Genomic DNA, 62,122 nt, shown 5'->3' on the forward strand with positions numbered 1-62,122 from the left:
AGGCTATGCTAGCTGGCTATTCTATGCAGGTAGCTCATCTTGAGCGTACTGAACACTATTTGACTGTTAAAGACAATCAGGTAGTTCCTCTTCTTGGGTCATTCATCTCTCATTGTTTGAATTTTGTCATTTAGCTTCTTTGTTTTCTTGGTAGCTGTGTTTACTTCTCTCTGTTTGATTTTGCTTTTGTAGGTGGTTGACCTTCATCTTCAAACTGCCTGAATCACAAACCACAAAGAGGAATATCGCTCTTAGCGGACATTTGCGTGCCAGGCTATAATTATGCAATGTGCTCTGGAATCTATAAACTCATGGAATGTCCTCCTCAGCATGATAATCTAACTGATGATTCAGCCTCCTCATTCAAAGGAGGATGCTGGGCCATCAGTGAAATCATAGTCAACAACCAATTTGTGGCTAATGTGGTTGTAGGAATCAAAGGAGAACAATTCATTAGAAATCAAGGTTAGTTGGACTACTCTGATGTTGTTACTTTGCATAACTGTATACAGACTAATAAGAACTGTATGAGGTCAATGGCGTAATAAGAACTGTAGGCAAATAGTATGTGCAAAATGCCCTTACTAATATGTAAGTGTTTTGAATTGGGTCATGCCTCTAGCCCTTTTTTCACCCTTGGAAGGATGGTATTTTAATGCCGACACCTTTGTTAGATACTACCTATTAACTTCAAAGTTCTACATCAACCAGATCAGGAGTTTAGCTCACCCATGTATTATTCATCAGAATTTGACATATTAGATAGTGTTATAAATTAGATCAATCTGATATTTGGTATAGGCCTTCTAGTGTAAGAATGTGAAAAATAAAATTGAAGTTTGTATTAGTATTTTGAAAAATGGATGGGATTTGCAGCCAAGTGATGTTTTCTTGAATATTTCCAGATTCGGAAAATGGACTTTGAGGCAAGAAGTTTGCAGCCAAGTGTTAAGGCTATGCTTCTTGCTAATCAGGCTGCAAGAGATGATTTGTTGGAGTCTGCTGATAATGTAAGGCAACAACTAGTAGGTTTCATGGCCAGATTCGACCTCAAACTATGCAGCACGGATTTCAGCAACCGTTATTATTATACCAACATAAGAAAGGCTATGCTAGCTGGTTATTTTATGCAGGTAGCTCATCTTGAGCTTATTGCACTACACTGCAATGGTAATGTTGCCTATGTACGTGGAAACATCTTCTTCAATCTGAAAACAATTACTATAATATCAAAGTGAATGGTACAATATCGTAACCATTGCTACGGTATCATAGTGATCATGTTGACATGATCTTCACCAATTCTTATTTGTCAATTAATCATCTTATTCAGTGATTATTTCTTTAAAGAAAAATGATGTCAAAATATTTTAAACCTACTGTTTGATTTTGCCTTTGTAGGTGGTTGATCTTTATCCTTCAAACTGCCTGGATCATAAACCTGAATGGGTCATTTACAATGAATATGTCCGTACTAGCAGGAATTTTACTCGTACAGTTACTGATGTTTGTGGGGAATGGTAAGAAGCTGCATATCCATATTGACTTTGGGTTTATCCATATATGTAGCAAAGTTACTCATTGTTTCATCTCTTACAGAAATCATTTAATTCAATGTAAGGGCTTGTGGGAGATGCTAAACTAGACTCCTTCAACTTGCCATATTATATGGCTTGTCATAATGAAATAATGAGCCTAGTTGAGGATGAAGGATCATTTAGGCTTGATCGACTGGAGACTTTCAAAGTCGATTGGGATGGGGAATTGGAAGATGATGATAAAAGAGACAAACTCAGTAGGGCCCAAAACTTTGCAATATCTATAAGATCTGTGGGAGAATCAATGCTGGTGAGTCACTTTGGAGGGGCAATTATGGATGATTTGTTCTGTAGGTTCATGGAGAAGGTGGCGGAGCATCTAATGAAAGAGGAAGCCAAGTTGGAACGAGTTGTAATGGATCTCCTTCAATCTGCTTAGACCATCAAACTTTTTTCTAAGAATGTTGTCCATATCATACAAGTCTTGGTATCAAGTCCTCTCAGAAATTCAGTCTAGGTGAATCAATCAAGTTTTGAGTCATTAGAACCATTTTTAAAACTATAGTTGGATACTTGGATGTAATTGTAAGTTTGTACATTATTTTCCAAGTGAACTTCTAAATCTTGTTCATTTAAAATATTTAATCATGAGAGGATCAAATATCTCAGATCTTCCAAAGACCATCATCAAGACTATTTTCCATGATGAAGAAATAGAAGATAGTCTCTTATCTTTTAATACCCCATTCTTCATAAATTGGAATTGTTCATGGAAAGTTTTCAAAAAATCTGTTAAGAATTTTTCTTGGAGCTAGCCCAATATTAATTGGATAAAAATTAATACGGATGCATCGAAGACAGAAGATCATGCATGCTGGAATTGGTTTCATACTCAGCCTACTCCTACATCACTATTTCTTACACCAAGTATACATAAAAAAGGGAAGAATACAAATTGACAAAAGAATTAAAGTTGTAGCCATTGATCTCCATCTATGAAATTTCTATCTAGAAAAGGTCTTGCTTCATCATAGCTGAATGCTTTCGCCCATTTCACCCGTCTATGCAGATCAACTCCTCTATCTCGACATTTGTATTCCCCAAACCTCCATTGCTGTTTGTATGCGCTTGTTTCTCCGTGGATTCATCGGCATATTGATAATTCTACTTATTTGTTCAAGAGATCATACAACAGAACAATAATCTTAATGAAGTTAGTAGTACCAGCTCCCACTCTGCAATGGAATGTAAACAACGCATAACAATATAATGGAATAAAGGAACATGGTTCATTTAACCATGATTTGGGATCTCATAAGAAAATTATTGAAAATTTAGGTTATATTACAAGATTCCTTAGATAGATACATACAGAAAATACAAATTAAACGTCTGTTCTAGTCCTCAATTTTTAATTTATCTAATTTTTCTTTTAAATTATTACAAAGATTTACAATATTCTAACAAAAGTCTTCGATCATTTTTTTTCCATTTGTAATTTCTTCACCCGTCTCTACGTTTGTTGATGCATTAGTCTTCAACTCCTCATCCTACATGAAGAAACCGCAACTATTTTTTTCTAACTGAAAAAGAATTCACATAAGATATAATTTGAGAAAAAAATCACTATAAACTACAATGTTGATTCAGTAAAAAAAAACACTTACAGTTGATTTAAGACAACAATAAATTTTTTTCCCTTTATTGTCATTTTTGTTTGATGGGGTGGTTATTAATTTGCAAGGTCCACACCCACATCTACACCATTTTAGTTTATCCATCTAAATCCAATATCCACAATCAATGTCATTTCCAACCTAGAAGAGACAAATAAAAGAATTCATAAAGTTTTAAATAATTTCTTACCAAAGCGTATGTTAAATAATTAAAACTTACCGCATTTGGACATTTAAGATAATTACGATTAGGATTTCTTGAAGTTCCAGAAATGAATACTTGATCAATTCCTTCGCCACAATCACATGGAATTTTTATTTCCATCGAAATATCCCAAACACTTGAGAAGATAATATGAAAAGAAAGAAAAATAGAGACAGTTGGATAAGCATCATAAAACATTAACCAACATGAAAATTTTAAATGAAATATTACAACTACTGAAGCAAGGTATAGCCACCCAAAAAATATAAATGTAGCAAAGAAGATATAAATTGTTGCGATAGATTGCGATAGAAATATTTGAAGAAACATTTTGATGGGAAATGTGTGTGTAGATAGATTGCGATAGCAAAAGTAGAATTTTGTGCAGCCAACCCTGATAGTTGGGATATAATGGGGTGGTTTTAGAACCCATTGTAGATTTAATCTGATTGGTTTTCATAAACCAATGTTTTTGTAATCACATCCAAGCATTGGAAAGTATGAAATTGACGAAGGATAGAAAACTCCAATCACCATCAAAACTGGAATTTCTTAGAGGGAAATCCTAAAAAAACCCTCATGCAGTGTGCTAATCCTAGTGATCCCAAGAGTTCCCATAGGAACTAATATAAAATCCTAGAAGCAAACTTCATACTTTAATAACAAATATCTATCATTTATTTTACTCTTCGTAGTGATGCAACTATATATATATATATATATATATATATATATATATATATATATATATATATATATATATATATATTCTAGGATTTAGTATCACCAAAGGTCATATGACCACATCATATGTTTAAGGTTAAGACTTTATGGATTTGATAATTCAATATATGAGAGATCGACCGCATAACAATAAAGAGATATCTCTTTGAAATTACTGTACGAGACATTCGGGACCCCCTACCAGATCATCAGATGAAATTGGCACGGGTAATATTTATTATTTATATAATATATTACTTATATTATTAAAAAAAAAAAAATTAATGTTCTATCAATTATTTTGTAGGTTGTCTTTTGTACTAAAGTTTATTTATTAGCTCTATGTGGATCTAAATGATTTTGTGATGAATCCATGAATATCTTTTTTGCAATATTACTACATTTTTTGGAAGATTTATCATAGACAAGACAATATGCATGGGGAGCTGTTGTCCTTTCATTTTTATACAATTCATTATCACAATTTGCAAATAAGTCAACTAGTTGACTTCAGGATTGCACACCCCTTTTATACTTAGTTATAATATAATATTATTTTTACATTAATTCGTTAAAATAATAATTATATTTTTTTATTTATGTTTATCTTAGATATGGGCTCACAAACACTTGCCCATTGGAAGACCCATTGTTACTTATTGGGGTCTTGGATTACCATGGGCACTACGATGAACAATAGAAGAGAAAGTATTGTAAATGACCCTCATCATAGTGTAACATTTTTTAGGACACAGATGAATCTTCTGAAAGTTAACATGGCAAGAAAAGTTAGATTTTAAATTTTGTTGTGATTTATTATTATTTTTTATATTTTTTTTAGTTACAAGGTATCCTTATTACGCTATTCAAAATGGAACTCATCATGAGCTCTATCATATGTTCTTCACTGCACGTGAAGACAATCTCAATGGATCGTGCATCATCTATAAAAGGCTTATTGGGTTTCATCAAGTGGATAGATGTATAAAATAGTAACATCATATTATCCCTACTCCGTCGTTGATTTTTTAAAACGCGACGATGAGGCACATTGGACTACCTGAACGTATTATTACCAATTGGATGAATAGATGTGAAGCTCATCCAGTGATCGGTATAGAGACTCAGGACTTAGATGATAAATTTAAATTATAATTTTTATTTACTATTTATACTTAATAGAAATTTTTTAATGATAATAATATATTAATATTTTTATTTCAGTACAATGGCCTTCAAAGGATTTTATATTATGGTATGGGTGTTCTTGAGTTCATAATTCCTTTGCTATTTACCATGTGCAGCAATATATCCCTACGGGATATAATGAGGACCTAGCCTTGTATTATAAGGAGAGTTGTTACTAGGAGGTAAATAAATTTTAATGCATATTTAAATAAATAATATTTAATGCAAGTATTTAAGAAAAATTTAGGCTATTTATATAGAGACACATTGTAAGCAAATGTGTGATACACTAGTCGTCAAGTCGTATGTATTAAAGATGTTGGGGGACTTTTTATATGTGGTCACGTCAAGTTTTGAGAGATTGAGATTGGACCCACCATTATCCCATCGTCCATTGATACAGTATGAATCTCCCATACATGCCCCAATATGTACAACTCAACGTTGTTGTAGGCAAAAAGCTCTTGTTGAAGAAGTTATCGCAAATGAAGAAGTTGTCCCAGAAGAGGATAATACTGTTGTAAGAGCTTACATTCCTTCATATTATTCAGGACCTCATACATTATCTTATTCATATTAGGATCCATAATTTGCATATCAATATCCATCATCGTCGAGTGTAGATTCACATCAATATGAGTATTCGTCGATACTAACTTAATATCCGCAATCCATTTGTATCCATCGACATCAATACATGATCCAGGTTATCATCAATATCCATCAAAATTGATGTATGATCCAAATTACTATCAGTATCTTTCGATGCTATGCACAATGCATGTCCATCTTATGCCCCTATGGATCCATTACGACCGTCTCAGTCATCTCAAGTCAAGAATGTTGAGAACTTAACCCATAGATGTTCCTTGACAACGACCAGTGAGAAATGTAAGGAAAAGAAGGGCTAGAGAGTTATTACAGGGAGAAACAAGGCCCATGGAAAAAATTGTAGAATTACTTGTAATTATTATTATATTGAGTTATTTTATTACATCTATTTACCTATTTGTTGTTTTATTACAACACATTCTTCAATTCAAACAATTTTAGTAGTCGTTTACAATTAGGATTAGAATCATACATAAAATACTAACCCAGCAAATAACAATCTAGAAAAAAACCTATAGAGAGAACTTTTATTGGTACCCCTAACTTTTATTTATTTTTATTTATTTTATTTTTAATTGAGTTGTGAAAAGTAAAACGTAGGCTGTCAATAGCAACTCTGTTGGGTAAAATTTTTTGTAAAAAATTAGGTGCCAAACCTTGGTAACATGTGATAAATAATTTCAAATTTTGGGATGTAATAATTAAAAGTTGGGTGCAATAACAACTTTTATAATTAACTCTGATTCTTAAAATATATAAAGAAAAAAAAATATATAAATTATTATTATTATTATTATTATTATTATTATTATTATTATTATTATTATTATTATTATTACAATCTAAAAATAAAATATTTATAGCCCATCACCAAATATTAGTTTAACTTAAAACAACTTTAACCAGCTTAACATTAACAACAACATCAACTTTGATTGCTTAACACTATGATTGACTAGTTTAGATTTATATAAGACTTAACACTGACAACAATATCAACTTTGATTGAGTTAACATTGTGATTAACTGGTTCAACCTTATATAAGACTTAACACATCGAAAATATTTGACTTAACACTGACCAATTCAATTTTCACACTAAAAAATAGAACCTCTATATAAGGAAGATCAGGGTAAATATTTCAAATGCATTCCATCTTTCTCACTTGAAACATGTTTAGTTCCAACTCTTCTATTAATATTTGTAGTGAAGGAAACTCTAAAAATATAGAATTTTAAAGTAATAAAGAATTCTATTTGGATGATGAATCACAAGATAACTTTGAAGATACTGAACTTCCAAATAATCATGAGAATTACTCAGAGGACTTGGCAGAAAATTGATAAGATAATTCAGAGGATGCAGCTCCTGCTTATATAAGGAAACACCTACATACCATCGAATCAAATAAAGATTTTTTCAAAGAATGAAACAAAAAAGTGGCATTGGCTACTCTATGAAGCATCCTATACTAGGAAAAAGATACGTGAAATTGGAGAAAAAATTCTAAAACAAATAATAAAGTGGATGAAAAAAAAAATCATTTACATTTGATCAAGCGCTTCAATGCATTGAAGAAGAGAATGCAAGAATCCATCTACGTAGCATACGACATGATATACTGAGTGTCTACCATGATCTTACAGATGAAGAATGAGAACGTATTCTAGATTATTATAATCTGTGTTCACCATATCATATGGAAAATGAAAGTGATAGTAGTGATATGGATAAGGTATCACTTTGGTTTTTAGTTTAGCGAGATTTTATTTTTATTTTTTTTATTTTTCTTTAATATTCTACTGGACGTTGAATGTGTTATCTAAGCGTCGAATAAAGATATCTATTCTAAGCATTTGAGAGATATTGTTTGAGGGTGATTAATACCTTTTTTCAACATTTTTTCATGATATCGAATAAGACTTTTATAAGTGAGCTTAAGACAAGGTTTAAAAAAAAAAAAAAGGATATAACACTAAAAAAATCAAATACCCCTTGTATGGCATTTCTCTTGAATTTCTCACTTCTTCAACTGCTCTTGTTGGAGGGATATTTTTAATTTTTATATGTGGTTGGACTTGAAGTGACTTCTCAGGTTGTTTACGTACCCCAAATTATTGGGATTATACCAAAATATAGTTCAACCATTTTTTTTTTCTCTTTTTTGATTATTTTCTTTTCTTTTTTTCAGGGTTGAGGGTTTATGGTTTAGGGCCTAAAGTGAATTCTTAGGTTGCCTACGTATCTTATATTTTTGCGATCAGACCAAAACGTAGTTCAATCATACCCTTCTCTTTTGTCGAGTCTAAAGTGAATTTGTATGTTGCCTACGTACCCCTGATTTTTTATATTAGACCAAAACGTAATTCAATCATACCCTTCCCAAGGTTAGGTGACCGGTTAAGACAAAAAATGAATTTTTTGTTTTCTATTTTTTGCAAATTACAAAGAGCTAAAAAAAGATGTGATTTAGGTATCGAGAAAATTAGTTCAGCTGAAGATGGTCTCCTCAGATGTAATATTACTTGATCTGGTCAAGATTAGTTGATTTTGATAGTTCAATTTCATCGTGATCTTCAAGTCTGACTGCTTTGCCATACAATATCTCCTTGATGGTGTAGGAACCACCTCAATTGGGTTTGAGTTTTTCGCAAGGATCAAGTCTTATTCTCCTTCAGAACCAGATCTCCGACTTGCATGTCTCGAATCTTTACTTTCTTATCGAATGCATGGACGACTCATTTATGATTGGCTTGTATGTGATAGAGAACTTTAAATCACTTTTCTTCGATCAGATTTAGTTTTTCATAGATATAACTAACCTAGTCTGCTTCTAATAACTAACTTTACATTAATACCCTAAGGAAAGGAATCTTTGTATCAACTAGCCAAACTACTTCCATGGCATAGACTAGAGAGTACAAAATAGCTTCTGTGGAAGTTCAATTTGAGGTAGGATATGCCTAGAGGGCAATAGGTAATTTTTCAGACCAATCATTGTGAGTTTGACACAAATTTCTGATAATAGTCTTGAGATTTTTGTTGGCCACTTCGAATGTTCCATTAATCTGAGGATGATAAGGAGATGACTCCGTATTGACTGATGATGTTTTCTTGAATGAACTTCCCAACCTTGGAAGCTGTGAAGATAGTGTAAGAGACAATTCTTACCCATTTGGTGAAGTAATTTATGGTAACCAAGATGTACTCATATCCGTTAGACGCATTTGATGTGACTTCTTCGATAATATCAATTTCCAAACATAGAATATTCAAGGTGATGTCAGACCTACTAACTACGATGTTGGCACAAGATTAGCATGTATGGCATTTATGATAAGTATTGACTCGTGGTACTTGAAAGCGCCCTCGATCCGCGAGGTGCGCGGATCCGCTTTTGACCCTTGAGGTTTGGGAGTCGCCACATAGTTATTGTGGTCTAGGAACCAAACTGACTCTAACATGGATAAAAAGAACTAATCTACCATAGAAAATCTGAATTCATGGATCATGTTACGGGGTTGGAAGGTGTTAGGCACCAACCCCGCCCGGTCAAAGCCGGTCTCTACTAACTTCCCAAATATATCACATTGCTAAAAACCTAGATAAAAAAATAAAAATTTCATACCTTTCCGATAGCAAGGATTTTGCTACCTTAGATCTAACAAAAAGAGCTCCTTGTACTGTACTCCCTTGCTTCGTTCTGTCTCCGGATTTGAATTCAGATTTCCTAGATCAAGGTATCTCCTTGTTTCTGAATCTGAACTCTTCAAGTTTGTTGCGGATTTATTGGTGTTTTTGGAGGGATTTTAGGGGTTTTCTAGACTAAAATTGAAGGGGGGATGTTAGGTAAGGAGTTGGGGCTCCAAAACTAGGGTTTATGGGAGGCTATGGGGGCTTCTAGACCTACTTCTCTTAGGGTTTATGATTTGATCCGAAAATAGGGTGTGAGCACCTCTATTTATAGATGTTTTTAGGGGTTGATTTGGATAGAGTTAGTGTTTAATTAGAGTTCTTTTAATTAGAGTTGTGTTTTAGTTTGACTTGTTTTAAGTAGAATTATGTTTTAATTAGAATTGTTTTAGGTAGAATTGTTTTTAAGTTAGAACTCTATTAGATAGAGTTATTATTTAATTAGAGTTCTATTATGACTTTTGGTCTTATTTGATTGACTTTTCATATTTTGACTTTGGTCTTAATTGATTGACTTTTAATATTTTGACTTTAGTCTTGCTTGATTGACTTTAATTTTGACTTCAGTCTCACTTGATTGACTTTAATACCTTGACTTCAGTCTTGCTTGATTGACTTTAAATTTTTGGAGAGCCCCCCTCTAAAATATCTTTAATTCTTTGGACCCCCAAATGGAGGGGTCCTTAAAGAAATATCCCACGAACCCTCAACAATTTTACCTGAAAGTCCGATTGATCGATTTTTAGGTTCAAAATTTTAAATTAATTTCATTAATATTTCACTTTAATTATTTAATGTTTTATTTATTAATTTCAAATTTTTTAATTATGAAAATTGTGAAATTACCGTTTTACCCCCGAAGAGGACTTTTCACTTTTTAAGTCGGTTTTTAACGTTCTAGGATGTTTTAGAATCGATTTTTATAAGGAATTCAATGAAAATATTAGTTTGTGTTATTTATGAAATTTTTTGTGTGAAATGGTCGTGAACTTTATGAGGGGCATTTTAGTAATTTTGTCAACTTCTGTTAAAATTGGTGAAATGATTTATTTGGTTCCGATTTGTTATTTTATGTGTTTGAGAGAGTTTTCCTAAGCGTAACGTAGGCTCTAGGGTTGTTTTGAAGTTAGGGGTATTTTGGTAATTTGGTCAATTTTGAGTGATTTTTATCGTGAAGCTTCTTTTTGGTCTGCAAGATGATGATTTTTATGTTTCTGAGGTCGTATTTTCCTAGCGTAGCGTGATTCCTAAGGTTTTGTCAATTCGAGATACCTCATCCGGATTTTTGAAACATATCTGGTAACAAAATAAAATAATGGAATACACATCCATCATTGGGAATCATTGCGATCGGGTTGACGAGTTGATCAATCAGGTGAGTGCAAAAATGGGGTGTCTACAGATGCCCCTCTCAATAGTTGGCCAATAGTACCTTAGTCGCATGATCTTTTTGGCTAATATTTTTTTGCTTATGTGGGGTTTTTATTCTCCAGAATGTAAGACCATCATTTGTTCTGCTTGGTCTTCGTTAAGGTAAAATAAGTGAATTCCATCATAAGATCTCTTATAGAGATTTCCTATGCACAGGATGTATTGGGATGCAAGTTTTTGAAAAGTTAGTAGTTATTTCTTTGATGCTTCATCTAGAAATTATTGATTTTCTAAGACCTTCCAAATATCGATATACCATGGATTTCCATCAAGGAATGAAGTAGTGATGTCAACCTGATGGTAGTAAGCCGACTAGTCCTTGACTTCCATAGTAATGGGTCTCAATTTCATACTCAGAGGTAGCTAAATCATTGATGAAAGTGTGGTCAGGGCTTCTATGAATCTTCCCTTAATAAGTATTGGAATTGTATAGATTTGAATTTCCTCACTAAATTCAGTAAGTACTCGTGGTATGGTTTTAGTTTTTCATCTCAAGTCTTTCATTCTTCTAATGATTGATTTATGACCAAGGCGGAATCTCCAAACACTTCAATTTTTGTGATGCCTAGGTCCAAAGCATTTTCCAAACCTACAATACAAGCTTCATACTAGGTCATATTATTTGTATTGGAGAATGTCAGTTTGATAGCAAATTGGAATGTGAGAATCTTTTTATGAGAAAAGGACCACCCTAAATACAATCAATTATGATTTGTTGTCCCGTCGAAATACAATTGCCACATCTGGTTTGATGATTCGTTTTTGACATTCAAAATGTTCTCATCTGAAAACTGAGTTGTAGATCCCTTTCCTTCTGTCACAGGACAGTCTGCTAAGTATTCTACAATGGCTCTACCCTTAATGGAATTCTATGTGACGTGTGTGATGTTAGAAAATAATAGTAACCATTGTGCTATCTTTCCTATTAGTGTGGGTTTCTCAAAAAGATGGGAGAGCATGTAATGTTTAAGCCTCTGAGTTGTCCACACCAATGCTAAATAGGTATTCTTGAGTGACGAGTACCTTTATTCATATTCCAACATCTTCTTATTGATGTAGTAGATGGCTCTTTCTCTATGATTATCTTTATCATGTTGTGTTTGTATGAATCCCGTAGCTATATATGAGACTAATAGGTAAAGAAGAAGTGTTTACCTTGGTGTAGGCAGAACCAAGACCGATGGATTTGAAATATATTTTTTGACTTGGTTGAAAACCTTTTGATATTGCTCATTCCAAGCGATTGACTTATTTTTCTTAAGAAGCTTGAAGATGGGCTCACAAACATTAGTGAGTTGGTCGATAAACTTGCTAATATACTATATCCTACCCAAAAACCTTGAATCTACTTCTTATTCTTGGGAGATGCCATTTTTTGGATGGCCTTAATCTTGCCTAGGTCTACTTTGATTCCACTTTAACTGAAGACAAACCTGAGTAGCTTCCCTAAGGTAACCCCAAAGACACACTTATATGGATTAAACCGTAATTGCTACTTCTGAATCCTTTCAAGGAATTTTGCTAAGGCAATTGCGTGGTCTGGTCAATCTTTAAACTTGACAGTCATATCATCACTGTACACTTCAACTCCTTTATATATCAGATCATGTAGTAAGGTGGTTGCTTCTCTTTGATAAGTAGCTCAAGCATTTTTCAGTTTGAAGGGTATCACCTTATAATAGAAGGTTCCCTACTGCGTGATAAATGAAGTTTCTGCATATCCCGACAATCCATCTTTATCTGATTATATCCTAAAAATCCATCAATAAACAACAAGAGGGCATGTCTGGCTATGTTATCAACCAATACGTCGATATGTAGAAGAGGAAAGCTATATTTAGGGCTTACGTTGTTCAAATCCCTTAAATTTAGGAATGGGGACCACATTAGCAATCCATTCAGGATATTCTACTACCTCAAGAAATCTAGCGTTGATCTATTTGGTAACCTCTTCATTTATCTTGATAGTTCATTCCAAGTTCATTCGTCGAAGTTTCTACTTGATCGGGCAAGCATCTAGGTAGAGTGGAATTTTATGTTGGACGATATTTGTGTTTACACCAGGCATATCCTTGAACTTCTTGAGAAAATTTACAATATCTTCCTATTATTCTAGGAATAGAGTAGTTTCGATTCAAAAATTTTAAGGTTTATCTTTTTTTCAAAGTTGATGACCTTTGTTTCCTCCATTAGAGGTTAAACACAATGTTCATCTTCTGGTTCGACTATCTTTTTTAATTTAGAGGGAGTTTCCTCGTCAGAAGAATCTCCTTCTGAAACCAGGTCATTACTTAAGTCGTTTTTGTATTCGGGGTATTTAGGAATTCCCTTCACCTCATTAACTCTGGGTGGGGGTAACAAGAAACCTAGCAGACTCGATTGACGGACTTGAATCAACTGACTATGCATAAACTAAAGGACTTGACATGTGAAGGTAGAAGAAAGGCCCAACATCGGATTTAATTATAGACTGAGGACTAAGGATGTTAGACTTTATAAACAAAACTGATACTGTACGGTATTCTTCAAACATCTGAGCGAGATTCCTAATGATGACGCACATATGAAGGATGTTAGACTTTATCATACTCAAGAATTTGGACGCATAGACGAATTGTTGAATCATACCACAAAATGAAACATCACTAACTTTGGCATTTGAATCATCCATTATCTATCAAATAGATTTTCTATCTAATTTGCTTACACCCTTTGCCAAATAAGGGCATCTGTGGACACCCCATTTTTGCGATTGCCTAACTCGAGAATTCGTCATCCAATTAATGTGGATCCCTAATCATGAACTCATGATACATGTGAAAAGTCGAAAGTTTGTGAGATTCTATCTCCTTTTTCCTTTTCCAGTCTTACTTCATTCTCTCTCCTTTCAAAATTATGTAGCTTAGGATCGTCACAGAGTTATACCCAACTTAATAAGTATGTATGTTTAGGATCGCTACACATTTCAACAACCTAGAGACCTCGCTAATTTGGAAAAATATGACTTTTAAACTTAGAAAAAATCACATTGCGACCCAATGAAGTTGTTTGCCAAATGTTAGAAAAATTGATAAAATAATGAAAATACCCCTGACAGGTCCCACATCCCCAGAATGTCTCAAAATTACCTTCATTACTCTTGAAATGAGATTTTTAGTATAATGAGACCAAAAATGGTGAAAATGGAAAATCTTATGAAACATTAAAAATGACCAAAATACCCCTAGACGTTTGATTTTTACTTAGACACCTCGATTCTTAGAAAAATGTTACTCAAAATAAACTTTCGACAATGGTCACGTACATCGAGAAAATATTAAATATCCTACATTTAGGAAGACCAAAATTTTTTACATGAAATGACGAATTTTCATCACATAAAATGACGATTTTCACTAAGTGGAATGATATTCATCGATTACCTAAACTAATAAAAATGCACAATAACAAAAAAAATTGAAATATTTAATCAAAAAATTTAAGCAAATTTAAATCCATTGATCAACCATTCAATACGAAATTAAGATAATCACACCGATCAAATTAAAATTAAACCAATTTTAAGTTATCAAGCCAATAAATCGATTAAAAAGAAAACGATATTGACCCAATCATCGAACTAAAATCAATGGCGATCAACCAATCACAAAGCGATCTTAATCCATAATTTTTAATAAATAATTTCCAACTAATTTGACCAATCATTGTGATCTACAAATAAAATTGAATTGGTGGAAGGGATTTGTTAGGGTACACCGAAATGCATAGGATCAATGCCCATGCATTATCTTATCTTCGACATAGTCGGCCAAAAAAGAAAAAAAACAAGAGAAAGTGAGAGAGTGAGTTCCATTGGAACTTAACCTCTCTTAGACCATTCAATTAAGAGAGGGTGTCCCAATGGGACTTTGCCTCTATCTCCTTTCTACCTCAATCTCTCCCATTTATAAAAACTCATCAATCAGCAAACACAAAACAAACTGAATAGGAAGAAAGATCAAATTAGAAGGAACAAAATGAAGAGAAGGAGGGACCAATATCCTTCTTCTCCAAGCCATCCTTCGGCCTCTCTTTTTCTTCTTCTCCTTTGTCGAACAAAACCCCATCACCTTCTTCATTTACGTGGCAGCACAATAACACATCATCCTCCTCTTCATCCCAAAATCGAACCAAAAATACCATCTTCTTCGTTCTTTTTAGCCATCTTTTCAATATCTTTAACCTATAGCCATCATCTTCTACAACATCCTTGTACAACCCCCTTTTTCCAATCTCTTATTTACTGTCATTAAAAATTGAGCTCAACATCCCCCATTGTTGCAATTCGAATCAGAACCTACAAAATCCTGATTTTTTTATTTGTATTTCGAGGACAAATAAATAGTATAATTTTGAAAAAATTCTGAAAAGTGGAACTTATGATAAAATTTTAGAATTTTTTTAGTCATTTTTAATGAAATTTGACCTCACCATTGAATTTAAAATGGTAAAAAAAATGTATTTTAGCCTGTAAGCACACTCAAATGTAAGTTCGAACAAAAAAGTTACAAAAACCTCAATTTTCGAATCGAACCAGGTTAAAAAAATTAATTTTTACTAGAGTAAGAATTTTAAAAATCCAATGGTACCATTGGATCAGCAACAAAAATTTATAAAAAATGAAATATTTATTTAGCATTTTTAGGGTCCAGAAAATCGAATTATCTTAAAAAATGGAAATAACGTCAATTTTAAGGTCCTACAATGTTGAAAAAGCAAATTTTGGTTAGAGATACAATTTGTAGAATCAGACCACACCATTAGATCTGAAATAAAAAATTATAAAAAATAGAGTATTTACTCTTCACTTTAGGAGTCCGAACGGTTGATTTATCATCAAATGAAACAATGTCGATAATACCAATTTCATCCCGCCAACTTATATAAAAAAATTTAAATGAAATTTACTATTCACCATCTCTTAAATCGTCCAAAACCAATCAACCCATACAATATTTAAAATGTTGGTTTCAACCAACTTTGAGTCGTAGATTCCTCACAAACAGGACGTCGTCGACGTCCGAAGAAGGGAAAAATGTCTGCAACAAACTCTACAAAATCCACCCATTTTTTTTCTTTTTATTTTCTCTTTCTTCCCATTTCATCAAAATAGTCAAAAATATTATGGGATTCTCAAACCTTCAACCTCAGATTTTATTTATTTTGAGCCCAAATAATCCTCTATCATAGAATGGAGAAAGGACGACGACATCGAGATTTACGAAGTCATCGAACTCGATTAAAAACTTAGCCACCTCGATATCAGATCTGCTTCGATTTCTGTGCCAATCACCTCAATTTTGGTGCACGTGATTTAATTCTATAGCACAAAGATTGGTAGGGAACTTTCAATTTCTATTGGTAGTCGTAGATTGTGAAAATTGCATTCAAGATTTTTAGCGAAAATTTGTATTGTGCTTAAAAATTTTAGAATTCTTTTCGTTATTTCAAATTCACACAAAAATCTTAATGTTTGATGGGTTTAATTGTGTTTTATAACAAATTATATGTGGGTTAGACATTTCATCGAGTTATTTCCACCAGTTGGGTCCTATGCACTATTCGGACCCCGTTTTGATCTAAGTTTTGTAATTTTTCAATATTATTGATAAAAAGGAATTTTAAAATTTGAAAATTGATTTAATATTCAATGAACTTATATTTGATGAATATCAAAAAATGAATGTTTTGTTCGAAAATGTCATAATCACACCCGAAGGGTGGTGTGTACATTTTACATTGTGATGCTATGTGTGGGTTGATAAACGTATATCTAATATTAATTTACTTTCTATTATCATAAGGTAACGTGTATCTTTATTTGCTTTTATGTATTGTTATTTATTTTAAGCCGCATGACAACAGTTGTATGGTAGAAAACTGAATATTCATTCTCAACTCTGTAATGTTGATTTCTTAATTATTTTTAAATAAAAACAAATGTCAACTTCTTATTTGTTTTCAAAGAAAAGAAATGATATGTATATGTAGCTATTTTATTAATTGTAAAAGAATTTGTAAATACCTAAAAAGATAGTCTATCATATCATTCGTAGTGATAGACTATCTTACAAGTGCACTAATCATTTCAAGTAATAATATAAGATATCGTTCCCACAAGGATTAAGTTACTAAGTAACAAAAATAATCACTTAAATTACTATTTGATGAATTGAGAATTGTAGAATTGCAAATTGAAATAACAATGAAAAAAGAAAGAATGGATTCTTATGGATTAAAAACCTAGGGCTTTCGACTTCACTATAGATACTCCTACGTAATTGATTATTCAAAGTAATTCCTGCTTTGTCTTATTTGGAAGTTTAATTCCCTATACTAACTAGTGTTTTCTCTTGAAATACACTAGATTACTCCTTAAAATATTAACTCAGCACATCTCTATGTAAATTTGAATACCAAAGAGTCATAAAATTTGTGGAATTATTGTATATTGAATTACTAACCTCTTAGAACATGCTAAAGTACCTCTACCGTTCATTCATTCTAACGTGATCTATTTTATTGATCTAACCTAGATTCTAATTCTCATTATAAACCTAGATCAATAAATCAATCAAAACTTTGGCCTTCAGATTTGATAGCATTAAACTCAAAATAGACACACAAATAAGTAATTGCAAAACAATGAATTGAATTTGAATAAAACAACTACGAAATTGTATCTGAGTTACATCTCAACCCTAGAAACGAAATTTAGTTCATAACGAAATACGAAACAAACATCTTGAAGTTAAACATAGAAGAAAGGAAGAATAAACTAGTAAAATTCGAGATTGTCATAGCAATCACTTGATCTCCTCTCCCTCTTCTTCTCTAGCCTCCAAGGTCTCCATAAACCCTAAAAACTCAACTACTTATAGCCTCCATACGTTCTGAATACAATTAGGGTTCAATCCCCTTTAAATCGGATCTAAACAATATAATAACAACACGAGACGAAGTGCAGAAAACGGGATCGCGCCGCGTGCCGCGGCAGGAATGTATCCACCGCTGCGGCGGCTAGCTTCTGTCTTGGGGCCTTTGTTGATTTAAATACGAGCGCCGCGGCAGACATGTATCCACTGCTGCGGCGGCCTCTGCTTCTTGTACTCCATTCTCTGAAACTTCATCTTTTCTTCCGATTTCACCCTGAATTGCTTCCTTTTCGTATTCTTGGTCATTTATCACCTAAAACAATAAAAAAAAACGATTACTAGATAAAATCACTCTCAAATTAGCAAAATGTCAAGTAATATTACATAAAATAAGTCGTTACAAACTGACTTATCAAATTCCCCCAAACTTAACATTTGCTAGTCTCGAGCAAAAACAAAAATAAACCTAACCTAGAATGAACTGAATCAAAACTAACTTCAGATTCTTCAACTTTCAAAAATAAGTTTCATTTAACAAGCACAATTCACAATAGTGTCTCAAAAATCACTGATAACATAAAACGTCAAGAATCTATTGGACATTACAAAAGCTAGAAAAATCACCAAAACTTTCATCCCATTCAAATCATCAATTCTCTGAAAAATGCAAGTAAGCAATTTCTAAAACAATCAATTCTACCACCCGGATAATTTTATAAAAACAATGCAAACAAATTTGACCTCTAAATAGTAATGAAACATCAAATCTCATAAGCTCGGCTTTCTTGTCACTCTCCCATAATGTAAACTCATCATGCCACCTCGGATCAAAAGGTCTTAATTAAGCTTGTAATGTCAGGTTTAGGTATTGGCTCAAAAAGAATGGATAGGATAATTCAAAGAATGAGAATACTCACAATCGAACAAAATGTAACATTCTAAAGAGCTTAAGAATACCAACATCAACATCACAACTTCACTTTTCATACTTTCCTTCTTTCTTTTGTGATATAACACTTTCGCACACTTTCACCACTACTACCATCAAATTCTCTTTTTTTTTTTTACTTACAAAATAAATAAATGTAGAACACTTTTCTTCAAACTTGTATCCCTCCTTCATTTTTCTTCAAGACCCCCTAACTTATTTTGATTATCACCGGGGTCAACAACATTCTTTTCTATCATTTTCTCCCTTAACAATAGATTTTTGCTTTTCAATCTCAATAAATCACACACAAGTGAATATTCTCATTAAAGGTAAGGATAAGTGTTTAGACTCAAAACTAGGTAGGAAAATAAGTTTAAAGAAAGAAAATTAAGGCTAAAAATTAAATAAATGGCTCAAATAGGTAATTAGCGGATAAAAATAATTAAGGTAGGCAAGAAAAGCTCAAACGGTCCAAAGATAGCCTAAATCATTTCCTAAGCAACATGAAAGTCTAGGATTTCGCCTTGAGCAACAATCAGTCAAGTTCTAAAATCTGTTAAGGCCTATTTTTCATTCACAAATGTCTAAATAAAATGTTTCTAAGTAGCAAAACATGATCATTATTCAAAATTACCATACTAGACCAACATTGAATATCCAATTCAAACAAAACAAATGTCTAAGCTATCCTCAAAGTCTAAGTAATTTCGAATTCCAACTCAACAGCCACATATCACAGTAATCAAGTTATCATCATTGACTTTATGAATTGACTCGAAAACAAAAGAAATGCTCAAAAGTTGAAAATCTTAATGCAGAAAACAAATAAAAGAATAGAAAAGAATAAAAAAATGAAAAATAGAAAAATGAAAAGAATGATAGTATGACTTTAATGCAGCTGACAACTCAAAGAATAAAAGAATCAAATTATTTTCTCCCCCCCCCCAAACTTAAGTATCTTCATTGCCCTCAATGAACAAAAGCAAATAAACTAAAGTAAGAAAATTAGAGGATAAAATAACTCCCTTCTTGATTTATCTCGGGTACAACGACATTTTCTCCTTTCTTTTCAAGCAGTATCCTAAAAAGAAAAAGAAAAAAAAAACCACACTTGCAACCAATGTTAAGTCGTTAACTCACACAAATAAAACTAATACTTAGTTGAAATATCCAACATAAAACAAAACATAACTAATAAATCCAGAAAATAAAACTAAAATCTAAAACAGAAAAATAGACAGAAAAGTAAAACAAAATAAACATAGAGACTACATCTCCTCCTCCTCAGCTGCTTCATCACCCTCATCTCCATCTAAGTCCTCTACTCGAGAAGAGTCCAGTCCCTCCCCATGTGACTTTCCTGGATAAACTGGCATGTTAGGAAATTGTGACATATCCACTACTAACTGCCTCATCATCAACTCAAGAGTGCTGTTGCAGGCATACTGATACTCTGTAAACTGCTGGAGCTGTTCACCTTGCTGATTAACCCTTTCTTCCAACCTCTCCATCCGCTCAGTCATAGTGAGAGATCTGGAAGACTGTGGTCTTGCCTGTTGACTCTGAACAACTGGTGCCATTCTGTCAACCCCTTTCATACCTTGCACTTTACTATCAGAAAGTGCAGCCATAAGAGCTAAAGTCTCCTCATCTGCCCCAAATTGGACCCCATAGCCACGCACAAAGCAGTGATCAAGGAAGGATAAAATAATGACATGGAAGTGTGCTTATAACACTGTATAATATGAGAAGATATGAATTTCCCCACATTAATAGATTTTCCAATCACAATGCAGTACAAGAGAATTGCCCTTTCCTTATTAATATCACTAAAATACTTTACTGGCATCATTCTAGCCGCCAGAAAATAGTACCAAGCCTTACAGTCCCTAGTGAGCCCAATGCTCAGAAATGTCACAGGTTTTTCTTTTGTTAGCTTCCATTGGGTACCTGGTACAGCAATCTCTTGCAATATCTCTTGATAATCTATTTGTCTCTCATGGAATCTATTATAATCATCTTTTGTAATATCAGGTAAATTGAATATTTTATTGATAGCCTCTCCACTAAAATCGACCTGTTTTCCTCTAACAAACACCTTTCTATTGTTATGTTCAGGAGCATTGGCATAGAATTCCCTCACAACTGGTACTATTGCAGGCTTAGGTTGTTCACAAAACGTTTCCCATTTCCTCTCTTCTATAATCCCCCTAATACGAGGATATCCTACAGCTGTGACAGTTAATCCCCTTTCTGCTATGGGATTTCTACCAGTTACCGATTCATAGAACCTATTCTGTGTATCTTCACTAACAAATTTCTTTTTATCATAAACAACCCTAGATTTCCTCTTCTTAGAAGTACTTGATGAAGTCATTATAACCCAAATAAATTCTTCTAATCAAAAATCAACCAAACACAGAATTTCAATCAAGAGAAAAGAAAACCCTTACCACTTTTGCAAACCTCACACCTCTTCTTCAAATATCGAATCCAAACTTCAATGCAATCACCTTCTTTCCCCCAAACTTAGTAGCAATCTTTCATTTTTCTGAGAAGAAACAAGAATAGTGAGAGTGATATGAACAAATGAAAGAAATTTTGTTGATTTAAATAGAGTTTGGGGCGGTAGAAGGTTGAGGAAGATGAAGAGGTGAAGGAAAATGAGAGGTTTTTTGGAGAAAATAAGAGAAAGAGGCGGAGAGAATGTGAGAGATTTGAACCAAATGACCGATTTAATCCCTTAAAATTCCAATTTCACGACTCGCGCCGCGGCAGGTAAGTCATTTCCGCCGCGGCTCGTGCCCTAATTCCTTCAATTTGGGCTTGGCGTCTTTTCTGATTTTGAGAAACCGCCGCGGCGCACATGTACCCACCGCTGCGGCGGAATTGACTGGGCAGCACTGAAATCGTTTATTCACCTGAAAAATAAAATCAACATAATTAAAATCAAAATAAATAACATAAAATAAATCCTAAACTACCTAATAAAATAAAATAACAACTAAAACTAAAATAAAATAAACTAATGAAATCCTAAATCCTTGAAATTTTAATTTTGAAAATAAATCGGGTTGCCTCCCGAGAAGCGCTAAAATTTAAGTCTTTAGCTAGACTTTCTTGAATCTTCACTTCGGAATTGAGAGCAAAATGGACACCCGCTCGGTATTAAAGTTCCCTCCAAAGTAGTGCTTCAATCGCTGCCCGTTTACTGTAAAAATCCCTTTCGACGGATGCTTGACTTCTATTGCCCCCGATGGTAAGACCTTGTTGACAGTGAAAGGACCAGACCACCGTGATCTTAATTTTCTCAAAAAAAATTTAAGTCTTGAATTAAAGAGGAGAACTTGTTGTCCTTATTTGAATTCCCGTTTGTGAATGTGCCTATCATGCCATCTCTTCATCTTTTCCTTATAGATCCTAGCATTCTCATAAGCATCGTTCCGGAACTCTTCCATCTCATTTAGTTGTAATAGTCTCTTCTCCCTTGCAGCCTGTAAATTGAAATTCAAGAACTTAACAGCCCAATATGATCTATGTTCCAACTCAACTGGGAGATGACAAGATTTGCCATAAACCAATTGATATGGAGACATTCCAATAGGTGTCTTGAACGCTGTCCGGTAGGCCCATAGAGCATCATCCAATTTGCTTGACCAATCCTTCCTTGAAGAATTGACTGTCTTCTCTAGAATCCTCTTTAGCTCACGGTTGGATACCTCAACTTGACCACTTGTCTGCGGATGATAAGGTGTAGCCACCCTATGTGTCACTCCATATTTGCTCAGAAGTGAATCAAATTGTTTGTTACTGAAGTGTGATCCTCCATCACTTATGATAGCTCTTGGTGTTCCAAATCTTGCAAAAATATACTTCTTCAAAAATCTCACCACCACCCGAGCATCATTGGTTGGCAATGCTACAACTTCAACCCACTTGGACACATAATCTACAGCAACCAAAATAAAACGATTAGAAAAAGAAGATGGAAAAGGACCCATAAAATCAATACCCCAAACATCAAACAATTCAATTTCCAAAATATTTGTTAGAGGCATCTCATTTTTCCTAGATATATTCCCAACCCTTTGACATTTATCACAATTAGCAACAAAATTATATGAATCTTTAAAAAGAGTAGGCCAATAAAATCCTGATTGTAAAATTTTTGTTGCTGTATTGGTTGCTCCAAAGTGTCCTCCAACTTCGCGAGAATGACAATGTTGAAGAATACTCTCCATCTCCTCTTCCGGCACACATCTTCTAGTTATACGATCACCACACATCTTGTAAAGGAATGGATCATCCCATATGAAATACTTAATATCTGAAAAGAACTTCTTCCTCCTTTGGTGGGTGAGTTCGGTAGGCACAATCCCCCTAGCCAAATAGTTGACAAAATCAGCATACCCTGGGGCTTCTCCAACTGCAAACAGCTGCTCATCCGAAAATTTCTCATTAATATCACCATCAACTTCTTCATTTCACTGCACATGGTCCATCCTAGAAAGATGATCTGCAACTACATTTTCGGTTCCTTTCTTGTCCTTGATTTCCAAGTCAAATTCCTGCAAAAGTAAAATCCATCTTAGCAACCTTGGCTTTGCATCTTTTTTAGCAAATAAATACCTCAAAACCGAATGATCGGTGTAGACAATCACTTTAGAACCTATTAAATAAGACCGAAATTTGTCAAAAGCATAAACAACTGCTAAAAGCTCTTTTTCAGTAGTTGCATAATTTAATTGAGCGTCATTTAAAACTTTGCTAGCATAGTAAATCACATGAAAGACCTTATCTTTTCGTTGTCCTAAAACAACACCTATAGCATATTCACTAGCATCACACATCAAAGTAAAAGGAAATTCCCAATCGGGTGCAGCAATAATAGGAGAAGATATCAATTTCACTTTAAGAGTTTCAAAAGCATCTAAACATTCTTTGGAAAAATAAAAAACTGTATCTTTTACCAACAATTCACAAAGAGGTTTAGAAAGTTTAGAAAAATCTTTAATAAATCTCCTGTAAAATCTTGCATGTCCAAGAAAACTTCTAACTCCCTTAACATTGATAGGCGGTGGAAGCTTCTCAATTACATCAATTTTTACTCGGTCCACCTCAATTCCTTTAACAGAAATTCGATGTCCCAACACAATTCCTTCTTTTACCATAAAATGGCATTTTTCCCAATTCAAGACCAAGTTTGTGTCAACACATCGTTGCAAAACCAAAGAAAGATTAGAAAGACAATTATCAAAAGAAGAACCAAAAATAGAAAAATCATCCATGAACACTTCAATGTATTTTTCAACCATATCGAAAAAAATTGACATCATGCAACGTTGAAAAGTAGCAGGGGCATTGCACAATCCGAATGGCATTCTTTTATAAGCAAAGGTTCCATATGGACATGTAAAAGTGGTATTCTCTTGATCCTCCGGTGCTATTGGAATTTGATTATAGCCCGAATATTCATCTAAGAAACAATAATAGTCATGCCCGGAAAGTCTCTCCACCATTTGGTCAATGAAGGGCAAAGGAAAGTGATCCTTTCTTGTGGCATCATTGAGTTTTCGGTAATCTATACAAACTCTCCATCCGGTTACCGTTCTTGTGGATATAAGCTCATTGTTGTCATTCTTCACTACGGTCATACCACCTTTCTTAGGAACCACTTGGACCGGACTTACCCATGAACTACCGAAATTGGATAAATAATACCTGCATCCAAAAGCTTCACAGCCTCCTTTTTCACCACTTCCTGCATGGAAAGATTTAATCTTCTTTGAGGTTGCACCAATGGCTTGTAGCTCTCTTCCATCAAAATCTTATGCATACAAATAGATGGGCTAATTCCCTTGATATCATCAATACTCCATTCAATAGCTTTCCTATGCTCCCTTAAAACCCTCAATAACTTTTCCTCCTCCAAATCATTTAAAGAAAAGTTAATTATAACAAGATAATAACAAGACTCTTCTAAGAAATCATACCTAAGATGTGATGGCAATTGTTTAAGTTCAAGTTTAGGAGGTTCCTTTTTAGATGATGGTTCATTAACAGGCACAACTCCTAACTCTTTAAATTTAAGCCTTTTTGGAAACTCATAAAATTGCAAAGCATCAAGATTATTCATGCATTCAATTATATCTTCATCATCACTTAGAGTTCCTAAAGTTTTATCATTTAATATGCAATTTTTCAAAGGTAAGGGAGGAAAAGATTCATTAAAATTTTCAGCTACTATCCTATCCAAAACACTTATTGCAAAACATGCATCAACATCAGAAGGAAATTTCATAGCCTCAAAAACATTAAAAGTTACTTGTTCATCTTGAACCCTTAAAATCAACTTACCTTGATGAATATCTATGAGAGTTTTACCTGTAGCGAGAAAAGATCTTCCCAATATGAGTGGAATATCCTTGTCTTCTTCCATATCCAAAACGATAAAATCAGCAGGAAATATGAATTTGTCCACTTTTACCAAAACATCCTCAATAATGCCTCTAGGATGCTTGATAGATCTATCTACAAGTTGCAAGGATACCATAGTAAGCTTCACTTCTCCTAAACCGAGTTTCCTGAAAATAGAGAGAGGCATCAAATTAATAGTTGCACCAAGATCACATAAAACTCTATCAAAATTAAAATCACTAATAGTGCAAGGAATAGTGAAACTCCCTGGATCTTTTAGCTTTTGGGGAAGCTTTCTTTGAAGAATAGCACTACATTCTTCCGTGAGCATAACATTCTCATTATCCACCAATTTCCTCTTGTTTGATAGAATCTCCTTCAAGAACTTGGCATATTTCGACATTTGCTCCAGCATATCTACAAAAGGAAGATTAATATGTAAGTTTTTAAAAATATCAATAAATTTAGAAAATTACTTATCTAAATTTTACTTTCGCAATCTTTGAGGAAAAGGAATGGGATTAGAAGATGGTTGTGGAATAGGTTGTTGAATAGGAGCGGTAGCATCTTGATCTTTAGGAAGAGTAGTTTTATCCTCATTTGCTTGCTTGCTACTCCCCCTTTGATTGTTCTAACTCCTTCCCACTTCTAAGAGTTATGACTTTCACATGCTCCTTGGGATTCTTCTCAGTATTACTTGGGAGTGCTCCTTGAGCTCTTTCCGTCAATAGCTTGGAAATCTCTCCAACTTGATGTTCAAGGTTGCGAATACTTGCACCTTGATTTCTGAAATTGGCTTGGGTATCATCAATGAATGCATTGGTCTTTTGCATGAATTGGGTGAAGACCTCTTCTATGGTAAGTTTCTTCTTTTGAGATTGAAAAAAATTAGGCGATTTTTGCATATTCGCATTGTTGCTCCATGAAAAGTTAGGATGATTCCTCCACCCTTGATTGTAGTAATTGGAGTTAGAATTGTATTGTCTTTGATTGTTGGCCACATAATTCACTTGTTCGGAAGAATTTGCTTCATATGGGCCATGACACTCCAAAGTAGGATGATTCCCTGCACAATTATCACAAACTACATTAGAAACTGCAGCAACATTCATTTTCTAAAAATTATTATTTAAAATAGCAACTTGAGCAACCAAATTAGTAAAAGCATCAATGTCATGAACTCTGGTTGTCCTTTTCTGTGCATTCCTATCAGATTTCAGGAAGTTGTTACTAGCCATGACTTCAATAAGTTCATATCCTTCCTCCGGTGTCTTGTTGAAGAATGCTCTTCCACTTGCTGCATCCACCATGGTTTGAGTGTTTGAGAGCAAATCGTTATAAAATGTTTGCACTTGCATCCATAACGGTAGTCCATGGTGCAGGCACTTCCTTAAGAGATCTTTAAACCTCTCCCAAGCTTCATAGAGAGATTCTTAATCTTGCTATAGAAAATTGGTTATATCGTACCTCATCTTCGCAGATTTCGCTGGTGGAAAGTACTTAGTCAAAAAGGCATTAACCAGCCCATCCCCATGTAATAATGGTTCCTGAAGGTAGCGAGGTCAACTATGCCTTAGCCTTGCTGTTCAATGAGAACGGAAACAAACGCAATCTTATGGCATCATCGATTGGCACTAAATCCAAGCTACTTGTCTGTCTCATACACTAGGAAAAATCTAAAAAGAGAAAAACGAATAAAGTAAGAATAAATAAAAATCAAATTAGTAATAAAAGCAATTGGTATTAATATTAGTAATCTTTAATCCCCGGTAGTGGCACCAAAAACTTGATGCATATGATTTATGCTAGCAAGTGCACTAATTGTTTCAAGTAATAATATAAGATATCGTTCCCACGAGGATTAAGTTACTAAGTACCAAAAATAATCACTTAAATTACTATTTGATGAATCGAGAATTGTAGAATTGCAAATTGAAATAACAATGAAACAAGAAAGAATGGATTCTTATGGATTAAAAACCTAGGGCTTTCGACTTCACTACAGATACTCCTACGTAATTGATTATTCAAAGTAATTCCTGCTTTGCCTTATTTGGAAGTTTAATTCCCTATACTAACTAGTGTTTTCTCTTGAAATACACTAGATTACTCCTTAAAATATTAACTTAGCACATCTCTATGTGAATTTAAATACCAAAGAGTCATAAAATTTGTGAAATTAGTGTAAATTGAATTACTAACCCCTTAGAACATGTTAAAGTACCTCTACCGTTCATTCATTCTAACGTGATCTATTTTATTGATCTAACCTAGATTCTAATTCTCATTATAAACCTAGATCAATAAATCAATCAAAACTTTGGCCTTCAGATTTGATAGCATTAAACTCAAAATAGACACATATAAGTAATTGCAAAACAATGAATTGAATTTGAATAAAACAACTACGAAATTGTATCTGAGTTACATCTCAACCCTAGAAACGAAATTTAGTTCATAACGAAATACGAAACAAATATCTTGAAGTTAAACATAGAAGAAAGGAAGAATAAACTAGTAAAATTCGAGATTGCCGTAGCAATCACTTGATCTTCTCTCCCTCTTCTTCTCTAGCCTCCAAGATGTCCATAAACCCTAAAAACTCAACTACTTATAGCCTCCATACGTTCTAAATACAATTAGGGTTCAATCCCCTTTAAATCGGATCTAAACAATATAATAACAACACGAGACGAAGTGCAGAAAATGGGATCGCGCCGGGTGCCGCGGCAGAAACGTACCCACTGCTGCGGCGGCTAACTTCTGTCTTGGGGCCTTTGTTGATTTAAATATGAGTGTCACGGCAAACATGTATCCACTGCTGCGGCGGCCTCTACCTCTTGTACTCCATTCTTCGAAACCTCATCTTTTTTCCGATTTCACCCCGAATTACTTCATTTTCATATTCTTGGCCATTTATTACCTAAAACAATAAAAAGAACGATTACTAGATAAAATCACTCTCAAATTAGTAAAATGTCAAGTAATATTACATAGAATAAGTCGTTACAAACTGACTTATCATACACGAATGGGGATGTATAATGGAAATCACATGCACACTTGATAGGATAGACGAAGATGATTAGTCAGTGATCACTAATAATCTATAGTAGTCAAATATTCTGACACATCGAAAAGAGACATGTTACTTATGGTCACGTTAAACGGTCTGCTTGAACTAGATAAATGGTTCCACAAGTGTGATAAACAACAACCAGCCACAAAATCAGGAACTAGTACTTTATTATGGAATATCATGTCTCGATTGGGAGCAATCCAATTGTAGAATCCGTCCTCTATAATTCCATTACTCTACCATTGTGTATTATTTATTTGTTGTCTTATTTTGACATATAAAATGAAATACATGTTTAATATTTCCATTTAGTCAAATAGATTTGTATAAAAAGAAAATATTATAATGAGTACTATTGATTGCTGTAAATATAAGTTTCAAATGTTTAGTTGCTCATCCCTAGCTATATGTACTAATTAATCGTAATTTATTCTGTAAAACTTTGTATATGTTAAAATGATTCAATATGTTTATTCATTCATGTTAGGAGAGGTTATTGGTAACCATTATTTCCTTCCCTAGTAGGTAACCATTGTTACTCACCCTTTCCTTTTTCATTTTTTTAGTTTTAGATCCGGAGTTTGGCGAGGCAGGTATAGAGCATGAGTGAGGATTATCTAGTAGGTCAGATAGACGACCAGAGTCTGTTACCTGGTGAATACTAGGACTATAACCCATAGTGATATCAGTTAACCCATGTTATATTATAGAGTTTGGTAGAGCGTTAGGACTTTTGTTAGAGTGAGAAATTTTTGGTATAATCCTGTATTTTATTTATTCTTCCGCATTCTAATCTATCGTACGTTATTAGATGTATATATGATTGCATTATTATTATATTTTGTATGTATATATGCAGGATATAATATATATTATTTATCAGGTAAAGCAGGTATTTAGTGCCTTGAAATGCTAAAATAAACAAAGGAAACCATTTTGAAATTTTGAGGTGTCACTTAGTACCTCGAGATTTGACATGAGGCTTTGTGCTAGTGTTTCGGGGGTGCCACAGAACCTCTCCATTTTCTTGTCATTAAATCTGCAAAATCCAAATACACGTTATCATTAACCATTAGAACCAATCCCATTCAAGCTACGGTTAAGTCCTTCTCCCTTTTCACCCTCTCATTAGCTACCAACATCAACATCCACCATCATAGATTCATCTCTTTACCATTAAAATAGCCTCATAGTAGTCCCAAAAAAACCCCAATCCCATCTCTTCTTGTTTATGCTTTTACAATCAACCCAACACCATCAAATGTAAATAACTTCCTCTAGAAAATTTTCGTTCACAAAACACTTTTTGTGTTAGAAACTAGACATGAAGAACTTTCCAATGGCATATCGTACGCCTTCTAACTCTTACCAAATTAATATAGATTTATTAGAGAAGTTAAGGTAAAAAATGAGATTGAGATTTCACATTACACGACTCATAATTCATTTTAAGCCCATAGCAACCCCCATCGGCCTTGGTTTTCGCATTCAAGCAACGAACAAAGGTTCTAAAGGGATACCTGAGCAATCAGACCAATGCAAGTTTTTTCAATCAAGTCAACTAGATGCAATATAATATTTCAAAATAAAAAAATGAAAAACAAAAACAAAAAGGGTAAAAATAATTCAGTGAGCCAACTCACTATTTTTTTTCCTAGATTTTTAAAATTAAAATTGCCAAGTCAACTCATTGACATCAACGAGTTTATCAAAAAATTTGTCGATTACACGTATTCCAAACTATGTTTGGTTTGATCCCGAATAAACTGGGGTACGTAGACAACTTGAAAAATCATCTAAAGCCCGACCAAAATAAAATTAAGATGCAATGTAATATTTCAAAAATTAAAAAAATTAAAAACAAAAAAGGATAAAAATAATTCAGTGAGCCAACTCACTATTTATCTTCCTAGATCTTTAAATATTTTTAAAATTAAAATTGCTAAGTCAACTTATTGACTTCGACGAGTCTATCAAAGATTTTGTGCATTACACGTATTCCAAACTATGTTTAGTTTGATCCCGAATAAACTGGGGTACGTAGACAACTTGAGAAATCACCTAAAGCCCGACCATAATAAAATTAATTTTTTCCCTTTTTTATTATTCTTATATATATTTTTTTTAATTTTACAAGTTGACTCGAAGATATTTTTTTCAATTTATTTTGATTTTGACTTTGACTTTGATATTTGATCTTTGACTATAGTTTTTAGTTGACCCTACGTAATCTTTACCTTGACTTTAATTTCCCAGTTAACTTTAGATTTGACTTTGACTTTAGTCTCCCCAATTTGCCTTTAGGTAGCTTTGACCCTAAGTTTGACTTTAGCCTTCCCCTGTTGACTGTAGGATAGTCTTGGATTGTAGTAAAGATTGATATCTCAATCAGGCGAGTTTAATACCTAACACCTTCTGAAACCCGTAATTTGATTCCTTACCCATTGTCTCAATCATAGACAGATCTAAATTCCATTCAGAATCTTTTTATGGTTTCTAGACATAAATTAGATTACAACTCCCAAAAATCGTATCCGTTACAACGCAGATTGGGGGTGCTTTTAGTGGCGACTCCATTGGGTATTTAGGGTCAAACTTGACTCAATTCGAGAACTTCCCATTGGTTGAATTTTTTTTAGGTCAACCCAGTTGGCTCAAGAAGACCGTAGTTTAGGTTAGCTTTTCTTTTTTGGCTCTTTCTTTCTATCTCTTTTTATTTTTGTGATGAGTTTGCTTATATGCTTATGATTTGCGAAAACACCCCGGGTGCACCCCGTACCTTTGCACACACTCACATGCATACATATTTGATGATTGCATTATTCTCTGTTCCTCGATATCCACGTAGTCGAAACATAACCAACCTGGTCCCTCGAGACACGGGTGATGCATGCGAATGCTATAGCTTTAGTCTAGTACCTATAGGTATATTAAATTGGAGCACCACATAATGTCTAGCCAGGTAAAACTGGGAGGCATATCACGGTTTCAGGCTAAAATGACCTCAACTTTGTCTTAATATAACCTCAATCATCTAGTGAGCTTGGAGACCCAAACCTAGGAATGGTTCCTTTAAGACACGACCCGAATTAACTATTGGTGTTCTCGGGTTGCAATTCTTCAATTTGACCAATAGGTAAATGGGCGGACCAATCAATACCACTCAATTTTAAACCCACAATATCAGTCTGATCTAATCAAATTGATAATACACCAATTAAACTGAACTAGTTGGCCTAATTGGCAAATGGATTTATGCTAAACTGGTTAGACCAATTGGTTCTGGATTCAAAGATTATAAAGAATCTTATTATGAGATTTAGTTAATCAGTCTGACCAAGGGTTCAACCCCAATCAAGGTTAGACCCCGACCAATTTTTATCACTCTTGTGGTCACTATTGGCTTTTAATACATCTAAACTCAATCATTGCCACCAGACTTGGGATGATTCATCTTAAATATTTAATCACGTGGTTAAGAGTCAGCTTTTCAGAACCAACCTTAATCCGAGTTCGTTTCGACGAGGTCATAATTGTTCCTAAATGTTCTAAACCACCAGTTATGCCACTTTAGGCCTATCAAAAGAGTCGTTTTATTACATCATAGTCTGTCCATCCGAGTATTTTTTTTCAATTTCTAAGTTTGAAGTCAATTATCCATAAGTCATTTGTTATTGTGACTTAGCTATGTTAGTCGTTAAATTTTGTTAGTCGTGTCAGTCATGTTACCTTTTATTCAATCAATCATGTTAGTTATTTTAGTAATCATATCAATCATTGGTTAGTTAAACTCTAGTCGATTATTCAATCTTTGTTATCAAAGATTTTTCTCAATTCTAATAAAAGAAAAGATTCTTTTAATTATCATGCGTATAATAATGATTCAAGCATAAAATCTAACATGAAGAAGAGTCTTGAGCTTAATAACTAAGTTTGATAAATATTGGAATAAAAAAATATAGCTACAAAAGCTAATTTGGTACAACCTTGTCCCCAAACAATATGAGAAAATAGTGGACTTAGTTGGGAAATTCGATGATGACAATGTTTCCGCATGTCCAGTGAGATGTGGTAAGCACTACATTATTGAGACATGAATTCAAAGGTGATACTTAAAATCAAGGTTATTATATTGATGTATTTAAAACCACCAACAAAACTAACAAGATTCACATCTGAAGAAGGAACCGTCATACTTCCCTTTATTAAAAAGAAGATTCTTCAAATATTCCTCAAGAGTTGAATGATTCCAAGTAGACTTGAAGAACTCAACCTCGTGAAAAAAAAATGACTTCAACACACCAATAAGTAACATCCAAGTCTTTGTGAAAATCCTAAAGATCAAAGACATGTCCGGGACATTACATTTGTTTTCAAAAATAAACCTAACTTTACAAATCAATTAAGACATCAGATTCCAAGAACCTTAGTCAGATCAAATGGTATTTCACCTCAGGAGGCATTCTTTGGCTGAACCATCCTCTATTTCTTACCCATAATTTTTTTTTAAACCAAAGAAAATCCTTTCTTTAGCCCTTCGCATCTTATATTTAAAAAAAATGAAAAAGTCAGCAAAGTTGAAAATTCTAAAAGATGACTTCGACAAAAATCAAGGCTCATCTAGGAAAAATAAAAATAAAAGTCCATTAAGAGGAAAACTTTAAAAGATAACCTAGGCAAAAGTGAGGGCACCAAAGAAGAGAAACCTACTAAGTTGAAAATTCATGAGGACTCTTTAAGAAGAAGCAATAGTAAGAAACATAAATTTTTGAATAGCAATATTTTCTTTCATTGAAAAACTTGTGTCCAATCAAGACAACATCAAAGCCAAATGAAACATTGAAGCCACCTTAAACATGTTGGATCTTCAAGGTAGGTTCACTTGTCCAGGTGTTTCAAAAAGGAAAATGTTACCATTGACCTAATTCTAAAGACAGAATCTTCTATTCTCATTATCAAGATTCCAAGTTTAGCTCAAACTTTTTCAAAAGAAAAATGATCAAGTCCAATTTGCGCATATGATAATCTTAAGAATCTTGAAAATTTAAATGAATGTCAATTCTTCTGTCTCTCATTTGTCAGAGTTCATCGTCTCCCGTTCATACTTTTCAAATACAATTCAGTTCATCAACTTCGTATTCAAGTTTCGGTTAGAAGTCAAGCTTAAACTTGAGGCATTTTTAAAAAGTCACCCTAGTTCAATTTCACTCCTACTCACATAATCAAAAAGAAATATTACTCTCAAAGTCCATAAGTCTGGTGGATCCCAATACTCATTAAGAATCCAGATGCAAGGTAAACCAATATCAAGGCCCAATTGATTTAATTCCAACAACACCGCGACTTTAAAAAAAACAAACTCATTGGTATAAAACCTTTAAGGCATCTGATTTTTCAAAAACTTTGGTATGAAACCTCTAAGATTTGCATTTATTTTCAAAAATCAAGCTTGTTGATATGAAATCACTAAAACATCTGACTTTTCAAAAATTTTAGTGTAAATCATCAAAGGTTTCCATTTATTTTCAAAAAATCAAACTCATTTGTATGATATCTCTAAGGCATCCGATATTTTAAAATTTTGGTGTGAATCATCTAAGGTTTTCACTTATTTTAAAAATTAAAATCGTTGGTATGAGACCTCTAAGGCATCCAACCTTTTAAAAAATTTGGTGTTAATCCTCTACAGTTTCCATTTATTTTCAAAAAGAAAACTCATTGGTATGAAACCTCTAAGGTATCTAGCCTTTCAAAAATTTTGGTATGAATCCTCTAAGATTTTCATTTATTTTTAAAAATTAAATTCAATAGTATGAGATATTTAAGGTATCCAACTTTTTGAATCTTTGAATGTGAGTTCGAGTAGGTTTTCAATGAATCTCATACAAACTCCAGTCTGAGAAATGTGGCCCTTATGAGTTCGAGTTCGAGAAATGAAACTCCAACATTTCGAACTCCAAAATATGTGTTACAATGGAATTTAATGAAGTTCCTTCAACATTTTGAGTCGAAAATTACTGTGACTCCCAACATCCTGAGTTCTAAAATACTATGGCTCAGACGATACCTTAAGCCCCAAAATACCATGGGTTCAACTCTTAGTCCAAAAATACCATGACTCCCAACATCCTAAGCTCGAAAATACTATGGCTCAAATGATTTCACAACCCCAAAATACCATGGATTTGATCCCAAGTCCAAAGATACCGCAATCTATCCAATCATTCAAATTAGAAAGACATCGTGACTCTTTCAAAATTTTTAAGCCAGACAATATCTTGGCTCCAATTGATCAAAATACAATCATATCCATCTCAAGAGTTTATCAAGTTTCAGCCTAAAGATACCCAGGTTTCACCATCTAGAGTTTGAAGATACTGAAATTCTATTTATATCTTTTAATCATTACATGCATTCACTACACATGTGCACTCTTTACAATAAAAAAAAAAATCTTAAGTTTTTATCGATGTTTTATCACCTCTTTTTAGTAAGAGTTTCGATACTCTGGGACTTGACACCTTTAACCAACGAGAGTTTTTGCACTCGAGGAGCTAATCAATGCTCAAAGCATTACACAAAGCACATGCTGCACTTTGTTTTGATTTTATCGAAGTTTAGTACAATTTTATCATTTCTATGAACGAGAGTTTATACTTCATGACCTTACATTTTTTAATCTGTGGAGAGCCTTACTATCAAGGATCTGGACAACCTGACGAATTATCAAATCATGTCATAAAAGGGAATGTCACTAACTTTAACATTTAGATGATGTACTATCTACCAAATAGATTTGTCATCTAGTTTACTTACACTCTCTGCCAAAGAGGAGAATCTGAAGACATCCCATTTTTGCGATTTCTTAATTCGACAACTCGTCATCCGATTGATATGGATCCCTTATGATGAACGTATGATACATATGAATAATCGAAAGCTTGTGAGATGCTCTCTTCATTTTCTTTTCACAGTCATACTCCATTCTTTCTTCTCTTGAAATATGCAACTTCAACTTAGAAAGTACACATGCTTAGGATCATCACACATTTATACTCAACTTAGCAAATACGCATGTCTAGGATTACTACACATTTCAACAACTTAGAAATCTCAATACGCTAAAAAAATATGACTTTTAAACTTAGAAAAAATCACATTGCGATCAAATCAAGTAGTTCGTTAAATTTTAAAAAAAATTATAAAATGACGAAAATATCCTTGGTGGGTCCCACATATTTGGAATGTCTCAAAAGTACTTTTATTACTTTCAAAATAAGATTTCAATTCTAACAAAATCAAAATTGGTAAAAGTAAAAAATTTAATGAAAAATTATAAAAATGACCAAAATGTCCCTCAACAGTCGACTATTTCTTAGAAACCTCCATTCCAAGGAAAACATGACTCAAAATAAACTTTCGACAATATTCATGCACATCAAAAAAAATATTAGAGATCTCGTATTTAAATAGATAAAATTTTAACATGAAATGATGAATTCTCTTACATGAAATGATGAATTTTTTCACATAAAATGATGAATTTTCATCACATGAAATGATGGTTTTCACAATATGCATAATAAAAAAAATGAAAATGAAAATATCGAAATCAAAAAATTAATTCAAATTTAAATTCATTTTGACTAATCATCGATCAATACAAAATTAAGATGATAACACCGATCAAATTAAAATTAAATCAATCATAAGTTATCAAGCCAACGAATCGATTCAAAAGAAAATGAGATCGAGCCAATCATCGAATTAAAATCAACGGGGATCAACCAATCACCAATCGATCTTAATACATAATTTTTTAATCGATAATTTCAATCATTGAGATCTATAAATAAAATCCAATTGGTGGAAAGGGTTTGTCATGGTATACCAAGATGCATGGGATCAATGCCCATGCATTCTTTTATTTTTGACATAGTTGGCCAAAGAAGAAAAAAAATTGAGAGCCAATTGAATAGGCAACAAGATCCAATAAAAAAATTGGAATCAACTTCTTTTAGACCATTTGGCCAAGAAAGGAAGTCTTAACGGGACTCTACCGTTATTTCATTTCTACCTCAATTTCTCTCTTCTATAAAAGCTTATCAATCGACAAATACGAGACAAATTGAATATGCAACAAGATCTAATAATAAAAAAAGAATAAGGTACCTAGTTCCTTCTTTTCCAAACCATCATTCAGCCTCCCTCTTTCTTCTTCTTATCCTCTGTCGAAGTAAGACCCATCATCTTCTCAATTCATAATGCAGTACAACAGCACGTCCCCCTCTTTTTCATTTTTTCCAACCATTAAGCCTTCATCATCACCTTCATCCCAAAGCTGAACCACAAGCACCCTCTTTTTCATTCTATCAAACCATCTTCTCAACCTCTTTAAACTATAACCATCTTCTTCTCAACATACTTACACAACCCCCTTCTCCAACCTCCCTTTTTTCGCCATTAAAAACTGAGCTCAACCTCCCCCTTTGCTATCATTCTAACCAAAACCTGTCCACATTTTTCCTATCATTAAACCTGTAAAAACCAAACTCACCTTCTCATCATCTATTAGGACCGATCCAATTCGAGCTTTGATTCAGTCCTTTCCCCACATCACCCTCTCATCAGCCACTAATAGCAACAACCACCATCACAAATTCATCTCCTCGCCATTAAAACAACCCCATAAAAGTCCCAAAACTCCTTATTCCTGTTTTTGCAGCCAGCCCGACACCCTTCTAATCAAACATAAAAAATTTCCTCCAAATTTTTTTGATTCATAAATAATTTTTTTTATTAGAAACTAAATACGAAAAGCTTTCCTACTACATATCGCATATCTTCTAACTATTTTCCAATTGGTACAGATTTATGTGAGAAGTTAAGGAAAACATGAAATTGAAATCTCATATTAAACGGCCCATCATTCAGTTTAAGCCCATAGCTACCCCCATTGGCCATGGTTTTTGTACTCACTTATGAGGGGATATCTTGATAATCGAATCAAGTTTTTTTTAATCGAGTCAACTCGATGCAAAAAGATATTTTAGAACAAAAAAATAAAAAAAGGGTAATAAAACATTCAGTAAGTCAACTCACTATTTATTTTCTTAGATTTTCAAATATTTTTAGAATTCAAATTACCAAGTCAACTCATTGACTTCGATGCATTTTTTGAAAATTTCACAGATCTCATGTATTTTGAACTACATTTGGTCTTATACCAAATAAACTAGGGTACATAGGTAACTTGAGAAATCATCTTAAGCCCTATTACAATAAAATTAAATTTCTTCATTTTTTTTATTATTCTTCTTCTTTTAAAAATTTTGCAAGTTCAGTCAATGTTCTTTTTTTCGATTTATTTTGACTTTGACCATAATCTTTTATTGGCCTTAGTTTAACCTAACTAATTTTAGCTTTGACTTTAGTTTTCCTAATTGACTTTAGGTTTGATTTGACTTGTATCCCCAATTTGACTTTAGGTAGTTTTGACCTTTAGTTTGACTTTAGCCTTCCCTATTGACTGTAGGATAGTCTTGAATCGTAGTAGAGACCCCGATCTCTTAATCGGACGAATTTAATTCCTAATAACTTTTAAACCCCATAATCTGACCCCTTACAAATTTCTCTATTGTAGATCAATCTGAAGTCCATTTGAAGTGTGTAGACACCCCATTTATGTATCTACCTGATTCGACAATCCGTTACCCGGTTACTATGGATTCCTAATGATAAGTGTAGAATATATAAAAAACTTAAAAGCTTGTGAGAGACCCTTTCCCAATTTCTTATGCTTCTTTTCGAGTCATTTCATCTTTCTTACTTGGCACATTGGGCATAGAAATTATGCACGCTTAGGGTCGGTACACTCTATACTCAATTTAGAAAGTACGTACGTTTAGGTTCTCCACACATTTTGATGACCTAGAGACCTCTCAACATTAGAAAAATGTGACCTTGGGACTTAAAAATAATCACATTAAAAATGAAAGAAGTCATTCGTCAAAATTCAAAAGATTGATAAAATGACAAAAATACCCTTTGTGGGTTCTACATATCTAAAATGTCTCGAAAGTACCAATATTTTATTCAAAATATGATTTCAAGTCTAACAAGACTGAAATTGATAAAAACAGAAAAATTTACAAAAAATTACAAAAATGACCAAGATACCCCTTGGTATTGAATTTTTATTTAGAAACCTCGATTCATAGGAAACGTAACTAATGATATACTTCCAACAACATTCACACATACCAAGAACATCCAAAGAGTCCATGCTTAGGAGAACAAAAAAATTTCAAATAAAATGACAAGATTTTTTATATGAAATGATGATTTTCATTCATATGGATGACACCTACCTCCACAAAAAAAATGTATGCATGAAATAATGCGATTCATTCACATAAAATCATGAAATTTAATCCTTAATTGACCTATCGATCTAGAATTCAATTAATCAAGCTAACAAAGAGGAATAATATAAAAAAATCAATCAATCAAATTTTCAATAACCAATATTTCTAAATCGATCACCAATTAAAACGACCAGTTAATAACTCCATCTAATCGATCTCAAAACTATCTAATCAATCGTAAAATTGATTAACCAACTTTAAAATCATAAATCCTAACTAATCAATTAATTGAAAGATGAAACATTCAAACGATTAAAATAATCAAAAGTAAAAATTCAAATGAATGTGAGAAACGTAGGATCACGACTTGGTCACACTTTCTATATTGTCTTCTAAAAGAAACATAAAAGAGAAAAGAAGAAAAAAGGAAAAAAGAGAAAAATAAAAACCAAATCATTGATAATATAAACCAAAGGAAGGTTCTTATGTCTTTATTCAAAATTCGGCTATAATGGAAAGGAATAGAAAGAAAAGAAAAAAATAAAATTAGAAATATATATATATATATATATGGAGGCGTCCGGCGTCCTACTACTCACTAGACGCTTTAGCAAACAAACTAGGACTATTGGATAAGACAAAGATCGACGACGCAGATTGATCTTGTGTTTAAGTTACAAATTATCAGATATTTATAGCGCCATCCTTAAAATTTTAAAGAGTTAGTGTTACCTCCATGGGTAAACAAAATAAGGCAAAAGAACAAAGAGTTATGTTCTCGACCCTCTCTCTCTTGTTTCCTCGCTGAACCATCCTTCCTTCTCTGTTCGAACGACTCCTTCTCTTCTCTTTCCGTGATTTTTCTCTATGAACCCTAAAGAAAGCTCAACGACAGGTAAGCTCTCTTCTCTTTCTCTCACGATTTTCTCTCTTCTCCTTCTCTTTTTTGGCTCAAAGAACCCTAACAACTCCTATCTCAGATTTATAGATCTCAAACGAAGCCCAATACGAAGCTTATGAGCTCATCTTCCCTCTTTCAAATGAAGAAAAAGGTGAAGAAGACAAGAATCTCTATCGAATCTTCCCTCTCTCAAAGCTCACGACCTCTTCTTCCTTCACTAGATTCCCCCTTCTCACAGTATGTTTTAAAGATCCCCATCTCTTAGCTTAAATCATGACAATTGTTTCTTCCATCATAGATTCAAATTTAAATGAAACCAAGCTACAACGTAGATGAAATTCGTTTTGTGACGTCGATTTCAATTTTTATTTTTTTAATCAATGTATGACAGAGTCCTCTAGTATTTGTTAGCAATCTCTAAAATGTTATTTAGTCTAGAGTAATTCCTTCTTGCTATGTTCATATATTATAGATCTATTATAAATGATTTTTTTCTCACTAAGTTAGCCCATCTCAACCATTCACTGACTATGACTATCTAAGAATATTAACTACATTCTCCCAGATAAAAAAAATTATCTTATCTATGATCTCAATCAGAGTCCGATCTGAAAATGAAAAATGCCAATCGAAATCTTATTTTTTGGGATAGAATTAGATAACAAATAACAATCAGATCATTACTTCCTACCCCCACACACACCAAGTAATGTCTATTTGCATTTGTGTATGTCTTATTAATAAAATTCTTTGAGAACCCTTGGGAACTAAAATACTTTGAATTGGGGTTATGATCAGCTTCTTTGTGGCACATTGAGTGACTTAACATTGTGAAAGCGCCTTCGATCCGTGGGGTGTGCGGATCCGCTTTTGATTTTCGAGGTTTGAGAGTCGCTACCTAGTTATTACGGTCTAGGAACCAAACATCGACTCTAAACAGATAAGAAAAACTACTAATCTACTAAAAAAATACTGAGTCCGGGGATCACATCACGGGGTTGGAAGGTGTTAGGCACCAACCCTGCCCGGTAAATGTCTGTCTCTATTAATTCCCAAAAACGATTGCATTGCACAATAGACCAAAAAAAATAACAAATAATAATAAAAAATAAAAAGAAAATTACCTCACGGATTACAACGATTCCCTCAACACTGGCGGAGAGTATGCTCGTATGTATTTCTTTACTATTTACCCATCGTCGGATCTTATTTTTGATCTCCGAGTTGAGGTATCTTCTTTTTAGATCTGTGAGTTTTCTGATTTTTTTTAATAGATTTCAAGGTGTTTTAGAAGGGTTTTTAGGTGTTTTCTAAACTAAAGTTGGGGTATGGATGTTAGGTAAGGAGTTAGGGCTTCAAAATTAAGGTTTTAGGAAGGTTAGGGAGGCTTCTTGACCTAATTTTTCTCAGATTTTTTCTTAGATAAGAAAATAGGTTGTAAAGACCTTTATTTATAGATTTTTTTAGGTGCTTTTTAGATAGAGTTAGTATTTAATTAGAATTATTTTCGATAGAGTTAGTGTTTAATTATAATTACATTAAATAGTTTTAGAGTTTAATTATAATTCTATTAGATAATTTAAGAGTTTAATTAGAATTCTATTGGGTTAGGGTTTGACTTTGGTTTTATTAAATTGACTTGATTTTAGGATTTTGACTTTAGTCTTACTTGATTGATTAGATTTTAGGATTTTGACTTAAGTCTTATTTAATTGACTAGACTTAAAAAAAAATTTAATTAGGATTTCACTTTATATTAATTAATGTTTTAATTATTAATTTTAGAATTTTTAAATTGTTAAAATTGTGAAATTATCGTTTTGCCCTTGGAGAGGACTTTTTACGTTTTAAGTCGTTTTACATTTTGAAATTAATTTTTCATAAGGAATTCAATGGAAATATTGGTTAGTATCATTTATAAAAAATTTTGTTTGAAATGGTCGTGAATTTATGAGGGGCATTTTCGTAATTTTGTCAAATTTTGTGAAAATTGACGAAATTATTTATTTTGATTTGTTGTTTTATGTGTTTGAAAGGATTTTCCTAAGCGTAATGTAGGCTCTAGGGATGTTTTGAAGTTAGGATATTTTGGTAATTTGATCATTTTATAGTGATTTTTATCGTAAGACTTCATTTTATTTGAAAAATGATGATTTTTATATTTTTGGAATCATATTTTTCTAGCGTAGCGTGGTTTCTACAGTTTTGTTAGTTTGAGATGCTTCATCTGAATTTCTGAAATATATCTAGTAACAAATAAAGCATTGAAATAATCGTCCATCATTGGGAATCGTCGCAATCAGATTAACGAGTTGATTAATCAGGCAAGTGTGAAAATTGGGTGTCTACAAATGTCCCTCTTTGGCAGAGGGTTGAAACAAACTAGATAGCAAATCTATTTCGGTAGATAGTGCAATATCTGAATGCCAAAGCTAGTGACAGTTCATTTTACAGCCTGATTTAGCAATTCGTCAAGATGTTCGGATCCTTGACGGTAAAACTCTCCCTGAACAAAAGGTTGTCAGGTCCTCTAGCGCGAGCTCTCACTGACATCGTCAGATCCTAGAATTTTAGAAAATTCTCCCTGACTAAAATGTGCAAGTGTGTGTACTAAAAATTTGAGATAAATCTCAAAGGGTCTGAGTAAAATCAGAGTAAAATTGAGTAAAATCTGAGCAAAACATAAAATCTAGGAAAACCTGAGAAAATATTTGACTTCAAACAAAACTTGAGAAAATTTTAAGGTTTGAAAAAAATCTAAGCAAAAGTTGAGAAAAAGTTGAATGTTCTACTCTACCTACCCTGGGTGAAAAAGTAATGAACTTACTTTTCTGAGAGTCCTACTCTACCTGCTCGGGGTGAAAGAGTAATGAACTAATTTTTTGGGAGTCCTACTCTACTTGCCTAGGGTGAAACAGTAATGAACTAATTTTTTTGGGAGTCCTACTCTACCTGATAGGGGTGAAAGAGTAATGAACTAATCTTTTTGGGAGTCCTACTCTACTTGCCCAGGGTGAAAGAGTAATGAACTAATTTTTTTGGGAGTCCTACTCTACCTACTTGGGGTGAAAGAGTAATGAACTAAGCTTTTTGGGAGTCCTACTCTACCTGCCCAGGATGAAAGAGTAATGAACTAATTTTTTTTGGGAAGTTCTATTCTACCTACTCAGAGTGAAAGAGTAATGAACTAATTTTTTGGGAAGTTCTACTCTACCTACCCGGAGTGAAAGAGTAATGAACTAATTTCTTGGGAAGTTCTACTCTACCTACTCGGAGTGAAAGAGTAATGAACTAATTTTTTGGAGAATCCTATTCTACCTGCCCAGGATGAAAGAGTAATGAACTAATTTTTTGGAAAGTTCTACTCTACCTACTCGGAGTGAAAGAGTAATGAACTAATTTTTTTTCGGAAAGTTCTACTCTACTTACTCTGAGTGAAAAAGTAATAAACTAAGCTTTGAGGGAACAAACAGGGAATTAACCTCGCATTTGATTTTTTTTTTTAAATAAAAAGTTGGATTTTATGAAGGTCTGGTAAACATTTTAACTCTCTTTGAATTTTAGGAGTTTTCAAAATTACTATCAAGAGGGTAACCTTTAATTCAAAGTTAACCTTATCCTTTGGGGTTGAAATTGACCAAGCTTCAGAACCAAAATGCCCCTAATTTGACAAGGAACATTGCACTGGGGATAATTGAACATAATTTGAAAACGAATGCCCCTAGTATAAGGGGGGAAACTATACTCTTTAGAAAAAGGAAATGCCCTTGTTATGAAAGTTTGAAATCTTTGATTACCGCAAACGCAATAAAGTTTTAACTTTGACTTTTTATATTAAAGATTTCGAGTCAGGCTCAAAGAAATTGGAACAAAATATTTATTTCTAAAATTCATCATAGAATATGTTCTTTCTCCCTGTCGATTCACTTAGGGACATAAAACTCTTCAGATCAATCATAGACGAGATACTTGTATCCACTGAGTCTATATTTGGTTTAAACTGGGTATTGAAACTTGATCCTTCGAGCTTCTGATGTCTCAGCTCGGACCGCCTTTTCAGTTTCTCAACTCAACAGAGATTTTCTTTTATTTTTTGGTTGCTCTAATTTTTGCTTAGATTGCCTTTTCAGGTTTTCAATTTTGCGAGCATGCTCTAACTTTTACCTAGATCGCCTTTTCAGGTTATCGATCTAGCGAGCTTACAATTTTTTCTTTTTTTCTTTGCTCTGATTATTGCCAAAGTTGTTCTTTTTGCCTGAGTCTCCCTTTCGGGTTTTCAACCGGGCAGGCTTCATTTTATTTGTCAAGGCCATCCTTTCGAATTTTCAACCTAACAGGCTTCATCATTCTTTCTTTTTTCTTTTTTCTTTTTCTTCCCTTTTTGAATTTTTGGAGATACTGTCTGATCATGATTTGCTACCTTCCTTGACTTTTTCACACGGTATTTAGGAGGACTTTCATTAGTAAGCTTAGGACTAAGCATAAAAAGAAAGGAATTTTGAGGCTAAAAAACCCAAATGCCCCTTGTGTGGCATTTCTTTTATTTTGCTTTGAATTTTCTTTCCCATTTTGATAATATTTCTTTTTTTTTATTTATTTTAGTGAGGGAATCTATTTTTTTTATTTTGATGTGGTCTAGCCTGAAATAACTTCTCAGGTTGCCTACGTACCCTAGAATTTTGGGATCAGACTAAAACGTAATTCGAATTTTCCTTCCCTTGGGTTAGGTGATTAGGCTGAGAAAGAAAAAAAATGTATTTTTTTTTTGTTGAAAAAGGTTACAAAGGGTTGAGAAATGAGATATTGAACTGGGTAATAGGAAATTGATTCGACCAAAGTGGCCTCCTTAAATATAGTACCGCTTGATCTGGTCAAGGTTGGTTGGTTACAGTAGTTCAATTCTATCATGATCATGAAGCCTGATGGCTTTTCTAGATCGTATTTCCTTAATGAATGAATCTTTCCAACTGGATTCAGACATCCTCCTGTAGTTGAGGAGGGGTGTTCAATTTTCTTTAAAGTATGATGGTTAAATCCTTGACTTGTAAGTGGTGAACTTTGATTTTCTTGTCAAGCGCGTGGGCAACTCTTCTCTAATAAGCCTGCATGTGGTATAAATCTCTAAGTAATTTTTCTTCGATCAGGTTTAGTTCTTCATACCGCTGACGGATCTAATCTGGTTCTGACAACTGACTTTCCTTTCATATCACATAACAGAGCACTACAGCTTCCGTAGAAGATCGAGTCGAAGTTTGACATACTAAGGATGTGAAAGATAATTTCTTATAACAATCTAAGTGTGACCGACACCTCTTTTATGATGATAGTTTCAAGATCTTTGCTAGCTGCTTTAATTACTCAATTGGTATGAGAATAATAATTTATTCTGGGAGCTCTATCATGTTGAGAAGTCCAGCGTAGATATATTTTGTAACCTCTCCTCTGATTATGTGAGTCCATTCTGGTTTGTACATGTGGTGTTCCCATAGGATGAGTATATATTTCGTGTTGAGCAACACCCAAACTTAACCAACATATCCTCATAGGACTACGCAAGCAAGTCTTTTAAATTTTCTGAATTAATTCATCATCTCTTTGTGTTCCTTGGGGATAAGTTAGTTCCAATCTGAATTTCTTAAGAATTATTTTTGTTCCGAGGTCAATGACCTTTGCTTCCTCGAATAATACATTTATCTTCTCATTCAAGAAGGGGTTCCTTATTAGATGAATTTCTCCTTGAAGCCAGTTTATTAGTTAATTAGTTAATGCGCTCAAGGTATTCAAAACTTCCTTTATTCAATTAAATTTAGATGGGGCGACTGACACCATTGCAGACTCGACAAACTAACTTGACTAATAAAAAAAATAGACTTGATTATTGAATTGATAAAAAAAACTGGACTCAAGACTCAAAAAAACTAAAAACAATTACCCACAACGGGTTTGATTACAGACTAAGAACTCAGGACACCGTTTCCAAGTAGTAGGACTGAGTCTTCTTCTTTGGAATCTTTGCTTTGTTCAAATTTACTTCTTCTCCCTTGGCCAAGGCTACATTTGGTGGAGAAAAACTCATTAGAGACCGTCACTCTAGTAAGAGGGGGGTTAGGAGGCTTATGATTGACTAAGCGGATCAGAAGAATTGGGTCAAACGAGAGTTGAGTGTAAGATACCATGTTCAAAGTCTGAGGATGTTGGTAAGTTGGTAGAAGGTTGGTAGTAACATTTGCCTGTTCAGGGGCAGGGATAGTAACTTTTTTGGCATTAATAAGATCTTGAACTGTGTGATGAAAAACGACGCAACGATCAGTAAGATGATCAGGATTTTGGTGAAACTCACAAAATAGGTTGGGATTGTGAGAAGTGGGGAGTGGATTTGGTACAGGTCGAGGTTGGAGAGGTGCAATGAGCCCTTTACTTAATAGTTTCTGAAAGACAATGCTCAAAGGCATCCCAAGATTGGTGAATTTCCTGCGTGGTCGAGGTTGATTAGGGTTAACTTGGTTATTAGGCAGGATAGTAGATTGGAAGGATGTATTAGACATATTGGCTACATAGGCGTGATTAGTGCTAGACTTGGAATTGGTGAAAGGCCTTTTGAGCTTGTTATCAGAAAGATTGGAAAAGACTCCAGAAGCGAAAGTGTCTTCCACTTGGTTACCGACTTGTAACAGAGACTCGAATGTAGGAAGGTATTGGGAGACTAGATGTCGAGCATACCCTTGCAAGAGATTTTTTTAAGATAATAGCCACTTATTCTTTGTCTGAAGGTCTATCCCACATTTGTGCAGCCTTGGCCCTCAAGCGACCAATGAAATCAATAAAAGTTTCCTCATTCTTCTGTTTAGTTGACTCCAGACCCCTTCTTGAAGTTTCAATCTCGGTACTGTACTTATACTAATGCCAGAAAGCCTTTGACATTTTCTCCCATGTACCTACTGTAGTTGGATCTTGAGACATCAACCATCGTAGAGCTAATCCTGATAGAGTCCGCTGAAATAGCAATGTCATATGTTTATCACTGAGTCCCATAGTGCTCATGTTAGTAACATACACTTAAGATGCGTTTCTGCACAACCTACCCTACTGAACTTGTCCATTTCAAGCATTACAAATTTCTCTAGCAAATGAATTCTAGGGATATGATTAAGAACTTCAATGCCTGCTGCAATTTCATCGATACCCTTTATACTCTTAAGAGCTGACTCCAACTGAGACATCCTGTTAGCTAACACCTGATTTTCATCGAAATGTTCTTCATCTCCGTCAAGTTCGAAGGCCTCATGTGCACGTGTCGTTGCATTTTCTTCTACCATTTTTCCTTTTCAATCGTCAAGGGGATTGCCCATTGATTCTGAAATCTGTTCCAAAGCATCTACCTTGCCTTTTATACTGTTGATATCATTGGCAAAAACTGCCACAATCTTATGGATTTCTGTAAGCTCAGATTCTGAAGTCATTTCTACCTGTTGACTTAATACTGACGTTCGTTCTAACCAACTGGACTTAGGACTCCAACTAGGAGGTGGACTCTTGAGTTTGGGTGCAATGATAACCTTGAAAACCTCATTAAAGGTGGATTACTAGTTACGGACCCTAGAGTAGACTTTTAACAAATACAGGTTCCTCTTGATAGCATGGGTTAAGTTAACCCCTAGATTCAAAATCTCTAACCAATGAAATATTTCGATCAAGAAATATTACATGAAGATGATTTACCGATCTTATTAAGTATGAAATATTCAGTCCATTGAATTAAACTAGCTGATGCAAGGTGATTGGGACTATGTACCCATTTGAGTTTGGGCCGGTTCGACCCAATGAATCTGAATATTCCACTTACATCACTTCATCTAATATTTTTAAGCCAATTAATTCAACCGATCCATATGTTGATCCATAAGATCCATTTACCAATTGGGCTAATTGGTTTAACTTTATATTAACCAGTATGTCTCATCAATTACATCTGTTGGGTTGGACCGATATTACGAGTTTGATTGGAGCGGTGTGGACCAGTCCACCCTCTTACCTTTTGGTTGGATTAAATAGAGCAACCCGGGAACACCCACGATAAATTTGAGTCGTGACCTATGGGGAGGTTTCTAATCTCTAGGTTTACTATGTGCAATGCAATTTATCTGGCCACTCTTGCCCAAGTACACCTATATACCTCTCGAGCGTACTCAATCAGACGGTACGTGGTGACTTGGTTTGATATACCATATAGGTGATAATCTAAAACTCCAACTTACTTTTCTAAAGTCAAAAATAGTCAATTTAATCCGCAGTTGAAAGGTGGCGCATAATGCTTGATCAAATGCACTCTTAAATCACCCTTCTTCTATAAAAGACGTAGTCTATCCTCTTAGTATCGTAGTACATCGGAGCAGGATCTCGCTTATGTACTAGTTTTGATCAAGAAGTGCAATTGATGTACTTATATTATCTTTGATATACCTATAGGTACGAGTCAAGAGTTGTAACTTTCGTAAATGGTTTGCCATCCCACAAGGGGACCAACCATGTACTATTACTACGTTGGCAAATAGGACATGTGACTGTGCGGCTTACAATAGGTCAAAGGCTCAGGTCGCTTCAGCCTGGGTGCATCGATATACCTTTCAGAGTCACTTGATCAGACGGTACTGATGTCCCAGTTTGATATACCCTAAGGTACATGACTGGAGTTGTGATTTTCATGAATGACGTTGCATTTCCGAAGAGACCGGGCCACGCACTAGTGCCACGTTGGCTATATTGGGACATGCAAGCGTGCAAAACAGTAAACGTGCATGTGGTGTGTGCAAAATAGGGTGGGGTGTGCCTGGGGCCTTTTCCAAACAAATGGGCCCATGGGCCTGATCATACCATCATAATATAGGTACCACATGGATAAAACATTCAAAATCCATAACATAGGTCAAAGTAAGCACATCAAAAATATATATCAACTAAGATTATGGCAAATCAATCAATGAATATGGTATAGAATAATTGATTAGATTCAACATTGAAACAATCACAATTTTTTTAATTTTTATGATCCAATCAAAGGTTGCTTTTGGGCAGCCCAAAATAATTCGAGGTTTCAATGAGTATTAGATTGAAGATAGCATGATCATTGTTGAGATTTGAAGTGATGAATCTCCTCTTTTCTAGAAAAGAAAAATTCCATAATAGAAGAGAGACTAAAGAAACATGTTATTAACAAATCACTAAACAAAATGATTTTTCAAAGAAAAAAAATTCTCTTTGGTCACAGAGAAGGCTGCCAATAACACTCATGAAGAAAAAAAAATCTTATATATGTCGCTGCCAGCAACACTTAACACTGCTTCAAATTATCATGTTGCTATCATGCACCATGCTGCCACCATGTTGCCAACAACTCAACACTTCAAACTTTTATTATTATTATTATCATGTTACTGCCTGCAAACTAACTGTCCTTACTGTTGCTAACAGCACAAATGTTGGCAACACCCATTTATTCTCTTATTTTGCTACTAGCACACATAGCTTATAATTTTTTGTTACCACCACCCCCACATAAATTTCACACAGAACTTTCATGCTACTGCCAACACCCTCAATCAATTTTTTTTTATATTATGTTGCTGGCAACAATACAATCAAACCTCTATTTTTTATTTTTTTCAAAAAGTGAAAAAAAATTAAATGATAAACAATAAAAGGGATGTTTAGATGTTGAAGCAATGCTACCAAAGTATATGGACACTTTGCTTGGGTAAAGTATATGGACACATTGCTTGGGTAAAGCATGCCTTTATGCTCGTTTTTCGTCTGGTGGAATCCTTTATGAACTATCTCTCCAGCAATCTTTGCTGCCCCAATTGCTATAGCGTGGAACTCTTTAAGTAAAACATATTGTCCCACTTTCATAGTAGAGAGAGAGAGAGAGAAAGAGATAGTCTACTTTGATTTCTGGTATTCTAGAAGAAACTCAAATTGATCAGAGTTCTCACTGAGTTATTACGCAAACTAGAACGACAATCGTGAAATAAAATCCAAAAAAATAGAAAATGAAACCCTTTTATTTTATTTTATTTTATTTCCTTCTCTAAATTCCTGATTAAGTAATAAAAATCTTTGTTTTTTAAAATCAGAAGCTCAAAACAACGATTTGGAGAAGATCGCAGTCCAAAAACAGAAGTTCTTCTCTTTCAAAAAAAAAACTTTTGTTTCTGCTACAAGAAATTTTGACCCTACTAATAAGCTGGGTGAGAGGAAAAAAAAGAATTTTAAAGCTAAAGAATCCCTCCTTTTTTCTTCTGTTAGAAGCAAATATAAATAAATTTGAACTCATCCGCCATTAATGCTCTGTTAGAGCTTAAAACTAAAGCAGAGTTACCTCTCCGACTTGAAAACCCTCGTGGAAAAGCTTCCACAAACTCTACAGCCATGGTCTCCACTCATTCATCCATTATCGGTTCAATGATCACAAAGTTTCCCGTGTTACAGGTTTGATCAAGAACGAAATACAGTCACGGGTTCGTCTGTCGATGAAGATAAGAAGCTAAAGCTCTTGATCCAAATTGAAAATCGAGTTTCTCAAAGATTCAATCGAGAGATACAAGACTTGATTTTCCAAATGGAAGGTTTCCAACTTTTTCGAATCTTAATCTTACCTTCGTGACCCTTGATTCTCCGAAGGGGATTCGAAAAAGATTAGTTTTTTGTGTGGGTTTCATCTTGGGAGAAAGAAACAGAGAGAGAGAAAGATAAAAAAAGTTTTTTCCTTTTCTTTTATTTTCTTAAAAAACTTCATCAATCACGTATTGAGAAGGAAAAATTAAAAACAACCTTTTACTAACAGTATAGTACCCATAAAAAACCCAGAATTTTTTTTTACTGTCAAAGGACTTATCGATACATGTACCTAAAAAAAAAAGGTTTTTGTTTTTAATCTACATGGTTCAACAACCATTACTCCATCCTTAACAAGACTATCCTTTTGAAATCTTTAATTATTTAGGGTCATCCTAAGTGACCCTCGATTGAGCCATAGAAAATAATATGCCAAAACAAAATACTCAAAGTCCAAACAAATGATTAATACTCGAGCCATAAAAAATAAATAAATAAATAAACAAATAAAATAAACCGAACTAAATATGAAAAAAAAACTAGGTCATCCTGGCAATGCTCCCATACTTGGGATTTTTCAAGTCTGACCCTCAATAATCCCCAGTGGAGTCGCCATTGAAAGCGCCATCGATTTGCGAGGTATGCGGATCCGCTTTTGATTTTCGAAGTTTTGGAGTTGTCACTTAGTTATTACGGTCTAGGAACCAAACATCGACTCTAAATAGATAAGGAAAACTTCTAATCTACTAAAAAAATACTAAGTGCGGAAATCACATTATGGGGTTGGAAGGTGTTAGGCACCAACCCCGCCCGGCAAACGCCGGTCTCTACTAATTCTCAAAAACGATTACATTGCACAATAGGCCAAAAAAAATAATAAATAATAATAAATAAATAAAATTACCTCGTGGATTACAACTATTCCCTCAGCACTGGCGGAGAGTATCCTCGTATGTATTTCCTTACTATTTGCCCATTGTCGGATCTAATTTCTGATTTCCGAGTTGAGGTATCTTCTTTTTAGATCTGTGACTTTTTTGATTTTTTTTATGGATTTCAAGGTATTTTAGAAGGATTTTTGAGTGTTTTTTGAATTAAAGTTGGGGTATGGATGTTAGGTAAGGAGTTATGACTTCAAAATTAAGGTTTTGGGAAGGTTAGGGAGGCTCCTTGACCTACTTTTTCTAGGATTTTTTCTTATATAGGAAAATAAATTGTAGAGACCCTTATTTATAGATTTTTTTAGGTGCTTTTTAGATAGAGTTAATGTTTAATTAAAATTACATTAAATAATTTTATAGTTTAATTAGATTCTATTAGATAGTTTTAGAATTAATTAGAATTCTATTAGATAGTTTCAGAGTTTAATTAGAATTCTATTAGGGTTAGGGTTTGACTTTGGTCTTATTAGATTGATTAGGATTTGACTTTGGTCTTATTAGATTGACTTGATTTTAGGATTTTGACTTAAGTCTTACTTGATCGACTAGATTTTAGGATTTTGACTTAAGTCTCACTTAATTAACTAGACTTTAAAAAAAATTAATTTTAATTATGATTTCACTTTACATTAATTAATGTTTTAATTATTAATTTTAAAATTTTTAAATTGTTAAAATTATAAAATTACCGTTTTGCCCTCGGAGAGGACTTTTTGCGTTTTAAGTCATTTTTCAATATTTCAGGATATTTTAGAATAGATTTTTCGTAAGGAATTCAATGGGAATATTGGTTAGTGTTATTTATAAAAAAATTTATGCGAAATGGTCGTGAACTTTATAAGGGGCATTTTCATAATTTTGTCGAATTTTGTGAAAATTGGCGAAATGGTTTATTTAGTTTCGATTTGTTGTTTTATATGTTTGAAAGGATTTTCCTAAGCATAATGTAGGCTCTAGGGATATTTTGAGGTTAGGAGTATTTTAATAATTTGATCATTTTTTAGTGATTTTTATCGTAAGGCTTCTTTTTTGTTTGAAAAATGATTATTTCTATGTTTTTGGAGTCATATTTTCCTAACATAGCGTGGTTTCTACAGTTTTGTTAGTTTGAGATACTTTATCTGAATTTCAAAATATATCTAGTAACAAATAAAGCATTGAAATAATCACCCATCATTGGGAATCGTAGCAATCGGGTTGACGAGTTGATTAATCAGGCAAGTGCGAAAATGGGGTGTCTACACATTGCACCAAGGATATGTTGTAACACAAACTTTTGGAGAAAATGCTTTAAAAGGAGTTGAAATCAACAGGTTTGATCCATTTAAGATTTTTACAACAATTTGCTTCAATTTTCAACTATTACAACCTTCTTTTATCTAGGTTTCGGACCTGTAAGGCAAGCACATTGCTTGCACAAGCAAAGTTCAACATCCTGGACATTTAGCTCCATAAAACATATTCGATCATATTGTTGTCTTATAAATTTTCTTTTTAATTTGATTATGATGTGTTGATCTCCATAAGCACCTTCGTGCCCACAAAATAATTAGCTTCATAGGCATTCTTTTGTTCTTTATGTATGGTTTGTTTTTTTTCAAAATGGTATTGTAATTAAATTTGGAAAAAAGGGGAGTTTAGAAACTAATTTCTCAATTTGATAACTATCAAGAAAATACTTTTTATTGTTCAAATTTTTGTTAAAGTGCATATGTTTAGAGGTCAAAAAATACGCATGATTATACTCCTTACAAAGGATGATTGTTAAGTACTTTATATTCTAACCTTTGCAGTTGTGAAATTGCCATTTTTTACATTTTACAACAACTGGTTCGCAAAACAATCGTGTTCTTTGTAATATACTCCTACTTCTGTTTTATGTATCCTGAAAAAGATTTATATGAACTAATGTTGTTTCCAAAATGAATTTCATCTACATTATATGTTAATAATGTCAAAAATGGATCTAAGGTACAAGGCATCTAACCGGGGAACCAATAGTTCATCACCTTTGTAGAATTCATCCATTAATAATATAAACTACATTTTTTGGAGGATGCCTAGGTTTAGAAGCACATCAGATTTTGATATGAGCCATCTTTGAAGAAGATGTGTAGATGGGCAAGAACTTCTTTTAAGAGAGCATTTATTGCTACCAGATCCATCATTTTTTTGTTCTTTCTGACATAAAAAGGACAAGCCAATCCTGAATAACCTACTATGTCTACTACTATTTTAGGAAGATAATTACATAATGCAGAAAGATATATTAATAGTACAAGTGTACAACATTAGTTTATATGTCCCAAGTTTTATGTTCGTACTGTAATTACGAATAGTTCGATTTGGTATACTACTACAGCTATGTTGTTATCTGGCATTGTTGAACGCTTACCTCATGTTCAAACTTTGAAGGTTCAAAAGCGAGGTTCTGTGGGAAGATCTATAGACGTCACCCGTTACAAAGGGTATGACGACCTCATACATGATCTGGCACACATGTTTGGGATTCAAGGGCAGCTCAAAGATCCGCACAGTACCAAGTGGAAACTAATTTATTTGGATCTTGAAAATGACATTCTACTCATGGGAGATGACCCTTGGGAGTAAGTCGGATTCCATAATAGTTACAATAAACTTGTTTTTTGTTGGTTTTCACTCAAATCTGCAATTTCCAAATGCAGGGTATTTGTAAGTTGCGTCCAAAGCTTCAAGATTTTGTCCTTGACTGAAGTTCAGCAGATGAGCTTGAATGGGGATCTAGGGCATGTGCATGCACAAATTCATGTTAACGGTGGGTCCGATGATGGAAATGGGTGGAGAGGACACAATGATGTCAATATAATTGCCCTATTTGATCATTGAGTTTGGCAGCAGTAGAGTAACTGCTTTGGGCATAACTATTATGACAATGGATTATTTTTTGGTATAGGTAAATAAAATATATAGTATAGTTGTGATGGTTCGATATTTTGGTTAACAGTATCTTCATGAATGCTAAGATCTTTGTAAAATTTGTAAGAATGATTTGTCAAGGATGGCCGACAGATGTAGTGCCAAGATCTTTGTAATATTATAAGAATAAGGGTTATGAGGAATGTATGTCAAATAGAGATATTCAGGTCTTAATCTTAGCTCTTTTGACATTTTATTAATATGAAGAAATAACTATTTCATTCGTTCTAATTCTAAGGCTTTGTTTCATAATTTAATAAATACAACCATTCCTTTTAAGTATATGGGAAGTTGTTTTATAGTTTAATAAATAAAACCATTCCTTTAAGTATATGAGAAGATGGGAAATCCACCACAGTAAATCATCACCTGGACCATTGGGAGTTTGGCCCCCCATTTTTAGATAGTCTAAGATTTGAGTCTTTAAAGTAATATAAGATCAAAAAATAGGAGTTGGAAAATGAATCCAGCATTAATTTAACCATCCGTAATAGATCTATTTTCGAACAATGTTTTACTTGACAAAAAGTCAAGTACTAAAAACTCAATGCCATATTTTTCATATTTACAATGGCCATTATTTACTATTCTTAGAATACTATAGTTAATCTCTCAGTCAAATGTGGTGTCTCTTCACGTTATGGGTGTAAAACCCTAAATTCTTTTATTCGTATCTCGTGGAAGAAAAAATAATGAAATTTTGATAAAATCCTAAAAGTGAGACTTAGGGTAGCATTTTTAATGAAATCTAACCTCACCATTAGATTCAAAATGGTCGAAAAATATACTTTAGCCTGTAAGCACGCTCAAATGCGAGTTCAAACAGAAAAGTTGCAAAATCCTCGATTATCGAGTCGGACCAAGCTAAATAATGACTTTTTACTAGAATAAGAATTTTTAAAATTCGATCATACCATTGGGTTCGTAACGAAAAATGATAGAAAATAAACTATTTATTTGTCATTTTCAGAGCTTAAAAAGTCGAGTTATAGTCAAAAACAAAAATGATGTTAATTTTAGGATCCCATTGGGCCAAAAAGTAAATTTTTTATAGAGATAAAAATTTTAGAAATTAACCACACCATTAAATCCATAATAAAAAATTAGACAAAATAGAGTATTCATTCATCACTTTTGGAATCCGAACGGTCAAGTTATCGTCAAACGAAACAATAAGTAAAATATCGATTTCATCCCAAAGATTTATATAAATAAATTTTTAAAATTTTTCACTAGTCATTGTCATTTAAAACTATCCAAAAATCAGTCAATGGTTTAAAATTTTTTTTTTCTCTGACTTTCAAACTCAGATCCGTCTCGAATGGGCCATCGTTGACTTTCGTCACAGAAGGGAAAAAGGTCCGCAGCCTCGACATCTACAAAACCCACCCAACTTCTTCTCGTTTTCTCTTCTCTTTTGCTTCGTACCATAAAAAATTAAACGTATATATATACGGGGGTTTCATAACTTTGACCTCAGATTTTGCCTGTTTCGGGGTCAAACCGTCATCTATCTCAGAAGAGAGAAAGGACGACGGTGTTGAGATTTTCGAAACCACCTGGTCAAATTCAAAAATCAGCCACCTCGAAGTTAGATCCACCTCGATTTTCACGTCGATCGTCTCAATTTTTGCGCACGTATTTCAATCTTCTCACATAGAGATTGTAAGGAACTCTCAATTTTTATTAGTAATCGTAGATTGTGAAAATTGCATTTAGGATTTTATTAAAAATTTGTGATGTGTTTCCAAAAATATAGAATTCAATTGGTTATTTTAAATTTAGGTCAGAACTTGCATATTTGATATGTTTAATTGTATTTTATAATAAATTATACGTGGATAGGATATTTCACCGGATTATTTCCGTCACTTGAGTCCTATGCACCGCTCGAACCCCGTTTTGATCTAAGTTTTGTATTTTTTCAATGTTATTGATAAAAATAAATTTAATAGTTGAAAAATGATTTAATATTCAATGAACTCATATTGAGTTGATAATAGCAGAAAGTGGATATTTTGTTTAAGAGATTGAAAATTGTAAAAATTGAAAAAAGAAAAAAAGGGTATGAAACGGTAAAATGTCAAAGTCACACTTGATGGGTGATGTCTGTATTTTATATTATTGTGTTGTGTGTAGGTTGGTGCACGGATATCCAGGGATAATGTTACTGGTTGCATGTTTATTTACTTTCTGTTAGCGCGAGACGTTGTTTACTTTTTCGTTCCGTTATTTATTTTAGGCTGGGTGGCCATAATTGCATGGTAGGAAACTGGATATCCAGTCTCAAGCTTAGATTGTTGATTATACGAGTGGATTGTACATTTATATATATGTAGCTATTTTGTGAGTTGTTAAAGAGTCTATGAATGCCTGAAGGGATAGTACGTCATATCATCTGGAGTGGTATACTATCCTAGGATGTACAGTAGGGACCACCAAGCTCATACGTGGTATGGGACGCGTATGAGAGTGGAGTCACAACTGGAAACTGGGTTTATTCCTCTCTATCTTTACCAATGAACTTATAATGTAAAGGTAGTCGTAGACGAGTGGATTGTACATTTGGGAATTACATGCACGCATGATAGGCATAGACGAATATGATTAGTCAGTAATCACTAACAATCTATAATAGTCGAACGTTCTGACACATCGAAAAGAGATCCATTGCTTATGATCACGTCAAACAGCCAGCCTGAGCCAGATAAATGGTCAACTAAGCGTGGTAAGTGCAGCGCCAACCACAAAATTAGGAACTAAAAGCCAGTAAGGAATTGTAACATCATGTCCCGACTGGGAGCAAACCAGTCGTGAATCCCAACTCTCTAATTCACTACTCCACCATTGTGTATTATGTATTTGTTGTCTTATTTTGATATATAGAATGAAATGCATGTTTAATGTTTCCATTTGGTCAATTAGATTTATATAAAAAGAAAATGTTATAATGAGTATTGCTGATGAATGTAATATGAGTTTTAAAATGTTTAGTTGCTCATCCCTGATTATATGTAACAGTTAATTGTAATTTCTTCTATAAAACTTTGCATATGTTAAAATGATTTAATATGATTATTCGTTCATGTTAGGAGAGGTTATTGGTAGAAATTGTTTGTTTCCCTACTAGGTAACCATTGTTACTTACCCTATCATTCTCTATTTGTTTTAGTTTCAAATGACGAGGTAGGTATAGAAAATGAGTGAGGACTATCTGGAAGGTCAAATAGACAACTGGAGTCCGTTACTTGTTGAGTATTGGGGTTATACCCCCTAGTAGTGTTTGTTTATTCAGGTAGTATTATGGGTCTTATATTGAGCGTTAGGACTTTTGTTAGAGTGAGGAATATTTGTATAATCTTGTATTTTATTTATCCTTTCGTACTCTGATCTATCGTACGTTATTAGATGTGTATAGGCTTCTGATATTATTATATTTTGTATGTATATACATGATATTGTGGATTTTTTTTATTAGGTGAAATAGGTTGAACGCCTTAGAATGCTAACATAAACAGAAGAGACCATGCCAAAATTTCGAGGTGCCACCTAGTGCCTCGAGATCTGACATGAGGCTTTGTGTTAGCATTTGGCAGGGCACCACAATGAGACTCTCTCCCCCCCACCACCATTGTCATGAAAGGACAACACAAACTATGAAAACTAATGCCACAATCAAACGAGAGGCCTACCTGTTGGTTTGCTTAAGATATATCAATTCCATTGTTTGAATGGATTTATAGATTTCCCAAATCAAAAAGTCTGAAATAAATATAACTAATAAAGCCTATGTTGATTACACTTGAACATCACTTACCTCGAAAAAAAAGAGAAAAAAAAATCCTTAAAGCCAACAAATGTAATAAGCTTTTGTTGAGTACAATATTGTTTATACTAAAAACAAAACTGCTATCACATCAGATGCCTTAAGAACTATGTAATCAGAACCATCACTACCCTTGAACTCATTTCCAGCATATTTGGAGTACAAGGCCATGTTCTCCGGGGCGACTGTTAGTGGTTTCCTCTTGCCTTCTTCGTCCAACGGACCAGGCCCAACAACAATCACTTAGTACAATACGAAGTGAAAAAAAACGTGCATTATTCCCATTTGCCCACGTAACGTAATTACTTGATGCCAAAGCCCAAACACAGACATATTTTTCAATAGCCAAATTTACAAAACTACTTAAAAACTCTAACATTTATTATATTAAGAAAAACAATCTTACAATTCCAACGAACGGTTTCTCCTTGGAAGTAGCTGTCAGCAACAAGCCACCAGCAGTTTTCTCCTCAACTTGGGCAACCTGGAATCAAAGAGTATTCAACTCTTAGGCACAATATGCTCAAGAACAAGATGAAGTATTCATGTAGAATTGCCCCTGCAGGTTTAGGCAATCTAAGAAATGCATGCTATAGGTTGTCTATACATATATAAACAAAACATGATTTCAACAAACGTTCTAGGTTCTAAACCAGAGTTAGAGAATAAATAGTAATAAAAAAATCTAGGATCCCTACTTTAGGGAAAATCAAATGGCTTAAGAAAGAATCAGACCTTGATTAAAATACGATCGTTCAAAGGCTTGAGATCTTTAATATCATCAGTCTCAAGAACACCCCCAATGTTATCTTCCTTCAATAAAAGATGATTTGATCCATTAAATTCAACCTTACTCCCAGCATACTTTGAGCACACTACTTGGGCACCAGTCTACCCCACAAAGAAAAAAAATGCATTAGTGAGACCTAATTAATAAATAATAAGAAACATGGATAGGATAACAATGATGCCTAAAAATTCACCTTAACATTGGGATCCACTTCGTTTTCCCCAACAGTCTTACCCTTTCCAATAGCAACCACCTCACCTCCTTGTGGCTTGGTTTGGGTTGTTGTAAGAAGCAAAATTCCACCTTTATAACAGATCAAAGGCGAGCTGAACATATCTGAAATCGTCTAGACCCGTTTTCACCAAAAAGGCGAATAAGGGTCCGATTTATTAAATAGGGGATTTTGAAATATGGGAGTCGCCACCTAGTTTAGGTCTAAGAACCATAAATAACTCCAGATGGATATAGATCGGTCCACGGATCAGAGAAATGGGTAAGGGGTCAGATTACGGGTTTCAGAAGGTGTTAGGCACCGAACCCGCCCGATCGAGATGATCGGTCTCTACTACGATCAAAATTATCCTACGGTCAACGGGTAGAGACTAAAGTCATACTAGGGTCCATCATCATCAAATTATATCGGATGTGCTAAATGAATCTTATGGCAAACATTTTCCTAAATATTACATGATTCTCAAATTCTGCATAAAATAGAAATGTTTAAAAAAACCCTTGATCCCAGTCTATGCTCCAAAGTCCACGTGTCAATATTTCGATTACAAATCCGTATGCGCAAATATCTTCCCAAATCGACTACAATAGGAATTCGTGAAAATTTTCCAAATTGGAAAGTCATCCATATGGAACATCTAAATTGGTACTTTATGAGATTTCTAATTTAGAAATACAAAATTATCCATATCAGAAAATCATGAATATGAACTTTCTAATTTGGTAATTCATGAAATTTCTAAACTCGAAATTGAAAATTTCCTAATTGGAAGTTTATATAAATATGGGAAGCTCCCAAATTGGACATTAAAATATAAACTCCTCAAAATAAAATTTTCCAAATATAATGAGTCTCAAATTAGAGATTTATAAAAATGATATTCCAAATTAGAGAATTACCCATGTACGATAAATTCTGAAATTAAGAATTCATGAATACGACTTTTCCAAACTAGAGAGTTATGCGTATGGATTTTTCAAAATGGACATTACGGACATGGATTTTTCAAAATTAGCAACTCACAAATACGAATTTTCTAAAAACTAAAACAACTATGAGTATGCACATTTCACTTTTATTTTAGAAACTAAAGAATCGCTATGAATGCCACAGGCCAATTTTATGGAAAAAATCTACTTTAAACCCCCCATACACAAAAGATCGGTGAGTCGGTTCACACGCATATTATTAAAATGAAAATCGATTTTAAACCCATATGTGCACATAAATCAGTGAGTCAATTCCGCGCATATTATTAAAAAGAAAAATCAATTTTAAACCCATATGTGCACATAAATCAGTGAGTTAACTCGCATGTCAAGTTAATAAAAGAGTCAATCCTACACTTCTAATGCACACAAATCAGCGAGTTAACTCGATACCCATTTTATCAAAAAAGGTCAATTTTAGACTTCTAACGCACACAAATCAGTAAGTCAATTCACACAAATGCTCGAATTAACACTCATAAAGAACCTCCACACATGAAATAACGATCAAAGGAGAATAAGAAAAGAAGAAAAATAAATAAATAAATAAACAATTAAATACAGTTACTGCGTGCAAGAATTTGGTTACTCGGAATCCCTTAAGAATTACTCGACTGCTCGCTGCCCAAATATGTGAAAAAGACGAGATTACTTCTGTCCAAAAAAAATGTGTTGGGAGAAATTAAAAGAGGATAAAAGAGATCAGATGGAAAGGGAGCTTGAAGGGGAATGAATGCTGAAAAATCTGCGGGTCAGTAGGGAAGGAGAGTAAAATAACAATGAGAAGAATGTCTATGAGGGTGGCTAAACATGATAGGGTTGTAATGGTGGGGGTGTTGGGGTGGTTGTTGTTGTGAGGGAGATGATGGCAGTGTGGCTGCTGAGTCGTGGACACTATGGAGACGAAGAAGAAGATGCTCAGAGAGATAAGGATCTGGTGGTTATGAAGGTGGGGCTGTTGTTAGCGTTGTGCTGCTCTATTTATCGATAATGAGATAAAAAACTGAGAAAGTTAGTGGCATGGCTGATGAGGAAGGGATGATTGAGAGGGGTCAACCACGAAGGTGAAAATGGGGATGGTGCTGTTATTACTGGCTGAAACCATGAGTAGCAGGTGGTTTCAATAGAATAACTTTCAGAGGGCTGCAACCGTGATGAATAGGGAATGATTTACAAGCTTAAATATTGAGGGAATGGGGCTGAAAACGTGAGGAAGGAGTAAAGTTGAGATGTGGGGGTGGCTATGGACTGATTAATGAAGAGGAAGATGGACATTAGCAGCAATAATAATGGTTGTTGAAAGGACGACAATGGATGGTGGCTGTGCGTGTTGGAGGAAGAGATGAAGAAGACGACTTTGAGGGAACAAAGGTTGGCCTCCCTTTTTTTTCTCTTATTTCCTTCTTCTTCCTCCTCTTCGTTTCTCTCTTGCTGTCCAAAACGTCAGACTTCTTTTGTTTTGTTCAAGAATATCAGCCTTTTTTCATAATCTCTCCCTCCTTCTCAAGAGAACATAGGCTTCTCTTTTTATAGAGTTCACTTTCTATTTTTTCTCTTTTTCTAAATTTTCTCTTTTTTTCCTTTTTGATATTTTTATTTAATTTCTTTTCTTTTTTTTATTTTATTTGCTTCTTTCTTTGATCAAACCAAAGAGAGAATATATCTCTTTTTGAGTTTAGAAAGAATGGGACCATGATCCCACGCTTCGAAACCCGTGGTACGTTGGTGGATCATTATTGATTAAATTTCAATTTTTAATTTTGGTTGATGGTTTAGGTTACAATTTTTAATTTTGATTTGACTTTAATTTGATGGGTTAATTATGTTTCACTTTTTTATCTTGATTGGTTGATTAAATTAAGATTTTAATTCGATTGGTTGCTTGTGTTTTAATTTGAATATCGATTGGTCGATTAAGTTTTAAATTCAATTTGAGTTATCGATTGGGTTTTAATTTTAATATTAATTGGTTGATTGCATTTTAATTTCAATTGAATTTTAATTTAAATGTTGATGGGTTGATTAAATTTTGGATTGAATGTTGATTTAAATTTTAATTGTTTAATTTTCTAATTTTAATTGTTTGATCTTAATTGTTTAAT

The 62,122-nt window shown here is 33.7% G+C and overlaps 1 protein-coding gene, 1 long non-coding RNA gene, 1 other non-coding gene and 3 pseudogenes across 3 annotated transcripts; 3 read left to right on the top strand and 3 right to left on the bottom strand.

Annotated features, from left to right (window-relative positions):
* The first annotated feature begins 914 nt into the window (after positions 1 to 914).
* On the top strand, positions 915 to 1,524 carry LOC147386554 (putative pre-mRNA-splicing factor ATP-dependent RNA helicase DEAH2 pseudogene; annotated as a pseudogene).
* Positions 1,525 to 22,268: 20,744 nt separating this feature from the next.
* On the bottom strand, positions 22,269 to 26,639 carry LOC147386555 (uncharacterized). The gene is made up of 7 exons (XM_086424575.1): positions 26,481 to 26,639; positions 26,340 to 26,395; positions 25,976 to 26,115; positions 24,634 to 25,746; positions 23,439 to 23,581; positions 23,147 to 23,348; positions 22,269 to 22,861 (listed from the first exon to the last, which is right to left on the bottom strand). The coding sequence occupies exons 1-7, from the start codon at positions 26,637 to 26,639 to the stop codon at positions 22,269 to 22,271; spliced, it is 2,406 nt and encodes an 801-aa protein (XP_086280701.1).
* Positions 26,640 to 26,697: 58 nt separating this feature from the next.
* Positions 26,698 to 26,804, top strand: LOC147386556 (small nucleolar RNA R71). The gene has a single exon (XR_015172367.1). It is a non-coding gene; the product is annotated as a small nucleolar RNA R71 (small nucleolar RNA).
* A 1,104-nt stretch (positions 26,805 to 27,908) lies between these two features.
* Positions 27,909 to 50,389, bottom strand: LOC147386557 (uncharacterized). The gene is made up of 3 exons (XR_015172115.1): positions 50,052 to 50,389; positions 29,372 to 29,447; positions 27,909 to 28,252 (listed from the first exon to the last, which is right to left on the bottom strand). It is a non-coding gene; the product is annotated as an uncharacterized LOC147386557 (long non-coding RNA).
* A 3,203-nt stretch (positions 50,390 to 53,592) lies between these two features.
* Positions 53,593 to 54,093, top strand: LOC147386558 (auxin response factor 16 pseudogene; annotated as a pseudogene).
* A 3,979-nt stretch (positions 54,094 to 58,072) lies between these two features.
* On the bottom strand, positions 58,073 to 59,133 carry LOC147386559 (20 kDa chaperonin, chloroplastic-like; annotated as a pseudogene).
* Positions 59,134 to 62,122: the final 2,989 nt, after the last annotated feature.

This window comes from Akebia trifoliata, chromosome 14, assembly GCF_017979445.1.
Source record: "Akebia trifoliata isolate Shusen 1 chromosome 14, ASM1797944v1, whole genome shotgun sequence".
Classification (NCBI taxonomy): Eukaryota; Viridiplantae; Streptophyta; class Magnoliopsida; order Ranunculales; family Lardizabalaceae; genus Akebia; species Akebia trifoliata.

Coding starts and splice junctions, on each gene's coding strand:
- LOC147386555 (XM_086424575.1), bottom strand. CDS start 26,639: ATGGTGGATGCAGCAAGTGGAAGAGCATTCTTCAACAAGACACCGGAG. Junction 26,396..26,480: donor TTGATGCTTTTACTAATTTG/GTTGCTCAAGTT, acceptor ATAATTGTGCAG/GGAATCATCCTACTTTGGAG. Junction 26,116..26,339: donor AAGCAAATTCTTCCGAACAA/GTGAATTATGTG, acceptor AGCCAATTTCAG/AAATCAAGGTGCAAGTATTC.